Below are 72,089 nucleotides of genomic sequence, written 5' to 3' on the forward strand. Positions count from 1 at the left end.
GCAGGAAAAGTACAGGTAAAACAAATGTCATTGACAATAACAGTACCAAAGCCCTGAAGCTAACTCACCTAAATGTCATGCAGATGTTATGAAGGTTATCAAACAAACCTTTGCCTTTTCTGCTATGACATAATGCTGAACGTGGCTGAAATGTTTTTTTAAAACAAAAATTTTAAAGAAATCCATAAAATTCTGTCTACATATAATGCTGAAATTAGTTCAAGCGTAGTGGATATTTAGGGGGCTAAGTCAAAATATACTGCATGTGCACCTTATGAACATGACATCACATGCCTTTTATACACAGGAAATGTTGTCACGGTGGGAAAAGCAGAGGTCATTAATCTATAATAATCACTGATCTAACGTATACTCCATTTATTGATACATATCAACATTTAGGCTTTTAATTTAAAATATAGTGATATTGTGGTGATTTTTGTCAATGTTTCCTCATCCAATATGCAGGCTAAGGGATTTCTAATGGCTAATAGTAGTAGATTTTCAAATAAAACGTACGTTTCAGAAGGGACACATGAACAGAACAGTCATTGCTGATGTTATAAGTAACACCTGAGCTTTTCCCACTCTGACAGGCTAAAGAGTCTGCTGTTAAAAAGCCCTGTTGCTGTGACTTGAGGCTGCCCTTCCTACAACTGTGAAATGTTTCCAGCGCGGTTAGTTAGCCCTGACATCACCACATCCTCAGACAGTTTCAATATTAACTTCCAGAAACTGCTAACACATGGGAGCAAATGGCAAAAACATTTTCACATATTCTTTACAAAAGAAACAACTGCAGAGCACATTGTCAAGCACATTCACAAATCAAATGTTTGAAGTAGCGTACTACCAACACTTTTATTATTTGTCATGCATGTGTGTTTGGGTGTGTGGCTCACCCAGAGCACGGCCACCCACCCTGTAAAGATAGACATATGCCCTCCTTCTATTAAACTAACCACCACCTGTATGCTCCTCCTTTATTGTTTAATACATGCATACACATGGGAGAAAACAGAACAGAAGTGAGTGATGGATGAAGGTCATTAACTCAGATTGAAGTAGCAGTACCACAACATAAAAAAGCTCCTTTATGGGTAAAAGTTCTGTACTTAAAGTACTTACAGAGGTACTATCAGCATACATCTATAGTATCATAAGGATCCAGTCTTTTTTTTAATTATTTCTAAATTCTATCATTAGATATGACTGATGCATTCGTGTAATGAGTTTTAATGCTCTAACTGGTTGAGCTGGAGCACTTTTAAAGTACTTTATATCCCGTTTTGCAGTTTAATGCGCAGGAAAACAGTTAATCTTTGTTTTTTTTTTTTAATATATTATCCTATATTATCCTTATATGCTTTTTAAATCTGAACCTGCTGAAATAAAACCTGCAGATGGAGTGAGAGGAGTGAGAGGAGGTGGGGAGGACTCCTGATCCCTGGAACCATCGGAGGAGGAGCTCTGACTGTAGCAGGTTAACGCTCCGAAACACACACACACACACACACACACATACACGGAGAAGCCACATTATGAGGTGAAAAACAGTATTTTGGCTGCATTTCCCGGACTTGAATCAAAAGCCGAGCCAAGGTAAGAGGACGTCAGCTTTGGTGCGCTGTGTTTTTTTCTCTTATGGAGGAGATAAAAGTGAGTAAGGACCTGTTGGAGAGTTAGCCACTGTGAGCTAACGTTAGCCTGTTAGCCGCTGGGAGTTTGGCTAGTTTTTTTTTGCCGTTAGTGACAGCGGTGAACACGGGAAGTCACTCTGCTGCTAACATCCGTGTGAAAACCCGTCTGTTAGACACCAGAAAACCAGGAAATTATAGCTTTAATTTGTCTACTGTGGTCAAACATCTAGGTGATGTCTGTGTGTGTGTGTGTGTGTGTGTGTCATCCAGATGTTTACTTTTTGACGATGGCTGATCTGCCATAACTGATGATGTTGTTGTTGTTGTTGTTGTTGTTGTAGACATTTTATCTGAAGTCGCAGATCCAGACAGGAAACGTATGTTTGTCACCACTATGTTGAAAGTGTTCCTGGTTGGCTGTCAGTCAGACCAGGATTTGTTCCTAACATGTGTAACCTGTCAGAGTAAAACCTCCAGTCTTTACCACAGACTGATACACTGATAGAAGAGAACCAGCTCCAGGGTTTGATGATAAAGTTTTCCAAACAACCCAGTAAAGCAGTTTATTGGAGCTACTGGAGCAGACCCTGGTATGTGGCAGGGAACTGAATCCTCAGCAGTTTCATACCCACATGACGAGCCAAAGAGAGCTGACTGGTTAAATTTAGAGATCCCATCCAGTGCTGCTGCCCAAGTTACAGCTTGTGTGTTCAGATAACAGCACAGCTGACAAGGAGTTTATTTCAATTTTCATGATGGTATCAAGCGGTCTGAGTTTTTACATAAATACAAGACAAAATCTGACCTGAAAGTAGATCAGGGCCATTCTGTGTATTGATATAAACATGGTGTGTATGGAAATCAGATATCATCTGGGATTTTGGTTGCCCTAGATAGTTGTGTGTTTTCCTGCTTTACAGTGATGAATATCTCTGTGTTCATCTCATAATTTTAGTGGGAAGACTGTTGGTAAAACTGCATCACTTTTCTGCCAAATTCACCTTTCCAAAATTTCTTCTCTTGTAGCTTCTTAATCTTAACTGATGAACTAATGCCTTTATCTAGAGAGCTGAAATGATTAGTCAATTAACCCATAAATCCACAGAATAATTAATTGGTAACAATTTTGATAATCAGACAATCACTGAAGTCTTTTTTTTAAAACAAAAAGAACTCAGTTTCAGCGAACCTTCTTTTTGGTTTTGGGTGGTTGGTCAAACAAACCTTGCAACTTGAAGATGTTGCCTTGGTTTGGGAAAAATGTTCTCCACTATTTTCTAGAAAATATTAGTCAATAAAATAATAGTCAATCTATAATAATCACTCATCTATATCTAAAGTATACTCCATTTATTGACACATGTCAATATTTAGGCTTTATTTAAAATATAATGATATTTTGTTGATTTTTGTCTGTATTTCCTCATCCAACACGCAGGCTAAGGATTTCTTATGGCCAATAGTAGTAGATATTTAAATGAAGTAAAAGTGTTTCAGGATCAGTTTAACATTTTGGCTTCGATTGATGAACAATTGAGCATTTAAACACACTCAAGTGACAAGAGTGATAATCTGCCAGTGACAGCTACCATTAAAACCAAATGTTACTTTATTGCTCATTACTCATAGAATAAAATCGTACAAATTAGGTCAACATCTTCATTGTCTCTCCCCTTTTATCTGTATCATTTGGTGCTGAGCCAGTGCATGTAATGAGTGGCAGTCTGGTCGTGTGTGCCTATTGTGTTGGGAAGAGATGGGCGTGGGCCAGCCCCCTCATCTAATATTCAGCCTTGAGTGAAGGGGGGATGCGAAGCCTGATCCCGGCAGTGCTTGTTGATAGTGTATGCGAGTGAGCAAGGGATGAAGATTGGTGGTGAATAGCCAAATAAATACAAGCTTCACCCTACAGGGATAAGGGGAGGAGGTAAGGGGTTTTTATGATTACTTTATTGGTGTTTTCTGGATACCTCGTGTCATTCTTTTAGCAGCTTTAATTGTTGGTTTTAATGGATCTTTCTCCTTTTCATTGGTTTTTAGCAGGTGCATGTTTTGTTTAAAGAATGTGTGTGAGCTCCCATCAGATTGTTTCTTAAAAGAGAGCTCAATGCTTACTGATTGGCTCTTGTGTGGTGCTATCGTCCACCCATTGTGCTGACACACAGGGAGCTGAAGAGGGTGTGTCAACAGGCCCCTGTTGCCTTCACTGTAAACAAAGGGTTTTTTTCATTTATGAATAACACTGTCTGATATGGGAGAATAATTGCAGGCGATTGTGACTGAAGAAACTGGGTCATACAACAACAAAAAAATTAGTTATTCATTGATTGAAAGCTCTGGATTTGACTGAAATCACTGATTTGGGCCTTTGTACTGACAACCCAACAGGCATGTGATGTTTAAGCATTTTTTAACCTGAGCCTGAGCTGCTTTGTCTCACAGATTATGTTGAAATGTTAGGCAGCGTGTTTGCTAGTCTTTATGTAAAACCCATTGCCAAGGCAACTTAGAAGCAATGAATGCAGCTCATTAATTGTGTTACTGTGGCAGGAAGTAAGTCTGACCATGATGGAAGAGCTCAACTCTATGAATCATTAATGAGTTTTTCATCGACCCCTTGAATCCCTAATACAGCTGAAGCGAGCATGTTTGAGGGGGATTCTACACATAAGTTACACATGTAATGTCTGGAAAGCTGTGACAGTTTAGAGCATATTGTTTTCCTGAGGACAGGTTGTCAGGTTACAGAAGTATAGTTTATGTGTGGTGCTGTTGAATCCAAGGCTAAAAATAGGTAAAACTGACTAAATAGAGAAACGTGTTCGTGTATGTCTGGGTGTAAAATAATTCTGTAGAACGGTGAAGCCTAATTATGGATAATTTCACCAAAGTGGGCTGTCGGCATTGATTCATCAGATGCAATTGCCTAACTGCACGTTACTGCTATTTTCCCATCAATGCAAAGCAGTGTCAGTGAAATAGTATGCATCTGTGCGCCTATTGTGCTTTCAGGCACTTAAAAACTTTCCTGTTTAGTGAACGTAAGTCCAATTTACGACAGCGGAGAAGGGTAGAACTGAGGTTGATGTAATTGGAGCACACAGTCGAGTGCACCGATTGTCCAAGTCATCATTACGTCAAAGGATCCAAGTTTAAAGACTATTGTTTTTCTTCAGTGGGTATTTGATGACTTAGTGGACTTTTGTGAGTAGAGCATTGTGATCGCTCTGCCTTCATTATACTGAGCAGATGAAGTTCAGCTAATGTTTTCAGCATGAGCAGGCAGACTGAACTAAACTGAACTGAACCAAGTGCCCCTGTCAGCTCGTGTGTAATGAGCATGTTATTGTCCTATATTTGTTTGAATCCATAGTTTCAACGAAAACTGAGCAGTGCAACCATCATGAAGGAAGGATTTATTTATTTACTTAGGTTGTTGCATTAGAATGCCAACTAGCATGTTAAGTAGGTGCACCTCATAAACCGAAAACTGAGTGTATGTTAACTGTGTCCTAAAGGTTTAGGAATCTATTTTTGTTTGTGCATGTGCGTATGTCAGGTATGACAGTGAAGGCAAACACAGATGCTTGTGCAGAAAAATTACACTTTCTGACAATCCACTTTTACTTTTAAAAGTAAAAACTGTGTGCAAAAATGCATGGAAAGAGTACATATGCAAATAAGAGCAAAAGCAATAAATCTGTGTTTATGCACCAGACTTGACACTATAAAGTACTGCTCCTAGGTAAAGACTTGCATGTTTTTTAAAATGTGAAACCCTCTTTTCTGATTATATGTCATGATGTTTTTAGCTGGGCAAAAGATGCAGCCTCTGTTTTTTGTTTGTATGGGTGACTTTGTGCGTGTGAGCTGGGTTTAGAAAGTACTCGTTTATTCCCCAGCATCACTTCAAAGATCCACCACACCCTCTCCACCGGCTTTGATTTAAAGTCTCTGCTTCTATCTTATTGGCATTGTACATTTAGCTGTGCAGGCCAGATAGATGCCATTAGTATCTTTAGCCCTGTGTGAATGCTATTCTGCCCTCCTCTCGCCCTACAGTGGTGTACAGGTGGCTAGCAGTCAGCCATGGATACCACCACCTCCCTGAAGATGACCTCTCTGGCCGTCCAGAGTCTGTTCGGCTACGTAGAGGAGGAGAACCTGGCTGCCATCAAAGCACATTTGGACAAGTTCAAAGATGTGGACAGCAGGAGTGATGTAAGTTCAGGCTCAAGGCTCTTTGAGATCATGTAACAAGTGCTTTGTGGAAAAAGAGATACCAGTCTGTGTCTATTATATTGTGTTGTGTTTGACTTATGGAAGGTTAACATTTTCCTTTAAATTGTATGAGATATAGTGCCATTAGAGATCTGATTTCACTTTTACCTTTACTTTGTCTTTTTCTGTTGATGTGTCAAAAATCCACATTAAACCCCATTTAATTTGAAAATACTTTTTTAGACACTAAGTACTCAAAGTTTAGAGGGCTATATGGAAAGCATCAGTTTAGTCTGTTACCTGTGCATGCAATGTACACATTACATTTTAAGTTAAAGAATAATGGAATGTTAATTTGTCAACAAATCCAAAAGACCAAATCTTACAATGAACTGATCCTAGTAAGAAAATTATAGAATAACATCCTTTATCCTTTAAACTGAACAGAAATGCTTTTTATGTATATTGTAATGAGGGATTGATTATCAGATTGTCCGACAGAGTTAAACCATCAAATAATATCACCGCCTGTAATTTTTTTTCCCAGTGAGTTCTCACAGGATTACAGAGAAAACGGTATAATTAATTGGCTTGTTGGTGTGTTAAAATCTGTATCACAGTTCCGTTCCCTTCCTCTCTCCTTGTTCCAGAACGGACAGACTCCCCTGATGGTGGCGGCAGAGCAGGGCAATCTGGAGATAGTACAAGAGCTAATTAGGAGAGGAGCCAACGTTAACTTGGATGATGTTGTAAGCTTCGCACACGCACACACATAACCTCGCAAACTGCCCAATATGAGCACACCCTCACACACAGGTGCACATGGTGTTAACATGCGCAGGTGAAAACAGGTGAAAAACAATGCGGTCATTTTTAACCACATCATCCACTGGGCAAAGAAGACGTAACTGCACTAGTGGCCTTGATGTTCCATCTTGCTGAACTCACCACACTCGGGTTTAGTCCACAGCTATTATGAGCCTCCATGAGCCATAATGACAACGTATCGCACACATTTACCTTTGCTCTTTTGACTAAATGACAGGATCTACTTGCTGGCCAACACCCTGAGCCTTCAGAAGCCGGCCCCCACGCACGCACACACCCGCGCATGCATATACCTTCACACGCGGGCACACGCATGAATGCTCACACACTGCACCTCTCATTAACGTCCCACGTACCTGTAACCTGCTATTACACATGGCACACTCAAGCTTGTACTCACTCTCGCACAAGAAGAAAGAAGAAGCATCACAAACTGTAGTCGCTCCGGCCTTTCACAGTTTACTCTCTGACACTCCCGTCTGTCCATGCGACATCGTGTTCCCATGAGCACCTGGTACGACCAGCTGGTAGGTACACTGCCGTGACCACGAAGAGCCCTGACAGACGTTTGTCCGACTGGATTTGGAGTCTGACGGGAGTTCACAGAGTAACAGGTTGTCTGTGTGTGCAGGACGGCTGGACGGCGTTGATCTCGGCAGCTAAGGAGGGCCACATCGAGGTGGTGAGGGAACTGCTGGAGAACAATGCTAACCTGGAACATCGAGACATGGTGAGAATGCAGAGACTTACCTGAAAGATTTCCTTCATGTAAAATCTGCTGTTAGAACTGTTAGACTTTCTGTGTTATACAGTGGGGCAAAAAAGTATTTAGTCAGCCACTAATTGTGCAAGTTCTCCCACTTAAAAAGATGAGAGAGGCCTGTAATTTTCATCATAGGTACACTTCAACTATGAGAGACAGAATGGGGGGAAAGAATCCAGGAAATCACATTGTAGGATTTTTAATCCTACAATGAATAACTGTAACATGCCGTCATCCAAAAACAAAACATCTTCAGTTTGGCTCTAGGAACTTTTTGTTAGACATCACCCCCCTCGTCTCTCATTGTTTCCTCTATATACTATTTACTATCCAAAAAATGGAGAGGAGGAAAAAAAAGAAAAATTAAGAAAATAGAATTAAACTTGGATGGGATAGTAATGTATCCTCAGCGCCAAAATGACATGACAGTTTATGTTTGTTGGAAAAAGATGATACATATACATAATCAAAAACGTAAAAGGAAACTGTGATGACCCCAGTGCTGGTTGAAAAGGACGATCCATTAGCCTTGAAATGGACATAAGATGAAATTACTTTATGTGTGATGGCTTTTCTCGAGTAGTAATCCCATTTACTGAGCTCTGGTTGTCTCTGCATGGGCCAGTGATATGATTTAGTCCTGGGATCTAGACTTGTTGGAGGCAGACAGTTTTCTGCAGGCTTGCCGTAGCACCTATTCTGTATATTCATGAGCAACATGCAAATGAGGTACACATATTTATTACCTGGGGCTGTGCGTGTTTGGTATTAGTTATGATGTTGATGACCCAGCTCAAGAGGCAGTGTGCATTTCCAGCTACCAGAAATGCTAAAAAATGTAATCCCAAAGAGCACTAACCATCAGTAGGTAGTGTTAACGATTTATTACATTTATTTCTTGCTCTGATTTTTTTATTTCCTTCACTATTTTATCACATACGATGAGACATTTAGAGCTGATTTTAAATCCTCAGCCAAGTGACTCAGGACATCAGCTGTCTCATTGTCGTGTGGGGCGTATTTAAACTGCACAGGGCACATCACAGCCAGTCATCACAGTGGGATTATAATAAACCACACTGTGTGATACTGTTGGAAACTGTGTCACACCAGCTGTTTATAGCACATTTTCCTACCACAAAATCTGCTTGGATTTTACCTATTCTGTCAGGCTTGATTTTAATACTGTGATTACCTTTGTGCTTTATTCTGATAAAATAATACCTATGATTACATACAAGATACATGGTTCATTTATTTGTTGTCATTCTACAACACACGGTTGCACAGGGAAATGCAAGTTCTAACCCCATTAAGCTACATATTGTATATGTAGAGCTGTTTTGTGATCATAAACAAATCATGTTTCCTCTCCTCATAATTTTCTATGTTCAACTCAGCTGTGCTATGTGTATGTGTATGTATCCTACTCAGGGAGGTTGGACTGCTCTCATGTGGGCAGCCTATAAAGGTCGTACGGATGTTGCCCAGCTGCTCTTGGACAAAGGAGCTAACCCCAACATCACTGGTCAGGTACTGAGACTGGACACACTGTATAGCAGCATAAGATCACTGCCATCTGTTGTTCCTTTATATCAGCACTGAAAATCACACAAATGTAAGGTATGTTTACAGTACGTAACATGCTGTATGTTCATTCGTTCATCAGCAGGAAAGTTCGTACCGCTCTTTTCAAACTAAATCTAATTACAGAAAAATGTAAAGAAAATACCCACATGTTTTTTTTCTATTAATGTAATTCAGTGTTTCAGCTTGCTAGTTATAAACTGATACGAATATGAGTTGAAAATGTCAGTAAACGTAACGTCAGAGTAACAAAAATGCGAACACAACCACATGCCCACTCTCTCTTCACCTGCACAGTGCAGTGCCTCCCCGATCATCTGCTGTTTCAGTCATATGAGGTAGCTTAAAGCATTAGTGCGACCGCAGGCCTGACACTGATCATTAGTTACTGTCGGCATGACTTCACCCCCGTCATCTGCCCCAACAGTATAGCGTCTACCCCATTATCTGGGCAGCGGGTCGAGGCCACGCGGAGATTGTCCATCTCCTGCTGCAGCACGGAGCCAAGGTCAACTGCTCGGACAAGGTAACAACATACTGACAGATGTTCATCATTTAATTGTTTTTAAATCACACAGAAGATGAAGTCAAATGAGTTTTAAAAAAATCATCCTTTTATTGTCCTTTCTTCATAGCTATTTACAAGCACTTGGGTCGTTGACTAAATCATCTCTTGCCACTCAGGTCTCATGCACTCAATCATTATATTCTTCATTTCTTCCCAGTATGGTACCACTCCTTTGATCTGGGCGTCCAGGAAGGGCCACTATGACAGCGTGATGCACCTTCTGGCCAACGGAGCTGATGTGGACCAGGAAGGAGCAGTAAGTAGATTATGGATTTTCTTTCACTTGTTGGTCACTGTTAATCAGTAGTAGTCAAAGGAGATCCAACTAGCCTGCTTTCATCTAGAAAGACTCATCAAAGTTTGCCTTTACAAAGCCTTATAGGCCTTTTTACACACTGTACATTCACTGATGCGATTACTAAATTATGTTAGAGCTGCAGTGTAGAGTTGTTTTACACAAGTAAAAGAAAATGTAACAAAATGTAATCTTTTATAGCTAAGATTAAAAGATCTTGAGTAAAGTACAATATGTTTGTATTAATTGAATGATAAAATTATGTTGATTATTATGCTTGATCACAATATATACACTATAATGTCATATAATGGCAGTTTTTATTGTCAAGGTCCTTAGATATATATAGACAGGTTGGAAATCCCCCGAGAGATTAAAGTCTGAAAAAATATTGAAAATATTTTATCTTAGTTTTTGAGTGCATGTTACAAAGGCTTCTCAATGGCTTTGCACCCACAATTATTTGGAACGGTATAATATTTCATAGTGTTTCCTAAACAATGTTGATATTTGATTCGGTTGTCTCAACATGTAGCTTAACAGTCAAATTTTGTTTTGGGCTCACAGTGGGTACCATGACAAAGAAAGCTGCCTGCTCTTGCCAGAGTAGCTTTTCCACAGTCAAGATTTAATGCTCCCAAGCACCACAAACGTGTTAGTAAACTGCAATAATAAATAATTGATTGCATCTATGACGCAGCGCATCTGTGCCCCTTGGAGTCATGTTGCATCTGTGCTGACACAAACTGAATGATGTGATAGTTTGATATGTCGCATCAATAACCAGATGGAGCTACAGTAGCTAATGTCGCAGAGCAATTTATTTTTATGTAATTAAGAGACTCTAATGCCTGGGAAAATATATGAGTTATTGGGCTTGCTGAACAATATGTCAATAATAAATTGTCATTGAGCCTGTAGTGTCTCCCAGAGCTGCTGTAATAAACAACATTCGGGACATACAGTTTGTTAATCTTCGGCTGTAAATTATACAATTTTCTATATGGAACAGTAACAAAAATGTTAACACCCAGTCAAGTGGAAAGAAACATTTGTTGAAAAGACAAATTTGCAAATTTAAATTCCCTCTTTCTTTGTCATTTCAGAACTCGATGACGGCTCTGATTGTGGCAGTGAAAGGTGGCTTTACAGAGGTCGTTAAGGAGCTGCTGAAGAGGAACCCGAATGTCAACATGACGGACAAGGATGGAAACACAGCCCTGGCCATTGCTGCCAAGGAGGGGCACACCGAGATCGTACAGGACCTGCTCGATGCTGGCACCTATGTCAATATCACAGACAGGGTGAGGCCACCTCACAGTAGCATTAGAAGCTTGAATGTTTTAAGATGTAGAAGAGCCATGTCACATGTCTCTCTCTGTCTGTTTTTCGGCTCTGTCTCACCTTCACCATACGCTTCAGAATGGGGAGACGATGCTGATTGGAGCAGTGAGAGGAGGTCATGTGGAGATAGTCCGAGCTCTGCTGAACAAATACGCTGATATTGACGTCAGAGGCCAGGTAGGGGCGCCTCTCACTATCTTCTATCACTATCTTATTGATGTTTAAAGGCAGGCAGGAGGCCTTCTTGTGTTCTGTATGTGAAATTTCACACTGCTGCTTAATACTGTTTTCTTAGCTCTGTTTTTCCTGGGTTAGTGAGCTTAAATCCATCATTCAAATACTCTATATATACAAGTAATATTACTATATAAACACACACCTTAATGCCATGGGCATAATACTACACAGTATACCTACACTATGCACAACACCCAATAATATACTGCATTCTCAGCTTTTCACACTAGTTCGTCTGCCCTTTTGTAATTCCGACAGTTTAAGTTGTCTGAGATAAACAAGCTAGTACAGTATTTACCTTGTCCTTTCCACATCAGGATGGAAAGACTGCCCTCTACTGGGCAGTGGAGAAAGGCAACGCCACCATGGTGAGAGACATCCTGCAGTGCAACCCTGACACCGAGAGCTGCACTAAGGTATGGCGCAATCAGGGGTAGAGAGTAAAATATTCTCTCTCTTATCCTTTACATTTCTTGATTGTTACTTCTAAAGTAGCATATTCCTTTTATATATTGAATTTAAAATTAAAGTACTGTAAATATTTCTATTCACCACATTAAACAAGGATAGTAACAAATGTAATATAAATATCTGCTAAAATGCTGTTGACCAAAAATGCAGACAGACAACTATGAATATTGCCTTCTAACAGAACAGAATTCTATTTGAAAAACTATAATGTTTGCACAGTGGTATCTTGCATAGTGTTGATTATAGATTTAAAGCTCCAATGTGTTTAGACCTTCCTGTTCGAGATACGTTTTAGAATGATATTGATGAAATGTTTTTTGTCTTTGTTTTAGGAGGGAGAGACTCCACTTATCAAAGCCACAAAAATGAGGAACATAGAGATAGTTGAACTTCTGCTGGATAAAGGAGCGAAGGTGTCGGCAGTGGACAAGGTACTTGTTAGCACACAGTTGCACTCGCCTGTACGGACAGATCTTGTCCAATTAGTCAATTTTGCATTTTTCTTCACTCAGAAAGGAGACACGCCCCTCCATATTGCCATCCGAGGGCGAAGCCGAAAGTTGGCAGAGCTGCTGCTGAGGAACCCTAAAGATGGCCGCCTGCTTTACCGCCCCAACAAAGCTGGCGAGACTCCATATAACATCGACTGTACCCACCAGAAAAGCATCCTCACGCAGATATTTGGAGCCAGTATGACCCATTTCTCTAAATGAGTGACAAAACAAGCTCAAGCCAGAAATCGGAAAAGACTGAAGTGCTTTACATTCGCTCATCTTCTTATCTTTTTCCCTGTCTCTTTTTCTCACAGAGCACCTCTCCCCCTCTGAGTCAGATGGAGACATGTTGGGTTATGACCTGTATAGCAGTGCTCTTGCAGACATCCTTAGTGAGCCCACCATGCAGCCACCTATATGTGTTGGACTGTACGCTCAGTGGGGCAGCGGCAAGTCTTTCCTTCTTAAGAAACTGGAGGGTAAGTAAGCCTTCAGCATTAAAAACGGTCTCATACAGAGATAAAAAAGTAACAAATTGTGGAAATTTGCTTTTTGGATTGCGCCTCTTGGATAGTGTCACTTAAAGTTATGATGTTCAATTTTGTCAAGTTTGTTTTCATAGTGTGGTGTGTTGTACATTTTATTATTATATTGTATATTTTAATTTGCCCTTGTACTTGATTGAAATAACTGGCATGAGACTCATCCTTTTATTTCTCTCCCCCTGTCCATCAGATGAAATGAAGACCTTTGCAGGCCAGCAGATAGAGCCGTTGTTCCAGTTCTCTTGGCTGGTGGTCTTCCTCACCCTGCTACTCTGTGGCTCAGTGGCCGTGGTTCTGGGTTTTACTGTTGATCCCAAGCTGGCAATTGCTGTTTCCCTCAGCCTCCTCGCCCTGCTCTACATTTTTTTTGGTGAGAAGAAAGATGAGCTGTAAATGCAAGTCTGAAGCGATAACTGATGACTGTGAGGCATTTCTGGTTTCCTTTAACCTGCTCCTCGGGGAGAGCGGCCTCCTTGGAGGTGGTTGAATTACATAATGGCATATTTTTTCCTCTGTTTTCAAACATTCCAAATGTATTAAGTTGAACTGCTTCTGCATATGTTAAGTGCATAAGTGTCACCTAAAATAATTTTCGGATTATTAAGAAAACATAAATAACACTTAAATAACGCCAGTATCAAAGCAGTCTGCTGTATAATGGCAGGCTCTAGGGAGCAAACATGATGATGACTTGAGCTGCTTAACTTCTATTGTTATTAAAGAGAGATGAACTTACTGATATTTATGAATAGAGCTTAACCACAGTAATCATGATATTATATTGTTGTTACTCCACTAAAGTCCTCTGCTGACCACCTCTGTTCCTGTCTTCAGTGTTGGTCTACTTCGGAAGTCGGCGTGAGAGGGAGAGCTGGAACTGGGCGTGGGTCATCAGCACCCGTCTGGCTCGCCAGGTCGGTTACCTTGAGCTGCTCCTCAAGCTGATGTTTGTCAACCCCCCTGAACTTCCTGAGCAGACCACCCGTGCACTGCCTGTCAGGTGGGTGGCACACACACACACGCGCGCACACACACACACACACACACACACACACACACACACACACACACACACACACACACACACACACACACACACACACACACACAGTTACTGATGAGGTCTAAGACAAAAAATTGAAAAATCTCACATTTGCAGCACAACATGACATTTATTATTAGTTGTAAAGTTTAGTACCATTGACTATTACATCTATTATTTTCATTTTAAAAACATTTTTAAAATATAACTTAAATTGAAATACTTAAGTCCCAGTCCAGTCTGTAGTTTTCTGTGTAACTGAGCAAATCATTTCTTTTTCTCACGTCACACAGGTTCTTGTTCACGGATTACAATCGTCTGTCCAGTGTTGGAGGGGAGACGTCCATGGCTGAAATGATTGCCACGCTCTCAGATGCCTGTGAAAGGGAGTTTGGCTTCATGGCCACCAGGCTCTTCAGGGTGTTCAAGAAAGATGAGATCCAAGGTAACGTCACTGTCTTTGGCTTTAGGTGTCGGTCATGTAATGATCTTTCAGCCAGCACATACAAATCACAATTAGACCTGTTATTGAGATAAAATAAAAGTCTTGCTTTAATGGCTGACAAATTAGATATGTGCTGTACAGTTTTTGTAGACTATAAATCCAAACTGAAATGACAACTTAAAAAAGAGGTGAAATATATTCCTTTAATAACACAGTAAACCAGGCTCCCTTAATCAGGTTTCTTATAATTGATATTTGTTTTGATATTTATTTGCTTGCTTCACTGAAAAGTTAGATAGAGAATACTGTTATGACACTCTTGAAAGAATTGTGGAGCTCTTTTAAGTATAACCAGTGCTTCACAACATTCAGAGTGTTAGTATAGCATTAAACTATTTGCTATGTTAAAATACAGTGGACTAATGGCAAACTGAGCAGAAAATGAAGCCACAGTCTATGTATGTTGTAATCAGAGCTTCTCTGTCCTTTGTTTTGGTGAGGCTATAAATCTTTTAAGTGAGTGATCCCGTAGCACAATGAAACCAAGCTGAAAAACGAATCAGAGCTGCTTCCCAGCGACAGACTCAGCCACTCTAATGAGCAAACAGTTGTGTACAGAACAACTGACAATGAAAAGAGACCTGCCACAGAGGGGTGAGGTGCACATTTGTTTTGGTCTAAGATGCTGTAATCCCATATATAAAGCTTTTAAAGTTAACTGTTTATGTTTTTAGGTCTTTTCTATATTCACTAATACTTCCTCAAATGGTCTTAATTTGTGAGGGTTGTGGGAATTCCAGTGCGCATAGAAAATATAGCTTTTCTTAGTGTTTCTAAGTGCACCCCTCTCACATTACCCTCTACTTTCCTTTCATATCCTAGGTAAGAAGTGGAAGAAAACTTGTTGTGTTCCGTCCTTCGTGCTGTTTGCCTTGACACTGGGATGTCTTATCACTGGTATGGCCCTGTTGGCCATCTTTAAGGTGGGCAAGACCCTGTTTTTATACAGTATGTTCCAACTACAAGGTCATTGGACACTCCAGTTATCAGTTTCAATCTTTTTATATCCCAGGTGGACCATCAGAACTTGACAGTAAATGCAGTGCTGATAGCCATGGCCAGTGTGGTGGGCCTGGCCTTACTGCTCAACTGTAGGACCTGGTGGCAGGTGGCTGACTCCGTCCTCAATTCCCAGAGGAAACGACTGCACAGTGCTGCTAACAACATGCATAAACTCAAGAGTGAAGGATTTATGAAGGTAGACTAAGATAACTGGAATGGAAATTATTTGACTTCTTCTTGTCATGGCTAAAGGGGCATTCCATAAGCTTTTGAAGTTATGAAGCATTAGTTCCTAATCTAATCAATTTCCCTTTTCACGTAAACATTGAAAATTAAATTGATTTGAGCCATTGATCCCCCCCAGGTTCTGAAGCACGAAGTGGAGCTAATGTCAAAAATGGCCAAAACCATTGATGGCTTTACCCAGAACCAGACACGCATGGCCGTCATCATCGACGGACTGGACGCCTGTGAGCAGGACAAAGTGCTGCAGATGCTGGACACGGTGTGTGTTTGATCATGCTTCTGTGCGAGGGCACATAAATGATGAGTGCAGCTTCCTCTTTACTGATAACAAGATAATATGAAGAAATTGCATGGCTCAACATCTGTCACTCAAGCAAATTTACAACCACGAGACAGTCTGTTGTAGAGCAGCTGGCCTTAACTTTCATTGGGCCTTTCACCTGTGCACACAGAGCCCACACATCTCCAGTGCTGTGCTGCCACGCTGGTGTTCCCAGCTGCCTGAGCTTGCCTCCAAGTTTAGATTCTTCCTCCCAGCTGCTGTAATAGAATTTCCTTTAGTTAAATGTTGTTATTTGGTGAAGTAATCCCAGAGAAGGTGGCAGCCTCCTGTGTGCTAATGTAATCTTCTCATCTCTGCAAGCGCCCCCCAGTTACACTGAAACAATCTTCTGTTCAGAATGATTTAAACACTCTGAAATCTATTTTTTGAAGGTTACACAAATTACCAAATTGAATCCATTTTTTTCAATCCATCAGTCTGTGTACTTTTTCTAGCAGATAATGTGCATTGATGCAGACATGTGATGGCGCCATAGTCAATGGTGCTGACAGCAGCTGTGGGGACAGAGGTTCATCAGCCTGTGGGCCGAGGCTGAGGGTGCTGGTCGGGGTTAACAAACCATGTATGCATGTAGCACAAATCAATGTCCTGTGACACTTGGACAATGTCCCTTAGTTAGCAGAGTGGAAATCCCCAACACCATGTGCTGTGGACAGTTGCTGTTATGGAGATCATTACGTTTAAGTACTCCAGCTGACTGTTACTAGTTTTCATGTTGGTGATTGATTAGATCTTGATATTAAAGTAGTATACACTCCACAGGGATCTGTTTTTCAAATGACTAAATCAGTGTCATTTGACAGTAGTGCAACAGGCTGATATCAAAGTGTGGAAAACACATTTTATGGAATAACAAAACCAGGTGGAGATAAATGTCCTTCATACACTAATTCACGTTTCCTTTCTTATTCCAGGTGAGGGTACTCTTCTCCAAAGGCCCTTTTATCTCCATCTTTGCCAGCGACCCCCATATTATCATCAAAGCTATAAACCAAAACCTGAACAGCGTGCTGAGAGACTCCAACATCAACGGACATGACTACATGAGGAACATCGTTCACCTGCCAGTATTCCTCAACAGCAGAGGCCTCAGTACAGCCAAAAGGCTCTGCACAGTAGCCCCCACCAATGGAGAAGCATTACCTGCTGAGGGTAGGCAATGGGCTAGTAAAGAACATATTTTATTTTGTACACAGTTTTTGGTCATTTGAGAGCACAGATTGGCAGATTCTGAAAAAAATAGTTCTATTTGAAGAGAGACAATTTTTTTTCTATTCAGAGGTATTGGTCAGCTGTCATTTTACTCTTCCTCCCTACCTCTCTCTCTCCAGGATGGCATGAAGACATGGACAGGAAGATGTCTCAGACCAGCCTGGGCCAAGACCAGGCCAAGTTTGGCAGCAAGAACGCTCTAAACCGCAGGGTAACTTCTTTACAAAGCAGATGTTTATTTATGTAGCCCAATATCACATTCAGCATTTTGTTGTTGTTTACAGCCCCACATCAGTGGTTACTAACCACACCCAAGCTCCCTAACACAAGACAAGGACGGACCATGACACGTAAACAAAAGACCTTGGGAAATTAAACGAGAGATTGCTCAGGATGTAATATGAGTTGTAGGTGGAAGAATGGTAATAACAATAGACAAGCAATAATAGAAATAGTCCAACAATAGGATTATATTAAATCCTAATTAGATATACAAAGACCAATATATCAAGCACTGTATAATCTTCTTGTCACCCTAAATAGACAGAGTTCACACCCCACCCTAACCCATAACAACCAAATCTAAAAGCCAACTACAATAACAAATTGCAGAAACACATTTGATACGCAATTAAAGTGGATACAGATGTTCTGTTTATAGAACGAGGTAAAATAAATGTGTTTTTCCACCACACTTATTCCCATAACACTCCCGATATCCGGAAATATCATAAAGCTGGAAATGATTGCTAGATGTCCCGACATTAATCAAACAGAATTAAATTGCAGCTAGTTCACCACAACATGAATAGATAATATTGGATTAGGATGCTGCCTTAGAAACCATCGCTACTCCTCTCTTTTTGGCCTCCTCCCTGAAGGGGGGGGGTGTTGATAGAGGCGTGGTGTTGGCAGACAGTGCAGAGGCCAGAGGACAGACTGAGACACACCGAGACGAAAAAAGAGAGGTGCTCGGTGTGCGGCCAAGGTTCCTGGTGTAATTGATGTAATGACTGTTTATCCTTCCTGCTGCGTTGCCACAGCCTAATGACAAGGCCTAGCAGCAGTGGGTCCTTGTGACAAAACACTGGCACCAGGTCTGCTGGCAGGAGGCTAAGTGACTCTGCTGCTGTCACTGATGCCTTCCTCCCCCCGTGAGACCTTCCCACTACGCCTCCTTCCTTCCCGCCTCCCTCTCTTGTTTGTTTGTTTGACATTTGTTTGTACCCTGGGTTTATCTAGTACCCTCAATTATTGGTGTTGGCTCTTTTATTATGGAAGGCCGTGCTCTTTTTCTATGCCCTCTGCCACTAGCTAGCTCTTGGCAGGAGGGCCCTCTCTCTACAAGTGGAGATTAAAATGAGGGCATAAGGGGGAAATGAATTAGTGGTTCTCCTTTTTCATGTGGCTTCTCGAGTTGTGGATGACATTAGGAGTATCTCCACCATCTCATTTCCATTTATTGGAGAATCTAGATTACGTAGAAAATGTGTATTACAGGAACTCAGCATTCAGTATTTCTATAAAAAAAAAGTAACCACCCTCACCAAGGAGAAGAAGGACCAGTACAAGTAAGCAAATATAAAAACAACTCCTAAAGAAATAGCCACCGTAAAAAACATTATATATTGGAAAGTGAGCCACATAGGGTTGTCTGTATGATAGACCTTTTCAGTTCTGACTGAGTGGTGGCCATATGTTTCATCTTTCTGAGAAAGAGGTCATGAGACTGGCGTTATGACTTCAAAGTCAACCAAAAGCCTCGCCTTGGCTCATGACCATGGCAGCTGTCTGATATCATCACAGATGTTCTCCCGTAGATCTGTGTCAATAGCTCGCCTGTGTGTCATGCCTGTTCAGCTTTGGACAGTGGCTCTTTGATTTTTATTTGCAGTCACTGGGAATTCCATGTTTTACTCATGAAAAGTCAGATTCTGTTTAAGAAAGAAAAGGCCAGTCATTAGGGTGACAAAGTGAAAGAAAAAAAGATGCTTTTAATTGGTTTCACTCACACCTCCTTCATAGAGTTAAGTTGCAAAAAGTTTGCTGTCACTAACTGCTTGTATGCTACTGAAAATGTCATAGTGCTATTGAGTGAGAGCAAATTAGCACATACATGTATTTGGATTACATGCAAGTACATTCCAACATGGATAGGCTTCATAGGAAGTCTATGAGGCCTTGTCCTCCCATCTACATGTATTCCTCAACCTACTCAAGCATAAGCTTTCACAGTGACATGGCCTGAGATCACATGGTGACCCTGAAATGCCTGCCCTCCTGTCTCATGATGCACAAGTAATCAAAACCTCTGCAAGGGTCAAAAGTGATGTTATGCTTTTGTTTCACTCATGCTTTCAATTTGTCTTTCTCACTTTTAAGGCTTCCTTTTATAGTATATGTCTGTTAAATGTCTCCTGTAGCTGTATTGGTCCGGATCAGTTCCTGCACTTCCTTTCCCACAAATATAATGTAATGCTCATGTCTGGTGCCATGATTGGGTGATGTAAGTTTCATTAAAATGACAAATGCCAGCTGGAAACACGACAAATTCAAATGTAAAATGTCCTGTCCTATGCTAGTTTTGAGTCTCTGAACTCTTAACTCTGTTAAGGACACATACCGGCGGCGTCAGATGCAGAGGACCATCACCAGACAGATGTCTTTTGACCTGACTAAGCTGCTGGTCACCGAGGACTGGTTCAGCGACATCAGCCCACAGACCATGAGGAGGCTTCTCAACATCGTTTCCATCACAGGTAAAAAATAAACCGTATTATTTAGCACGAACCCCACCATGTTGTAATATTAACAAATGACATTTTGTCTTGACAGCAACATCCTCTCATTTAGCCCTAATGTAACACAAGGGGGACTTAAGGATTAGCTTTAGTCAGCCATCGATAAGATATAACTGGGCATGGAAGGGGGGGAAAAACACAAGTAAACATTGCACAGCTGAACCATAATATGTTATACATGTCAAATATACAGTTAAGTATATCAGATGCTTGCAGGATGTGTCAGTAGGTCAACAATATCATCCTGTTTAAAGTTAGTGATACTTCTTGGTAATTAAAACTGATAACTTTACAGTTACAAGCCCGGTTCTCTATTCGTAATTCTAAAACTTTGGACAGAATATTAATCAACAGAGACAGTCAAGTCAAGGGGATGCACAATCCTGAGACGCAGATTGGGAGAAATGGTAGCCCAGTGACCTCTGAATCCGCTTATCGCCTGCACCATCGTTGACAGGTCGCCTGTTGCGGGCCAATCAGATCATCTTCAACTGGGACCGACTGGCATCGTGGATCAACCTGACAGAAGAGTGGCCTTACAGGACATCATGGATCATCCTCTTTTTGGAAGAGACTGACGGAGTGTCTGACCAGGTCACTCTCAAGACCATCTATGAGAGGTACAAACACATACACACACCAGCACATTACTTATCTGATCTCCAAGGTGTCCAGGCTTTTCTTTTTTTTCCCTCCCTCTTTCCTCTCTCTTTTCCATCACACTCTTTCTTACTTGTGGCATGACATTGGCAGACTGAAGTTGCCTTTAACTCAAGATAAAATGGAAGGAAGGTCAGATGAGTTTCGCTCAAGCACCCAGCATCATTAGTTAAACGTTGAATCGCTGCAGAGTTGCTTCTGTGTCCTGACCTTCCCGATGAGATCAAAAAGCCTGAACAGAATTTAAGAGTTGAAGTCGATGATTAATCGTGTTTTATGATGTTCTCTCTCATTGTAACACTGATATAAATAACTTTGACCAGCAGGTGGCAATAGAGGATTTTGCTTTGTGTGTGGGCCACACTAGTTCACAGTTACTGCTAATGGCTCAGAGTGCCACACTAATTGGCAATTGACAGGCAGATTTTGTAATTGATCATAATGCACAAAGCAAATGATGGCTGTAATAAAGCCTGGGCTTTTCCAGATTCATGAAGGGACACGTTTTCTTAAAAATGAGACAAGAGACAATTGGCACTCATTGGTTGAGCATTAAAGAAAACCTCTTGTGCTCCTCTGTGTATACACTATGTGGGCCTTTGTACACTATGACTGCTCATACCATTGTGTGTGTGTGGTCACAGATGCTTTTAGGCGTGCTCACCGCAGACAACAGGAGGAGACCAACACAGGCAGAATCGCTGCGTTCGGGTGCTGTTGTGCATCAGTCGCTGGCCTTTAAAGGTTGCACTCTGTCACAATACACTACTGCCTACGACTCCTGCGGCGGGGAAGTGTCACAGACAGTTACTGTCAGCCAGTCAGCCAGCTAGAATCAGCAGACAAACCTCCCTCCCCCATCTCCAAGGCAAACCACTGCCTCATTAGACTTGGTTTTTGCTGTTTTCAACAGACAATAAGCATTACCTTCCTTTTTTTTTCATATGACAGTTAGTTGTTACATAGGACAAGTACAGTATGAGAGGAGGACAGAGTACAAAGTATTAAATGAGAAGCATGTTGGTCAGAAGGCTGTAACTTTATTATTTCGTTGGATGTGATGGTTGCTACCTTCTGTAATTTAGGAGCAAAATATGTCACTACACTTCTCTGATGTGTTTTTTTTTTAATCAAGTATAGTGAACAGCTTAATGTAAACCTCTATTATGATTATTATGGAAAATAGAATATATGATTATAAACTCAGACAATCAAATTGTGGCCAGGATTGTAGCGTCTTCACCACAGAATGGAATTATGCTTACACTGTTCATTAGACTTAATATAGCCATCATCTTGTTTTTGACCAACAGTCCTGTCTTTCTTTATCTTCCTCCTCACTAGCTGTCTTTCCAAATGGCTGCTCTGTTCTGCACTGGCTGTCGGCGAAGCGGCCTTAATGATGATGACAGGAAGCCTCAAACAGGCTAAACACAACGCCTTGCCTAGAGGCCTTATCTCTTGCACTAATCTCCCGCTGATAAGACTCAGGCCTCTGTCTGCATATCTTTTTCTGTCTCTCTGCTCCTTTCTTCCTCTTTCTTATGATCTGAGGCTCTTTAGGTCCCTTTTTTGTTCTGGATGAGATATTCTGTCTTTTTCCCTCAGCGGTGGACGGGCACTTGACTGGCCTTTCAGAACCGCAGGCCCCTTCTCCTGACTGTCTGTCTGCCTGCCTGAGAAATAGATAGCTACTAGCTGTCTTTGCTTTCCTCTTCAGCAGTGCACATGAATACGCACAGACACTGCACGTATGCACACACTGACACATATCACATCTTATTTCGTAGAATTCAGTGTAATCCATGGACCATTTCCTGTATCTTCTAGTTAGCATCTTTTTTGTTTGATTCTTTTACCACTGGACCAACACGGTTCAGACCTTGTGCGTGCTTTGTGTTTTAGCATGAATACATGTGTGCACGTTGTGCTCAGCCATTTTTACACAGCAGAACTGCACATCCCCTGAGCGTTACTAAGTGAATATATTAGTGGTGAAGTGAACGTGGGGGTGAGTCAGCCCCTTATAGGTCAACTGTCGCCCTGCATCTCAGTCACAAGGCAGCATGCGCTTCCTCTCCTCTCCTCTTTGTAAAGCTTGCTACATCTCAGTAGGCCATGGTGAACAAAGCATCAGAAATAATGTATTTTGTAAATTCTAATGTAGATAAACCATGAAACTTAGATGGGTGTAGAAAGGTGATTTCAATATCCCTCACTATCTTTTTAATGGTAAAAATGAAATGCATGTTTGATTGTTGCCTCAAATCTTTTTAAATTTGGCTTAGGGTCAAGAGAGGGTCTCAGTTTAGACTTGATGTCCTACCCAGCCTTCTAAATGAATATGAAATTAACCTCCACACCACAAAACCACAGGAAAATATTGCATGAGTAACATAGGGTGCCTCTCAGTGATGAAGGTGACAGCCAGTCTCTGTGGCATGTATCTGAACTCCTATAAGAGACAAACTAGAAACACTCGCCCACCTACCCTCATATCTCACACAAACACACATGCTTTCAAAACGACTAAAAGCTGTTTTTAGCAACTTGCCTGGCAATAACAAGCGTCCATGAAGGGCTGTGAAGTGTCATTGTAGGACACGGCGTGAAGAGAAACGTGTAGCACTAATGCCCGTAGCGGGACTGGGCCAGTACAGCCTCCCTAATCTGATGGAGAATGTGTAATCGGTTAATAACCTCAGCGATTTCTATCATTAACGTTAAAACCGGGGGCTGCCCAGACTCATGCAAGGTAGCAGGGGGAAAGAACTGCGTAACAAAGATGGCACTGTCTGTAGGAGATGTTGGCTCAAAGTAATCAGACTTAGGCACACACATGCACACACAAGTGTAGCTTAAATGTTTGTCCCACTGGTTTTGCAGGGAAAACTACACCTCGAGCAGTGAGCCAGCGTCGTGGCTTCCCTCAGCACACTGACAGAAACGGAACAGAAAACAAAACAAGAAGTGTTTTGGACCAACCCTTATATTTGTAGCCGTCAAATTAACAACCCTAAATTCGCGTTTCAAATGCTGTTTTTTTTATCACTAGCAAATTGAATTTGAAGCCTGCAGCCTTGTGACTATCATTTTCAGCTTCATCATTTCTTCCTATTCAGTATCATCTCTTCTTAGGAGTCATTTGTTCCTTGTTTCAGCTGCTATTAGAGACTTAATGACTATAGCTAACCTAGCTCTCTCCTGCTTCATGGTTATTGCTTTAAAGCAGCCCTGCCATTTCCAAAGGCTCTTAATGGGCTTCTGTATTTTTTATTTCCTTGATGTTGTTTAAAGTCATTACATTACATTTAGCCATTTAGTAGAAGCTCATCAATGGAGGGATTTTAAGTGGCTGAGCAACTTCATGTTGTTCAGGGACACTCTTGTTGGCCACATGACTGTTGCTATGACCTTTGCTACGTTTTTGGAAATCTGCTCACCTTTATAATTTTTTTCTGTATTTGTATCCCCACTAACTCTCATGAAATGGTTGTTAATCTTCCTTAGGGCATGTGTTTGAGTGTGTGTTGATGTTTTGAGAATTCACCTACCAAAATTTCATACTTAGAAAGAAGAAGAATGATTTGATTGGATTTTGTTGTGCCTTACTTCATAAATTAGCTTTATAATGCAGAGAGTCACTGTCTCTTAATTATTAGTTTTACATTTTTTTGACAGTGGTGATTTGTTTGAAAATAGTTCAGTTTTTCGGTTGAGGGGTTAACATATTTGGACCTAATGATGTATGGGGGTGGGTTCAGTCAGCCCCTCAGAGGGTTTATTCCTGGACGCCCAGATCCCGTTTTCAGCTCTAGAAAAAAAAAAAAGTGTCACTGGTCCACTGAGCAGGTTCCTGCACTGCTCTGACATCTGGTGCCCTGTATGTGCCAGGATGCCCCCACCACACTCAGGAGCGTGCTCCTGGCGCTGCACCTGAATCCTCTGTTCATTACACACACCCACCCACACACACACATACACTCTATTGCTGTTACTTACACTATTGCCACAGTCATATAGAGTCACACACACACGCACAAATTGTGGTAAAATGGATGCTTGTTGTAAGTGAAACAAGCACACATACAAACACTATTTGCCACTACAAACATTTGCCATGGAACATATGCACGCACACTCCTTAGATCACACATAAAACTGGTGCCTGTAGTATATACACACGCGCGCACACACACACACACAAATGCACACACATCTAGCTCTCACACCAGTGCAAGAGCATATGTCACCCCCAACTCCTCTGAGAATCAGTGTAATTAATCAGGCCCTGAGATGCAGGCTGCGTTCAACAAACACGCTGATGCACACACATACACACATGTTCACACAGCGCAGGAAGCAGAACACTGCAGAGAAATTGCTGTCAGTTGAAATTGTAGTGTTTAGAAGTGCTTTTCAATGCAGTGTTAGTGTTTGCTAGTATTTGTGTGTAAAAAAAAAAAAAAAAAAATTCCAAATCTTGATTCACTATATGCTTTTGCTTGTCGCATCATGTGAAGAACTCCACTCTTCCCTTCATCCTCTCCTACCCTCTGTTTTGTTGGTCTGACCCTGCATTTATCTGCCAAACAATTCCCCCCTCAGCAACGTGACTAGAGCCAGGCACTTCTCGGACACTTCAAAACTTTTTTTTCCACTAATCGCACTCTGAATGAATATGTAGCCAGGCAATTCAGTCTTAATTAGAGAGACTCTTATCCCAAGTACTGAAACATTAAGATGACGCTCTCTTCATTCAGGATTACTTTAATTGGCACAATTATTGTAATTTGGTTGCAATTATGTGCCGGGATAAAAGTGCTGTTCCAAAGCTCATGCGGGCGATTCCCTTTATGTGGAATCCTTTAATAAGCTCTTAAATATCTGGTCCCAAAAAAAAAAAATGGCAAGATCCTATTCTTCTCTTATGATGAATACTTTTGAACTTTCCCTGCCCTCAAATGAAAAGTCTTTATTCTTTGTCCTGCTGCCTATTGTTCATGTGAATTCCCGTCGCACTCATGACACTTTCTATCGTCTAGATGCACAGCAAATGCTCAAAAATGGTTTTTCCCTCTCCCTGTGTCCCCTGAGAGAACCCATTGTCCCCGTGCTAAATCTCTCCATCAGGTATTTGAGTGAAAGACGGTGTAAAAATGGTAATGTCATCACCCATTGAACTGCCATTTTTCTGAGAGGCCTGAAGACGTGTGAATTTGTAAAGGCTGGTGTGAAGCTACCTATGTCTCAATAGTGTTCTGGCTCCATCACTGATAGGCCACCGGCATTGATTCCTCACACCAGTGTGCTGACTGACCATGTGACTGACGAGTAGATAAAGACAGACAGAGACAAAAAAGAAAGTATGGTAGACGTGAGATAAAGTCGGAAAATGGAGAGGGTTGGGATTAGATAAACAAGGGCATTAAGAGAGAGCAAGCGAAAAGAAAAGAGAGTCCAGTCTCAGGAGGTAAAACGAGGTAAAGGATCAAAGTGTGTGAATACTGCAGAGGATCAGACCAGATACCAGCAGGATTACTGCAAGACGAGTGTGCCATTGGTGTGCTCATGTGTCAGGTGTATTCAAAGCCTCAGGTGATGCTACTGCTCCAAGTAAGATAATCCAGGTGGTGGACACACATAGATTCATGCACATGTCCCCTGGGTCCCACATGGCATACAGTAAAACTGGTCCATTGTGTGTGTGCGTGTGTGTGTGTGTGTGTGCGCGTGTGTGTGCGTGTGTGTGTGCGCGTGTGTGCGTGCGTGCGTGTGTGCGTGGGCTGTGCCTGCATTGTCATTGACTGCATCTCTCAGGTGTTTGGCGGTAGTGACTCAGGCATGAATCAGCCACAGCCAGCCCCACCACCACTCACCCCTGCTGAGCTCCTCAAAATGTAAAAAAAAAAAAAACAACATAAAACACGGCTGCCACAGCCAGTGTGTACAGGTGACACAGGAGGAGGTGCATTTGTGTGTGTGCAAGGTGAGTTTTTGATTGTGTATTCATGTGTGGAGGCTACAACGTGAGCACGGAAAGAACGTCATGCAGCATTCTTTGTTAGAAAATCCTTAAAGCCCTTTTCATTTTTGCCTGTAAGCCGAGGTTGAAGGATTAGTCTAATTGGTCTGAAACAAGAGAACTGCTCTGTTCCCTTTTTGTACGAAGCATAAAGAATCATTTCAAATGCAATAAAAGCCGCCACTACACCTGTGACTGGCCTCTGCTCTTTAGTCATAGAGTCGTCCATCAGTGACGACAAGGTTGGATTAACATTTAAATGTGACACTGAGATGGAAGGAAAGGAGCGCCGGGCTGAGAAGCAGACATCTGCCTGATACTCTGGTATTTCTGTGGTTTGAACATTGCTGCTGATCTCTCTGCTGATGTGCTGGAAGGTGGGGGGCTGATTATAAATAGCAGTGCAAGGTTGCAAGAGGTTCAGCACTGACCTTTAAGTGGACAACAAGATTTGCCACTCACCCACTGTGGGAGCCACAGGCACACTTGATGGTTATACACACACGCAAACACACTCAAATTGAGCTTCTAACTGACATTATCATCCTGGCCCTTCAAAAGTCAATGGAGGTCAAGCCCTTTTAGGGTGTGTGCGTGTAGAAACCACACAGAAATGGCAAAGAATGACTAGACAAGTAAGCGAGTCCAAAGAAGGTGAGATTAAGCCTGTCCAGCTTATATTGGGAGACATCAGTGTCCTTTTCTTCCCCATCTTTGCTTTTAAAGCAGCTTTTAATTTGCCATGTGATCATTCTACCAGCCACTGTATAGCTCAAGGATTTAGTCTCTTGAACGATGTGGGTCACATTCTGAAGTTCTTAATAATCAGAAGAAGCTTTTCCTCGCTGCGGCTGACTCAGATGCAAATTGGAGTAGAAAAGCTTTTGTAAAAATAATTTTTACGATACACCATGCTCTCTTTGTTCAGCTCTTTCTCTCCCATGCTCATGCGTTCACCGACATTCTGCTATCCCTCTCTCATCTTATTTCTGATGCACACATCCCACCCTGTGAAGTTAACCGGTGGATTACTGGTTCACCCTGAGAATCCCAAGCTTTGTTTGTCACATTCATCACTCACTATGGATGTTAGCTCCATAACAGACTTATTCCAGATGTAGTATCTGCTGCAGAAAAGCACATTTGTCTTCACTTTGGCAGTCCACGCCACTTAACTCAGCATCATATGGCCTATCAACTGGCCATTACAGCTATCAAACAACCACATGCGCTGATATGAACTCCATGGTGCAATTAGTGTCACAATGACCGAACTCTGCCATGGCTCTAAGATGCTCCAAACTCTCCCCTGCTGCATAAATCACCAAGCTGAGGTTTAGTGTTTTACTATTTGTCAAGAATGAGCCCTTAGTTACTCTGAGTGGAGGGTTCAGTTAAGGTTTTTGGGGTCTGGAACAAGAAGGCTCCGTTTCGGCGCTACACATGAGTTTAATCAACATTTCAAGGAACCACTGAAAGTCCTGAGCCCGTCTCAAAAGGAGGCCTCTTGCTCCGAAGCAGCTCGGTTTTTATCTGCCTAGTGTGTTTCCCATTAGCCTGCTTGTCTCTGTGGTTTGCTTTGGGATGCGCAGGTCCAGCTTAGTACAAGAGAGTTTCAATTATTGGACAAAACTTTGCCACGAATGTATATGGAAAGCAGACGCTGCCACAAGTTGTCGGTTGGCACTGCAAACACTAGGGAGCAGGAAAGAGAGAAAGTTACAGACAGAGGGTGTCCACATTACTTGACGCATTTGATTCAAATCAAGGAAATACGTCTGGATTTTAAAGAGACAAAGAAAATGGCGTCATCTAAAGTGAAAACATATTTTTGCTCTCCCCCTCTGCCTTTGGGGTGGTGGAGGCTTTGGCAGCTTCCACTGTAACAATAACCTCTCTCAGCATTGATGCTGCGAGTCCACGCGCCAGCTTGCTGGTCTGTCCGCCTGTCCACTGTTTTCCCAGAGAGGGCCTCGCTGGATTCATCCACACGCTTGGCAGACACTGTGCCAGCGACTTTGACATGATTCTGACCAGGAGAGGAATGTGTCTGACTCGGGCCTGGTTAACTTCTTCACCCACACGCTGCTGTACTGGTCACACAGTGCCTGACATTGAAACTCTTGAGCTTGAGCTCAAACACAATGTGCACAGGCATTTGTCTGTTCTGCAGGCATCTCTCTCTGTCTTTGGGCCCCTTTATGGAAATGTTTGGCAGCAAGACCACCTCTTTGTGGCGTGTGTGCGCATGTCATCTGTAAGCACAGTGGGCAGCTGTAAAGCAAAGTCAAGTGGCACATTCATACTTTCTGTGCCCAAATAGCGGACGGAAGGGATAGAGAGATGAATTCTGCTCACTCCCGTCAGCTGCAGCGTGTGGGAGGTTGAGAGGAGAAGAAAGGCTACGCTCCAGTCAGCTTTGGGACCTATTAGCATTTGGATAAGCTCAGAAAGCTCCCAGTGGCCACGGCACACAGAGAGTGGTTGGGCCTATGTGCCTGTACTGCTGCTGCTATAAGCTGGGTCCTGTCAATGGACCCATTGTGCAGGAACGGCTGCTGGGATGCCTGACTGCCTTTATCTCACTCGTCCTCAGTCTGCTTGAAAGTAGCACGCCGGTTTCCTTGGCACTCCAACGCGAGCATCCATCTTGTCATTTGGCAACTGATTGCTGATAAGAATGGCTTTGTTCATTTTGCCTGTCTCGTCTGTTCACTGTGAGGATGACTAAGTCTGAAGTGATTTGTGTCAATTGCTTAATGCCAAGGCCAACAACTCATCATTAGTTAACTGCAAAGGATGTCATTTGAAGTGGTTGAACCTCATTGACAAACTGCCATTGCCGTTTAATGGGTACTGTTTGTTCTGTAACCCCATGTAATTCAGCATGTTGGCCAGAATCACTCTAATGGATTATCAGTTGTCAGTTCATCAGTATTCAACTAATTTAGCTAGTTTCTTTTTATCTTTTTGCTTTTTTATAATTCTCCTCATCAACAATTCCTTGACTGGGAGCCTCCGATATTTACCAATGATCTTACGATGCCAGTGTTGAAGTGTGAGCTCCACTTTGTGTTTGACCAGCTACTCCCTCAGACGTCTAACCAGTCAGCTGGGAACGTCAGGAATGGACCTCTAACTCTCCTGCTGTCTCCTTTTATTTTCTTTCCATTTGTCTGGCTGTAACTCCGTGATGACTCCTTGATTTGTTCTTCTGACCAGCTCCTGGCTGTCTTTGGAAGATGCAGCTGTTTGCGCTGCTGCATTTTTGCAGTGTAAGACAGCAGATAAGAGCAAATGCTCACGTCAGCAAAACATGTGCAATTGTAGCTAGCGTCTTGGATGTTATTGTTCTTGGACGATGTACATGAGGGATTTTATTTGTGTGTTGAGCGAGGTACGTGAAGGATTTTATTATTGTGTACCACTTGTCTCGGTTCTCCAAAGGCAACTAACTGACTGTGACAATAAAGCAAGCGGTTTCAGTTATAATTGCAACTGTCACATATTATCATCTATATAACTTTTAGGCTATGATAAATGTTTGAAGTAAAGAAAATGAGGCAGCTAAAAGTGTCTAATATGACCACAACTTGATAAGTCTGAGCTTTATTTTCATTATTATTGCCTGTTCTCAGTTTTGGCATAGTACAACCAAACTGTGTGTACACATCAATGAGTTATGCTAGACAGTCCTATAAAAAGATTGAAGATTCCTTAGAAAGTCTTTGGAGGGTGTTCTCTATATAGCAAAAGGAAGTGCCCTGTGTGTGTTTTTGTGTGAGTGTGTGTGTTTTTCTGTGTGTGAGTCACTGGCTCCTGTTGGTCTGTGTCTGCAGACCCACAAATAAACAGCAGTGAGCCAGCTGGAAATGGGGAAAAGCACAGGCTTCGCTCAGTCTGTGTGCGGGTTAATACAGTTCATGGGAAAAGGAACCAAACACCCACACATACTGTACATGCACGTGCACATGCGCACAAACACATGAATACACACTCAACTCTTCATCTGTGCCTTTGAATTTCCCCATCCTCACTGTCCAGGTGTATACGGTGGAGACAGTTGCTTTTTTGTCAGTGCTGTTTGAATCAGCATTGGTGCTGTTTATGTGTGTGAGCATGCATGTTACATCTGTGCCTTCAGAGTCCCACTCATCTTCCCCAGCAGAGGTCACATGAGCGGGGTTCATCTGTGTGCCAACATGGAGCTTCCTTGACCTTATGGGTCTTGTTAAAGGTTCTAATGAAAGAAACACTGAGAGGGCTTTGTCCACTGGAGCCCAGCTGTGCCTCTGTGTCCTCCCCACAGCCTATTCTTTCTTCCTTCAGTCTATGTGTGTCTGTACTGGCAGTTGGGTGGGGATACTGACCTACCTGAGCTGGTCTGCTGAGGAGTGAATCTCTGCCTAAGGATCAAACAGAATTGAGGAGAGATGTATGAATTGCACACACACGCAAAAATATAGTTTTTGTCTCAGTTATTTAGGTTGCACTTCTCCGCTACCTTTAGACTTGAAGGTGATTTGGAGGGGGTTTGGCACATGAGGGAAATGAGGCAAGGCTTTCCAGTGAGACTCTATGCTAAAATGGCTACATGTACACCTTCAAATGACTAACTTTTACTTCCTTCCACATCAAAAGGCCTCTCTAGGACACCCACACCCCTGTGTTTTTCACCAGACTTGTACACTTGGTTAGAGACATCCTATAACCACAAGGTCACAGGTTTGAGCCCTTCAACAGCAGATGTGTCCATCACCAGCCATCTGTCCTGTCAAAATGTCCTTGAACAGAAGACTGGATCCCTACCTGGCCATTCACTGTAAGCAGTCTGGATAAGAGTATGAGCCTAAAATGGAAATGATGTAACTTGTAACTGAGAGCAGTGCAGGTCTTGTTTTTGTCCACCCATCACTGCGGTACGAGAGCCTCACTGGACTGGGCTGACAGGGGACATTTCGGCCAGTTTGCTAACTGGATTAGGTTAGCTGATAGTTTGGATCATTAGCTAACAGTGTGCTGTGTTGAAACCTGGCCAGATGCTGACCTCACCCTGACTTAGCTAGCATGCTGCAGCGATGGTACTAATCATCCAATCAAGTCACAGAAAGACCAGCCTGTGTTCACTCTCAAAAACAGATCAGGCCCAGGGAAAAACCCAACCCATCATCCCGTTTTCTCAGCGGAGCGTACCAGTACACAGACTGGGTGATGTATGAGGAGGAGGGTGAACTGGAACGGGGGGAAGGTTAAGCAGGATGTAGGGAGAGAAAAGTATCCACTGAGAAAATGATGAAGGGTTCGGATGAAAAATGGAAGCAGAGATGAGAAAAATGTCGGCTCCCTGCTGGAGTCTCCTCATTCATCTGATAAGAGCAGCGCATTCTGGTGATGAATGGCCAGTGTCATAAGTCACTCTGAGTTTCATATTTTCATGTCTGAATGATGGGATTAACGAGATGTACTGATTGCTCTGGGTTGTTGGTGTTTGCTTTTCCTGTAGCCCAAGCCACATGTTACACTGTCCTTGATTAATATATCAGATATCTTTTTTAACCTTGTGTAGTGAAATTGGATTTCCTACCTCATAACACCTAAGTATTCATGCTCAGTATTCATCATTTCAGAGGTGCTGTTGCCCCCTCTAAAGCACTGGTTTAAGGTTTGGTTTATATTGTTGTATAGTGCCAGAGGCTGTGGTGTTTTTAACGATTTTAAATCGTGTTTATAAATTGTATGAATCTGACATACTTGTTGTAATACATTGCTGTTTTTTCAGCAGTATATACAGGAAAAACTATATCACACAGTAATGGAATAATCTCCAAACATGGTGTTTACTTAGGGTCTGCGATAACAAACATCATGTTAGCTACAGCAGCGCATCATGACGCGCTTCCGTCTGCCGCTTGCTAAATTACCCCGATTGTCATCTTCTCAGGTTTCCTCCTCTGCTGAGAAAAGATAACATCCCTCACTCTATCTGTCCTCGAACATCCCCCCTTTTCACCATCTTGTCTTCTCTAAATCCAGTTATCTCTCTGCTCTCATGATGATGATGACCGTTGAATATCTCTTCAATCTTAACAGTACTGCTTGCTATTTCCTCTTTTCTTTTTTTATCAAAATGTGATGCTCTGTGTTTTCTACTATGAACTTAGCAGTCAGAATGTAGTGTAAACTGACATGTTTGTGTCATATGTCAATACGTCCATACAACTTATTGTATTTGGTTTTGCGCATTAAAGGGTTGTAGAGTTCAGTGGTTGTTTTCTTTTGAATATCACCTATCACCATATTAACTCTTGCTAAAATGCCCTCTCTTTTTTTTGTCCTCTGAAGAATCTCCAAGAACATCCCCACCACTAAGGACGTGGAACCGCTGCTGGAGATCGATGGAGACGTTCGTAGCTTTGAGGTGTTCCTCTCCTCCAGGACACCCGTTCTGACTGCCAGAGACGTGGAGATGTTCTTGCCCTGCACTGTCAACCTGGACCCCAAGCTCAGGGAGATCATAGCAGGTTTATACACACTCATTATTTGATGGGATGAAAGATTTAAAGGCAAAAATAAAGGAAATTTGTCATAAAATGTCTTAATACGGTGTTGGGCCACCAGGAGAACTGCTTCAATGCTCCACGTCTTCGATTCTGCAAGCCTCTAGGGCTCTGCTGCAGGGAACATTCTTCCAAAAGATGCTCCCTCATTTGGTGCTTTCATGATGGCGTTGGAGAGAGCATGTCAAGGTGCTTTATTGGGTTCAGATCTGGTGACAGCATATTGTGTGTAGTTTATTCTTCTCTTTTAAAACAGCAGTTTGACAAAAAAAAATCTCCAACTGAAGCTTTCCACCACATCTCATGGCCTTCCTTGCATAAAGGATTTGCTCAGTTGTCATGGATATCATTCAGTTTTTGTCATGTGACAAAAAGACATCAGCTAAACCATCTCCATGACAACAAAAAGACGAGGTTTAAATCCCTGGAAACAACAAATAAGCTGGACCTTGAATTAAGACCTTGCGTCAAAAAGTTGCAGCATTTTTATACTGAGAAAACCAATGAGTGACCAATTTTCAGCATCTATACAGTATATTTGCACAAATATTTGACGTTGAATGTAGTTATAGACATTTTTATTTACACAGCTTCAGTGTGCATTTATTCTCATGAGTAACCATTGACATGTTTAACCCCATTGACTTTTATTATGTGTAATGAGTATAAAATGTTAACCTTAACATCTATAACACACCATCTTTGCATGTAAATTAACAGCGACACATTTACAACTATTATTTAAAACTGTGACATGCCATTCTTGAAAAGAACTAAATTTGGCAGTAGAGGTGACTATTTCATCCAGAAGCTCTGATTAGTGTATTTAGAAATCTTTAAATGTCACTTTGTATCATCAAAAAACACTTTTAAGTAAACAACTCCCTTTTTTTTAGTTTTTATCAGATTAGCTCAAGATAAAACTGATCTCACACTTGTTAATTGTCATCATGATATGGCGAGTGTGCATATATGTGTGTTTGTGTGTGTGTGTAAGAGAGAAGGACATTAATTGTGTAGTTTTGTCAAAAGTACATAAAGCGGTACAATAGCGGGGAGAAAAAGGGAACTGTCCTCTATGTGATGTGTCGAATTCAGTGCCAGCTCATTTGGCAGTAACATTACTCATAGCATTGCAGCAGGGCCTGTTCTAAAATCACCCACTGCAGGGGCTCTCAGAAACCCACAGCTTGCTTCTCATTTCCAAACAATCAAATGTCGAGCAGGTTTCCACCACAGCACTGTGAAATCGGGACAATATTTTCACTCGCTGTCACCAGTCTGCCTCCAGTGCGGCACCAAGTTTCACAGTTTGTAATTACAGTGACGTAATAGTGCATTAGTATTAAACTGTAAGCCAGAGCAGCGCTGTACTTTTGCTTCCGTGCGTCACCGTCCATTCAGCATATATGAGAGTGTCAATGACGCCTAGTGTGAAGCTGCTGCATCATAGTGTTATGAGACCACAGAAAACACACAAACTCGCACATACAAAGTCTGTTCCATTGAACCGAATTTGAGTCATGGAGGGTGCAGCTGACCAAGCTGTACGAGCAGACGTCCAGACTGTAAGTACAGGACCACTGTCCTAAAAGTGCGTAGGTGCATAAATGTATCCACAGAATATGTGTTTATTTGTGTGTGTGTGTGTGGGTGTTTTCACCTCTACACACATCCCCAGAGAGCGGAAGGTGACCAATGCTCCTACCCAGTCATCCCGCTCCCTCCACTCCCTCCGTGGCCAGTCGGTACTTGGTGCCCAGTGTCCTGTGGCCAGCCAGTGGGCAGTCCTGTCAGTGATACCCGCCCATGAGCCTGACTCACATCATAAGGCCCCCATTGTGTTCACAAGCTGGATTGGGTCTCACTCAGTGTGTCATTCAGCAGCCACTTGTATAACCAGGAGACTTTCTGGTGCCTGCTTCTGTTTCTGGTTCTTACTTTCTTGCCAGCCACACAGAGCCACTCTGTTCTGTCTCTGGGCTTATTTAACTTTAATTTGAGAGGTTTTACCAAAGCTCCCTCCTCTGCTCCTACTCGACTCCTCTCAAAGTCAAATTGATTCATGTGAAAACAATTGTGGTAAAGTACTTATGCGATAGTGTCTATGAGTTCACATGGTCCGCTTTGTTTGTTTACATGGGTGATTTTATTTGTCAGGGGAAGCAAAGAGCTCCATGTGCCAGAGTCGTCACGTGGCTGTCGTATAATTTGGAAAAGACAGAATGTCAGCACGCCTGCTGGTTTGTGAGCAAATGGAGTAATAAAAATCAAAGTGAGAATGGAATTCACAGTTGAAGATCATTGTAATCGTAACATCTGCGCCCGTTTTCTCTGCAGCATTTAGCTGTTTGATTGTCTTCTATTTGGGATTCAGGAGAACATGTTCAGAAACAATGTTCTTGTTGTATCCCCAACAGTGCTTCAGCAATCGAGGGATTTTGCTCTTGTGTCCGTCAATTGTTTGATATGTATTTTACTCTGTGGATTCACAACTGTCTAAACTTCTCTCTCTGTCTCTCGAGATGATGAAATAAAGCTAAATTATTGATGCGTGGGTGGATCTGAAGGGTCTTTATAGTCAAAGCCAAGACATGATCATCAGCATCGCAGATAAACACTGCCTTCTCTCTCCCTCTCTTGTTCTTTTGTCCCCCGGCTCTGTCCTCTCTTAGATGTGCGTGCGGCCAGGGAGCAGATGCACATGGGAGGAGTGACCTATCCCACGCTGCCCCTGCAGGACGCAGTGCCCCGTCCCCAGTCAGGTTATAGCCAGCACTCTGCCGCCTGCTCCCCGTCAGGCTCCTTCGCTGGATCCCTGCCTCCTCAGCCCCACAGCTCCTACTTCAGCGGGATGACTGGCCCTCAGCACCCCTTCTACAACCGGGTGAGCCAGGAAAAGGACTTGTATCTAGATAATCAGTCCTCCACCCGCTACCTAGAGCCCTTCAGATGTCCGTATTGATTTAGAAAAGCCCAATTGATAAAGTTAGCAATAGTGTATTTTCCATGCAACATTTTTGTTTTTGTGTGCCTGACCTCCCTCATATGATTTTCATTTTATTTTTACCTCCTCTCTTCTCCTCTCCTATGTTCCCCTCCTTCCCCCTCATAGCCTTATTTCCCCCATCATGTGTATCACCTGCCACGGCATTACTCCCTCCATGTCCCCTCATCCTTGCGCCCCTCCACTAAACCACCCGGTCAACCTAAGGGCAACACCAATGGACTTGTAAGTAAAGAAGCGGGGCTAGATCTGTCTGATGTGTGGCTCTATCTGAAATATGAATACAGAAAAATTGAAATTTTTGTGGTTTCTCCCATCTGAATTAACCAGTGTTTCCCAGCAGCACCAGTTAGTGATCTTGTTCCATTTTTATTATTAACTATATACATAATTAAACTTGAAGGGTGAGGTCATAGAGCGATTATATCAGTTGAAGCTTAATATGTTTTCAGGTCCGTTGTGTTGACCTACTGCATTAACACACCACAAAGTCTGACGTCCCTTATTTTCTCACACGCCTCTGTCCCCCGTCCCCTTGTCTCCCTTCCGTCAGAGTGATGTCATATGTTTTACCTTTGCATTTTACCTCCTGATGGTTTTGATATCACTGTTTCCACTGCTAACCACTGTCCAACTCCTGACGTTGGTGGCCCTGACCCAAAGTAAAGCGGCAAAAGGTTTCATAAACTGAGTGGTGATGAACTCGACCCTCATTAGCCTTTCTCTGTATACAATTCTTGTCTTTATTCTCTGCCCATGTTAGGATGTTATTGCAGAGGATGCCAGGGAAGGCCTCTCCCCCTGTCTCTCTGAACCCACCATGGTAACATGTAGTTGCAGTTATGGAGCATTGCTGATATGCAAATATGCACCTAGCCCGTCACTATCTGCCTGATGCTTAAACCTCAGTTGTCATTTCTTGTGTTGCATGCATAAGATGCATGCCTTATATGTCTGACAGACCACTTATCTTGCCGTTGTAGTTTACAAAAGCAGAGAGAACAAATATAGATGATAGCACTCGTTCGCTGCCGAATGCTACAAAAAAAATCATCTGGTGTGACTGTGACCTCCAAGTAACTATCAAGAGAGGTGCATTTTCTTAACTTAACTTTAACTTCAGCATATGTAAATGTAACTCGCTGAATTAATTTTACTATGATGATGGCAGAGTAGCAGTCCCCGTGCTCCTATAAATGGACATAAAAGTATTGCTAACCCACTTCAGGAAAAGAAATGAATCTCTACACCAGATATTCACACGTTTTTTAACAGAGAGCAGCCACTATTAGAACAATTTGAAGATAACACTACTCAGGAGATTTCTACCCTACAAAGCCACTTATCAGGGCACTGCCAGCATGCATTTAAATGAGATGTATGAAAGATTTGAATTTAGATTACTATGTAATGATTCTTCCCCTCTCTGTCTGTATTTTTGTGCCTTTACATTTTGGCTTCGATACTCTTCCTTTTCTTCAAACAATCGCTGCCTTAAATTTTTATACCCTTTTCTCTCGTCATATCTTCCCTGGCTTTTGTTTCCTTTCGTCCTAAGTATACACTTCATCAGTTTCATCCCATTCTGGCTTCTGTGTGTGCATTAGCCCATCTTATCCCTTTGTGGTTCACACTTGATCTCTTGTGTGTGGTGTTCACAAGCGCCTGTATTTCTGCAAATCTGTGAATGTGGATGTGTGTGCACACTCACTCATTTGTGTGAGTCTTTGGATATGTAAGCGGGCCCAGCCCAGTGTAATTGCTTAGCTGATATAAGTGTGAGTGTGGATTCCTCGGGCTGCCGGGATTATCATCAGAGCAACTGTTGGGGCTGGCAATGCATGCACACACACACACACACACTCACACACGCGCGCGCTCACTGACAATGAGCCCAGCGCTGGTAGAGCTTATCTCCTTACCAAGACGCTTCCTCCCTCACAGAGCTCTGTTTCCTCTTCCCCATCCTTCTGCCCAGCCCTGAGCTCAGCCCAGCTGTAATTACAGTCTTATCACACACACACTGGGAGGGTTCACACAAACACACATACGCAGACATTTGCGCTTTCGCTCACGTTCTTAGAACCCGCGCTTGCAGTCTGAATCGAGGAGTCGCATTCAAGCCCTTCCCTGAATTGAAACTTCTGCTTTTCCTGCACAGACTAAAAGATGTCTCATTCTCTCACTCACTCAGTCTTTCTTTCTGTCTCATCTGCAGTCCTTTCTGCCTCCGAAGATTATGACTGTAAAAGCCTGCTGACTCCAGCGAAAACAAAATCTCCTTGTGTAATAATTTGACTTCCAGTAGTCTCTTCTTTTCCAGTCTGACTTGCGACTGCTGTGAAGGAGCCGTCTGCTCCCCTGTTGCGAGACGGATAAATGTCTGTCTGCTCTGTGGCCACTGTCTCTCCTGTCCCCTGACGACGACTTCAACATGTGTGCCGGTGTCTGTCTTCTTCTCTGTCTGTCTTTTCTGTCTTAATTCTTGCCTCTGCACCCCTCCTCCCTCCTTTTTTTCCACAGGTAATCCCGGTCCTCATAGTATTATAAATGTCTGTGTGTATTTGTGTCTGACTATTTGCCCGTCTGCTTCTTTTTGTCTCCTTATCAAGCATTTAAAGTCGCTGCCTTACAAATTAAAGCAGGTACACCTCTGGTTTCATGGCTACTTTCATCTCTGCATCCAACCCTTTACTCCATCTCCCATGTACCTCTGCCTCATATATAACACACTGGTTCGATACTACCAAGCATGCCGTAGAAAGAGATTCTATGGACTCATCCCTTAGAAGTAAATGCAAAACACAACTTCACGTCCTGTAGTTGCTCAGTAGATTCACTAACATAGTTTCATACTAGAGTAAGTCCTCTACTATGTGAACAGTAGCTAAACTCCCAGAGTGCCAGTCTTCATCCTCTTGCCCACCACTACAGAAAGTTGGCACCTACTATTGTGTACTGTATTGTGTGAGCTGCTTATTTTTTTGTTTAACAACCACTCACAGTCCGACTAAGCTCTGCTCTTCTCTCCCTCGAAACCAGAAACAAAGCCGGGGGCTTAGTCTGAAGCCATGTCTTAATGGTGTTAATAGCCGAGAGAGAGCAGAGATGGACGAGGGAGGTAGGGACAGAGGGAGGGAGTCGGAGGAAGAGATGGGAGAGAGAGAGAGAAACGGATTGATGGAAACTAGAGAGGAGGTCAGCACAAGAGACTTGGAGGGAAGGAATGTGGAGAAAGGAAGGAAGGAAGGGAGGGAGGGAAGGAAGAAAGAAACAAGAGTGAGAGTTCATAAAGACAAGCAGAGCCAGAGGGAGAGGGGTGAGTGAAGAAAGGGGGGGGGGGGAGTGGGTCGAGGAGGGTGGATGAGGTTTGTTTAGCTTTTTTGCCAGCGGGTGGCATGTCGGCTATCTGTGAGGCCTTAGACAGCATCAACAGGCCGCTGGTATTAGTCACATCAGGCCTCGTAGCTGCTTGGCGGCCGCCGCCTCAGTGTGGCTTGGCTCAACAGCAACTCACAGACTTAGAGGCTCCATCCCTTAAGTGTTGTGCACACACTTTACATGCTTATATATACACAGAGAAAAAGAACAAGAGCAGGTAACAGTGTATTTGGATAGGTTGGCAGCTTTGTTTACTTTAACACTTACACTGTGTGACTGATAGGGAGAATTACTGGGTGGGATTGCAGTTTTTCACCTCTGTGTGCCTCACAGTAACAGGTCTGCACGTCTCTTTGCCAGGAAATGTTGCTCGTTTTGCCCTAATCAATGTGTTAGGAGTGATGAGTTGGCCTAACAGAGTGTGCTAACGGCGCAGTAACCTGGTAACCTTAACTCACAAAAACACACTGAGCATTGTGTGTGTGTGTGTGTGTGTGTGTGTGTGTGCGTGTGCGTGTGTGTGCGTGCGTAGGTCTCTCCTGCGGTCCTGCTCAGCTCCATGAACACAGATGCAGTGTGTGAGCGTCTCAAACAGACAGATGGACTCGACCCCAGCATGCTGCCTCAGTACACCTCCACCATAAAGAAGGTGGGTCTGTCATTCTTACTGTATGTTTCATTTACTCTTAAATAAAACTCTTTGTGCAGCTACTTTTCCTCATTCAGCTCATTCTGCATTTGATTGTTTTCTGCACACGTCAGTAATGTCAGTCGATAAGCAAGCAAACCAGTCATTCCCGTCCCTGTCCATTCTAGGCTAATATAAATGGTCGAGTGCTGACTCAGTGCAACCTGGACGAGCTGAAGAAAGAGATGGAGATGAACTTTGGTGACTGGCAGCTCTTCAGGGGAATGGTGAGGCTACATTTCTCTTCTGGGTGGCTTTACGTACCTCACAGCCTTGCTTAAAATTGCTGCTATGGGCATCTATGTATAGTTTTATACGTAGGATCAAAGAAGATTTTTGTGTTTTTGTTTCAAAGTGGGCCATCAGTAGACGTATATCATGAAGAAAGCATCACTCCACCAACAGCAATAACAACTACTCCTTCATTACTTAAAGAGTAATGGCCTGAAATAGATTTACAATAGTATACATTCTCCTCACTCTGTGAGGCTTTGCAGACACTCAGCCCTGCCAGGACCCTCCTGTTGACATATGTCAGCTCTTGTTTATACCGAAACGAAGCAAGGCAGAATCTCGTAATACGACATCTTGCGCTGCAATGAGATATTGGGATGGAGATTTTATAATCCGTATTACAAGAACGGGGCTAGTCAGTCAGCCAGGAGTCCAGTTGGCTGAGCCGGTGCTGAAATCACTAACACATGTAGCCGGCTCCACTTCATCAGATGTCAGTCTGTGCTCCTAATACCAAACCAGAGCCCTGGATTGGTTGTGTTTTACAGGAGATCCAATGCAGAGCTAATGTAGGAGCAGCTGGACAGTGCAGTGTCCTTACAGCTCTGTGCACTAACCAGTGTTGTGTTGCCAGGACGCAGCCAGCACAGACATCTGGTTCAAGATGGCTGACTGATATCTGGATGAAGGGAGGTTATTGTCGGGGAGGAGTGGACAGCTGAATAGCTCCACTTAAGGAACAGCTCACTCTGTTGCTGTCAAACATACTTGCTTCGTACGTCACATGCTTTAAAAAACATGTTTACCATTGACTGTCTGTCCCGAAACAAAAGTCAAATGACTTGTTGATCTGAAATATTGAATCCTGACATCCTTTCTCAGGTGATGGAACAGCGTCTTGCTGAAAGCCAGGCTCTGCTTCAGGATGAGTCCCGAGCTGCTAGCGAGCAAGGCAGCAGCGTGCACCACGGGGAGCCTAGCAGACGCTCAGGGGGAGCCCAGCATGAAGCGGCGGCCTTCAGCCTCAGCCTCAGCTTCGAGGAGCTCAGCGGAGCGGGGCTGGAAGAACCCCCGAGACACAGCAACAACTCACATTGGCCGGTCAGTCTTCCTGTCAGGAGCTTAGCGTAAACATACCACAGTAGCAGATAGGATCAGACAGACGTGAACTGCGTGCACATTATACTCACCTGTACGTGCAAAGAGATAAGAGGCATTAAAGGTGCTGGTGTAAGCATACGTGTGAGGATGCAACGCTTGTAAATGGTCATAAAGTCAAACTCCCCAAACTGTCACATGGCCACAAGTCGTCTGCACCAAGCCTGTGTGTTGTGACCTCACTGGTTTCACATTAATGTGGTTTCGAGTGAGAAAAGAACATGGCTTATGCTGCTCTTGAACACGGTAGAATTAAAAATACACACGCTGCAGTGCACCAAGAGGTGTCAAGGGGCCCCCCATTCGTTATTTTCACCTTCTCTATTCCCAGTTTGCCAAATCTCTGAGACACAAACCAACACACACACACACACACACACACACACACAGACAGCTGCCTCTGCTGCTATTTTATATGATCTCACTTCGCGATCTTGCTCAAATTCAAATTATCCAACACTGAAAACACATCGCGGCTTTCATTGCCACTCTGTCTGCAGTCTTTGCCAGTAACTTTTTCGCCGCATCTGATTTTCATGTTCTAAATATTTCTTTGGGTACTTAGTAATTATAGCATTTTAAGTGCCACGTCATTATATTTATTATATCAAAGTGTCAGTTCAGGTCATCAACCAGCCAGCAGTCTCACTCTGCAGCTGCTTGTAACATAAATGCATTCCTGAACAAAGTCACCCGCATGTATGCACAATCCAATCCAACTTTTTCTATACTGTCAGGTGGCAAGTCACCACACCTCAAGCATGTCCAGCCTCAACTCTCAGGAATCCTCTAATGACATCTGCAAGCTGACAGACAAGCAGCAGGCCGAGTATCGTGATGCCTACAGGGAGTACATCGCTCAGATGGCCCAGCTGGAGATGTCCGGCAGTGGGGGAGAGAGGCCTGTGCAGCCCCACCCTGGACAGTTCCTTCAGGCTGCCAGCTCAGAGGACAAAGGGGTGGGTAGACACTCACAAGTACACTGTCGAGTTTTTGTCATCGCATCACTGACGGCATTTAAGTTCAGTCAAATCAGCATAGAAGCTCCCACCGTCAGACTACAGAAAAATACCTTGTGGTAACTGCTGTCATTATGTGTAGCCTGTATATTACATCATTGTGTTTTTAAATGTCGTATTCTTCTGGCTTGTGCAACGGCAAAAGTCTTATTCTGGGCTGGGAAACTGGAGATCACTGCTTTTTGTGTTTTTTAATTATTGGCTTACAGTCTTTGTTTCTCTTGGCATATAAAGAGGAAGCAGGAATTCTCTCCTAGAGGCCAGTAGCACAGGGTTCTATATATTTTCATGTTCCTCTCACTGAATCCTCCTCCCTCTCCTCAGGCCAAGGAAGGAGCTGACCAAGACGGCCGCAAGTCCTTCACCAAGAGAGGCTCCAAGGCTAGCGATGCCACAGACTTCCCCTCAGGGGCCGATGCCCAGCTCCTAGACCCCATCAGTGAGGAGGATGAGAAGCTGGACCACAGCGCTTCCTCCAGGACTCCGGGCTCCAGGAAGAAGGGAGCCGAGGCATTGTACCGTAAGCTGCCCAGCGATGAAGACTCTGGCCCAGAAGAAGCTGACAACACCACACCTCTCCTCCACAAAGAGGGTGGTGCCCCGTCCTACCACAGAAGCGCCCAGCCCACCGGGCTGCTGACCAAGCCTGGCTTCCTCGCAGAAATCATCCTGGACAAGAAGGACTCGTCCGACTCAGGGATGCGCTCCAGTGACAGCTCCTCAGACCGCTCCCTGGAGGAGGCTGAAGGAGTGAGAGAAGGACTGAAGCCGAGCCTGATTGAACTGGAGCTGGAGGGCCTGGTGAAGAAGAGAGGCCTCCTCCCGAGCAGCCTGAGCGGCCTGCAGGACGCGTCGGTGGCCCGCATGTCCATCTGCTCCGAGGCTCCGTCCGAGGCCAGCCTAATGGCCAGCAGCCCAGATGACGGGTGGCCGTCCAGCGGGGTCAGCAACCTCAACCGCACCGACAGCAACACCACCCTCAATAACAACACAAACAGCCCGAGCGACACCAACACCAACACCAACAACAGCCACCAGCAGCCGGCTAACATCACAGGCACCGAGTCCACCACCTCCCCCTCCAGCATCAACGTGCCGCCAGCTGTCATCATCACGCCCGGCAGCAGCACTAACAACACCACGGCTGCCACCATCCACAACCAGAACCTGCGCACCATCAGCCTGGGAGATGAGAGGGAGAGCGTCCTCTGAGAGGCTGGTTGTTCTTTCGTAGAAGGGTCACGTAGAGACACTGTTCTCAATGTTGTTGGTGACGTTATTATACAGTTTGTGCCGTGATGTGTTCCAAAGAATTAGCGTAGGTCTGTGTTCGACTGTTAGGAAGCAAATGTAGAAAGTGTTACTGTGAATTAAGAGTAGTGCGTTCAAAAGTTTTAATTAGTTAGTTGGTAAAAAATCCAAATCACCGTCATTTAAAAAATAAAAAGTGTAAAGACTTTCATAATTGGACTTGGAATTGAACGATACCAAAACTTGTTTTTATGCTACAAGGCCTTTTGTCGTCCCGTGTGTTAGGAGCGTGATTTCTTTCTCCTGTGGTTGCTGAAATGGTGTGTTTAGTGGTAAAATGGTATGTTGTGGACATCATATGTTACAGAGGAAAAAAAGCTTTTCAGGAAATGTAGCAACGACTGAAAAGGCTCAGTGTTACCGAGGACTTCCGCCTCGTAAGTGTTTTGTGCAGTGCAGCGTTCCGTAGTTTGACCATTTCAAATAGATGGTGATGTGGACAGTGTGTTGTTGGCTGTTTCTGTGATAGAGGAAGTGCATGCACTGGTCTGGTGGTGATTGTCTGTTTCAAAGTTCCTTGTGAAGTTGTGCTTTGTGAATCAATAAACATTTTGCTATGTGGACCCTTGAAATTAATCTCCCATTTTCTCTTTTCTACAAGAAAATCTGCTGTTTGTGGATTGAAGCATTAGCGGATTAGTATTTAGCTTGTAAATAAACCAGAATACTCAAACTAAGAGTCCTCCCTGTTCAGGAAGGAAGGAAGGAAGGAGGTGGTGGCATGTGAGGGGAGGGCTTCTAATCTCCGATAGATGGCGCACTCTCCATACAAACGTGCTGCAGGCTGGTGTCTTCGGCGCTGCCTGTCATTGTTATGAACTACTGAGGGTAACAACTTCAGCTCAGTCTGGTGCAGTGACCTGCTGGGGTCCTTTGGGGGGGGGAGGGGTTCTGAGATACTCTGCGTCCATATTGAAGTGACTGCTCGATTCAGTTTACATGTGTTTTATCAAGTAAGGAGTGTGTGCTTGTAAAGCTCACACCTGATCAAGAAATGTGATGCTTAGTTGGCAGCTCAGCAGTGTGGAAATATTCGAGAGGCCATGTCTTACTGTAGGGAGGAGATGATTGACAGTTGGGGTTTTTTTTTTTTTCACTACAGGGTTCCTGTGTCATCCAATAGCCCATATTAACCACCTCTGCCTTTCTTACCACACTCATCCTTAATACCACCTTTACAGTACAGTGCACACTACCTAGTGATTCAGACCACTTCAGTCACTCCCTAGAATATGTTTAAGAAGTTTCATTTCAGATGCTCACTGTGTTCATATGACCTGGTAGTCCCCCCCCCCACCCCACCCCAGCAGCGTGGTTTACAGTCACTGCAAGTGATCCGGCTGATAAAGACAAACATTGGACACCAGTGTTATTTAGTCTGTCACATGACAGCTGAGGTCACCAGTTATTTGAGGGGTGTTTGGTAAACTTTAAAAAAAAAAAACAGAAGGCGACTAAGGTTCAAACAGCTTTTAAACATGAGAAGAGTTCCTGCTCCAGTGAAGTTGGAGATCACGTTTGGAGTCAGTAACGCGTCACCGGCCCAGTTTCACCTCAAGTTAAATTTCCATACTTGTGTTCAAACAGCCCACAGCGAGCTGCTTTAATGGCTCAGGCTGTCACGCTAAACCATTTAATCCCATTTACTTTACATAGCATGCGAGAAAGTAAAAGTGCAGTCAGTGCGCCCTAAATAAGCTTTTATGCAACCGTGTGCCCCCAGGTCGTGTTTGCCTCGGGGAGGTGTTGACGCCGTGTTTTAAATCATTACAGGTCACACAGTGCAGGTCTGATAAGGACACTTTGTTGTGGGATTTGTTTTTTGAAGTGCGTCAGATGTTCCCCACGCATAACAGCGCCTCGTGTACTTGTGTAGAAAGTCAGCTGGACGCACAGCTGGAAACTGGGTTTTTACGCACCGCTGGATTCTTCTAAACCACCGACACCAACATTGAATTCTCACTCCCCACCCCAAATGACACATGTCCAAATTGCGTTTTTGATTTATTTTTGTATAAAAAAGGTACAATTTACATTACTTTTATAAAAAGTTTCAGCATAATTAAGTACAACATTACACTTTTGCAGAAATTTCAAATTCCTGCAACTATACAAGATAAACTCCCGATAAGAGTTCACACGGTTTCATTCTCTCATTTTAACTTTTTTCTTTTCTTTTTTTTTTTTTTTTTTAAACAACGTCCAGTCCTTCATGTGCCAACAACTCTGACAAGACAAGACTAAACTTTTTACAGAAACTAACCAAGTTGTCTTTGCTATTCACGTTCCCACCTCCGCAAAAAAAGCGAAGACTTCAACAAGGAGAGGGACAGAGGTGAGGAGGAGGAAGGGGGGGTGGGGTGGGGGGGTAATCCTTGTGACAATAATCTCGTTTTTCCTCCCACTGTCGGGAATATAACGCGCCTTCCATTTCCAGAAAGGACCCACAAATAAAAAAAAAAAAAAAAAGTCTTAAGTTAAATAATAATGAAGTGTCCAAACAGAAAACACATCACATAAGATTGTCCCATAATAAGCAAAAGTCTCTTGATTTCAGCGTCAGAAGAAGAAAAAAAAAAAAGGAGAAAAAAAAATCCAGGCCTGGAGGACGGAGGGGGGAAAGTCCTGCTCCCCAGGTCCTGTGTGTGTTTTTGCGTCTTGACCAAACACCTGCAAAAGATTGAGAAAGAGAGGCGTGTTTAGAAAATGCAAACAGGGCAGAGATCCGGACAGACTGGCGCCAGGGAGGAAGCCGCAGTTTTTAACATTTAACCAAACACTCCCAATACTAAGCAAACCCTGCGCTCCAGATGTACACACACACACACACACACACACACACACACACTGAGAGGGAGAGAGAGACGCACACACACACTTTTCGCACAACTTCAGCCTACAATCTGGGGAAGAATCAGCGTAATTGCCGCTCAGCTGGCGCCTACCCACTTCTTGTACCAATTATGTGCAGACGTCGTAGTAGCAGTAATCCAAACAGCCATTATTTTCCTGTTGCAGATGCTCTTCATTATAGACACAAGAGGGTACAATACGACCCTGACGACTGCTACTTCTATACAGTAACCCCACGCAGCAGCCTGCAGCGTGGATCTCCCTCCCGTGTTATTCCACCAAACTCCGATGCAAAATGTGTGCCAGCGAAACGTCTTCGGACACAGCGGATGAGTCACGGAATTATTTGATTAATCTGGGTCACTTTACTGACACACTGAAGTCCAGAAGGAGCCCATGCTGTGATCTTTTTTTTTGTTTTTTGGTTTGAGATGCGGCTTGTAGCTGATTTTTAAAATACACACACACACACACACACACACACACATATATATCATATAAGATCAAATTTAGATGCAAGTCGAGCCAACTGTCTGCGCCTCGTCATAACTGACGCCCCAGTGTTGCGGCGCATTCTCATGCAAAACATATTGGGGACCATTACAGCAACGTGAGACGACAGCCACATTAGCAGGGAACAAATGGATTGGTAAATGGTAATTCTAGCCCATTCTGCTCCAGCAGACTGGGAGACAGGCTGTAGCGGAGCCTAAGAGCCCTGGACAGAATGCAGCAGCAGACATGAGCGCAGCCTACTTACCGCTTTAACGATGCAGAGTCCGGCTGTCATCTGTCATCAGCTCTGATGGCAACTCCGGGGACTGAAAACAAACAAACAAACAAACAGACCAAATGTTAATTCTTTACGCAGCATCCGATCGAGGTGTCGGGCGTTGCAACAGTGTTATCTAGGTCGGATCTCTTCCTCGTCTCATTCTGTACAAAAAGGAAAATAAAACATGCCATTTTCTTTTCCAACAAGCCATTTTGTGCGAGTTACGCATAGGCTACAAAGACGCACTGGCTATGCGCACAAATAAAAACCCACTAAACGTCCTCCACAGCACACCAAGCTCCCGTCCCCCCCCCCCCCTCCCTCCCTCCCCAATTAGGATGCGTGTTTAGCTACAGTGTAATTACCTGTAATGACAAGATGCTGATATCTGTGTTGAGGGTGGTCAGGGGGGTCCTGGAGGGAGCCTGCCCCGGCCGCGCAGGGTGATGCAGGCTGGTGAGTGCGACACTGGAGTCCAGCGCAATCTGCAGGTCCAGGATGTAGTCGATGACATGCTGCAGGATTTCCATCTTGCTGACGTTCTTGTTCTGGGGGATGCTGGGCACCAGCTCCTTCAGCTTGGAGTAGCAGTCGTTCATGTTGTACAGCAGGCTGAGCGGGTCATCCACCGGGGTCTTGCTCCGAGAGATTCCCAAGGAGTGCTCTGATAAATTCGCGTTGTTTTTCCGGAAGGACCGCACGGGGCTTATTGCTTTCATGTTGTCAGTGTTAAGTTAGGCGAGAGCGGTTGTGTGTGCCGATTTTCTTGCTTCTTTTAAGTCCTGTTTTTGCCAGACGACCAGCGATCAGACTGGATTACCAAGCTGTCAGTGTGGTTTATATAGGCAGGAGGCTGGGCGAGCGACACAGGCGGGTCCAAAGAGCGGATTGGCCAAGGACATCGTGTCACTCAGCGCCTTGTAGCTCCGCCATTGGCTCCTCGGGCTTGAATCCCGCCCCTCCTGCGGCGCGTTACCAGTGGCAACGCATGTTGGAGGCGGAACCCAGAGGGCGCTTCAGCAGCTCCGGTGGGCAATTTGGAAAATTAAGCCCTTACCTGTTTCTGATCAAGAAAATTAATGATTCGCATGGCTGTCAATTGACTATGTCAAAGTGTGAGTGCGCGCCGATGCCCTCGCCTGCACGATTTAAATTTGATCTCGTGGCTCAGCAGCGAAGCAGAAATGTATTTTGGAGGATGTGTTTAGAAATCAAAAGGGTTCCAGTCAGAATAAGAATTGATGGATACATACAGGGAGTTTATGTCTGATAGAAATGATCTTACACACACTGTCAGCCATCACTCTTTCCTCTACTGCCTGTCCATTTAGCTGACATGTGCGCTCCTGGAGGTGTGGAGCAGTGATGATAGGTGCCATGTCAGGCGCGCCTGATGATTCCTAATTCCCTCCTGCCCGGACCGGTGTGAAGGCAAGTTTCTGAGAGCGAACAGCAGACTGAGGGAGAAATGTTTGAGTGGCAAAGCGAAGCGGCTTCCAGCAGGAAAAATAGTGAGACCAGCGATGAGACGAATCTGTTTTTTTTTTTTTAGTGTTTTTACGCATGAGAAAATAAAGCTTGGGGATCTATTTGAGTTTGTGGTTTGTGGTGGTCCGAAAGATATGATTCAGTAATTTGACGCACTTTAGGGTCGTCTATTCTTTATTCAGCGTTACCAGCAGATTTTAACAAATTATTTTCCCACAGTGAAGTGTAGAAAGTGTGATCTATCACCATGTTAGAGATGGTGCACGCCAGCAGCATCAGAAAAAGATGAATTCTTAAGAGGTGAACTTTAACGCACTGTTCTCCATAGTCCATCCTTGTGTAAGGCTTTGTGCAGTGTGGTTTCGCCTCTACATGTTTTGATCTAACTAAGTGCATCAGTCAAGGTCCCATGCTCTTCAGCGTTAATTGTCACCTGAGTGTGTTGTGTGTCAGAGTTCATTTGGTCACGGCCTGAAAATGTGGTTTTCATATCTGAGCACGTGAAGAGGTGATTAACTACTATTGACACTTTAATGTTTTCTGAATGAGCCGTTTGTTTGTAGGAATTACGCGCTTCATTCTTCAGAAGGAGGTGGGAGTCTGTTTGATGCTGGACTAACTAATTGCCCCCCGGGAGGGAGGACTGGGGGTTTGATGTGCTGGGTCTTTACTTTGTGGGTTAAATGTCCTCTGTAAAATAGAATCAGTGTGTTTTTAAAGGTGCGGGCAGGGAGTCACTGTTAAAACTTGGGAGATGAAAAGATTACAATTGTGATGTTCTCTTGTTTATCTTAATAGCAATTCAGCAGAAAGACACAGAGAAGGAAATCCTAAAAGCCGAGGTAATCCTAATGGACCAAAAGAGTGCAGGTAGGATCTTTGTGGAAAACACGAGCAAGCTGTTCCCTGGATTATTGTGAGCAGGGAGGGCGAAGAGAAAGAAAGTTGCTCTAACCTATAATAATCTTTATGATGATGACTTTGCGCCTTTTGGACACAACAGTCGGAGAAAACACCAGTGAAATGTTTCCCTGTATTTAACAAAATCCAGCAAAACACCAAGTGTCATTGTTTTTACGCGCGGTCATCTTCCACCTCCTCCTTCAGCGGTCTGACGATCCTGTGCTTTTTTTTTTTTTTTATTATTATTATTTGTGCTATGAATTTCTAATATCATCTGGAGCTCCTGCAGTCTGTGTCCACATCTGGTGCACTGAGACTTTTCCATCCTCTCCTGGTCTTCCTGTCGCTCCCACAGCTGCGCACGTTTCGCACAACGCCCCTGACCGGTGCCTGTCAGGCGCCTGATGAATTGGCGCAAGAGCACGTCGGTGCAGAGCCGGGAGAAGGTACCGGGCACCTCCACCTCCACCTCCACCTCCAGCTCCAGCTCCAGCTCCAGCAGCAGCAACAGCAGCAGCCTCACCCCTGCCTCCTCCTCCTCTCCTCTCCTGTTTCCTCCCTCCCTCTCTCTCTCTCTCTCTCTCTCCCTCTCTCTCTCTCTCTCTCTCTCTCTGGAGCAGACTCTCTGGCGCCGGCGCCGTGACGTCACCTCATTCACAGCAGCCCTCGAGCCAGCCCTCGCGGCGCCGCTGAGGCGGTTTCCATGGAGACGGGGTTTCGGGGTTGTCAATCAGAAGCGGTTCTCAGCTGATCGACCCGGGGGCGGGACCGGGGCAGTCTTACCCCCTTTTACCCCCCCACCCTGGACGGGATCAGGGTCGCTGCAGGGTTCTTCTTCGGTGGTGGCCGCCACATTGACTGAAGTACTGAAGTACTACATCTGATATCTAGTGGGAGAGTTTACTGGTGGTTATTACAGGCCTGGTTATCAGGCGACTTTTTACAGCACTGCCTTTATCTGACTTTACCTGCTCCTTGTTACTTTACAGATTAGGATTAAAATACAAAAAATATAACTTGATTAAGTAGAATATAATTCTATTAGTAAAAACAAGCTCCACCCTGCCTGTTACAACAGTAAAATGCTACACACACTTCAAAAGAACAGCATTAAAAATCCATGATTCTAATAAACCTATATAATATATACACATAAGGGCAGTTTTCTGCATTATGAGTGCTTGTAAATACTTTAAGTGGATGTAGCTAATAATAGCCAACTAAGTGACATTAACAATTTAGTGCATCCTCTTGTAAAAGGGTGTTTCTTTAATGCAGTTTTGCTACTTCGGTAAAGCATCTGAATACTTCATCCACCAGTTCTCCTCATTATTATTGTCATAACACCGACTTTATGGTTTTGTTTTTGAAATCAAACTATCAAAATCCACTTATCTTAAACTCTGTTTGGATTTGAGACTTTATTTGGATTCACAATTGACAGAATGTGGGGGAAAAAATCGACTTCATTCATAAGTCAATTTTTGCAGGAAAAACGTTAAAATGTTTGTTTTTTTCCCCCAAAGGGTTGAAAAGGTACAAACATGGAAGTTAAAGTGAACATCCACTTCATCCCATTTAACTTGTGCAGTGAAACATAAGTCTAACCAAAGTTTTGGCACAACTTGTTTATTTTGAGAGGACTTTTGTGCTCTGAGACATTTCACACATGTTTCAAACTTGTTTCCACATGTAGCACCACGATGACCAATCTCATCTCAAGGTGAATTTATTCTATCAATCCACATTATGTCTTTCAAACAACCGTGGCCAAACTTTTCCCAGGAAAGCTCACGCGCAAGTTCAGAGCCCTGAGTCAATTTGAAGAGTTAATTTCACTCAGACATTCCTCAGAAAGCCTCCGTGTCCCCTGCTCTCCTGCCGGTCACCGGCACATTACTGTGGCTGCAGGAGAGCCGGAGAACAAAGCGGAGCTGCAGCCCGGCGTCCCTCAGTCTGCTCCGGTCAACTTGTTGATCCCTCCGCCCTGCAGCTGCGCGCACTACTGTGAGTACAACTCTGGCTACTGGAAACGACTGTCATGACAGAAAATACATACTGAGAAAGCAGCTTTTCTGTGTGTGTGTGTGTGTGTGTGTGTGTGTGTGTGTGTGAACTCGCTCAAAGTGCAGAGACGTGTTGTTAAAAGACAAAATACTGCAGACTTTCTGTAGAAAACTGCAAACACTAAACGCGCAACTATTAGAAATCAGAAACTGTGACAAACCCAACAGCTAAAAAAAAAAAAACACCTGAAATGCGATTGAGTCGCTTTGAGCCGCGCACAGTTCTGATCTAAGATCCCTACAAGGATCACATGTGAGCAACCTAGTTCTGTCTCACTTGATCTAAACTCACTACCTTCACTTTTATGTCCCGACATCAGCGTGGAGCCTACAAACCGCGCACTTCTACACAAAACACGTGAGTGGATGGATTCCGTTTGTTTCAACAGTCCGCGTCCTCCGAGGCGGCACCAGCCGTGGATGTCTCTGCTCCACACCGTCCCACTGTGCCGGGAAAGTCTCGTGCTCCACTCTCGGTCGCCGGGCTGCCACGCGCCTGTCGCGTGGAGGAGTGTAACATGTGACAGAGGCGCAGTGACTCTTGTAGCGGCGTCCACCCGATGGGGCGTGGTCTGCTGTGAGACACCCCCAAACTGTGGTGTGGTGTCACCGTGGGGTGACCCCGTGACACCGCCACGGCCAGCAGCTCTTTGCTTTACATGCAGAGGTGTTACAGAGCAGTCTTTCTGCAAGTGAGATTCTTATGATTTTGTTAGTTTTTTTTTTAATTAATCAAGTGAGATTCTTATTGTGTTAGGTTTTTTTTTAATTTTTATTAATCTGGTGGTAACTTTGTCTATAATTGTCAGAGATCAGTAGAAATGGTGGTAGGCGGTAAAAAGGAGTCCAAGGTGGCATCTTCATATCCCTTGTCTTCTCCAGCCAACACTCCTAAACCCAAATATGACAAACAAAAGTGTCAAAACTTCACCTCTCTCTCTCTCTCATATATATATATGTATGTAAACATATAACAGACAATAATCAGAAAAAAGTTTCAAAAGTTTAGCATTGTTGCTCGAAAATTGACACGAATTAACGGATTACAAAAATAGCTGCTCAGTCATTTTTTTTGTTGATCGACTTGATTGATAATTTGACTGCACGTTTCAACCACAAGTGTCACAAAAAGTTAAGTAAACTTATGTTTAGAAGTCAGTCAGCGTTCATGACTTTATCATTGTGAAATAATGAAGTTCAGATCTCTGCCATTAGTCTTACTGTCATCGGACACGCTTTATGATCGTTAAAAGCTCAGCGGGAAAGAAACACAAACACAAATGCAGCGTGGGCTCATCTGTTTGGAATCTGTTTGTGAAAATGAAAACTACTGAATCAAGGTAGGAGGTAGCTTCTGATTTAACCAGTCTTTGGCCTTGACTGAAATACAGCTGGTGTGTCGCCGTCTTCCTTTCTGTCCACCTCCTGCCTCTCTTCAGTCTCCCCTGCAGTCCAGATGGGTCTCTGTCTGCTCTCTGAGCAACAGCCATCGAGGCCTGGCTCTATTGTAACGTGAGGGGCTGCAGCAGGCACACGGGCAGGCAGGAAGCACTGGGAGAGATGGATGGATGGGAGAGATGAGATGAGGTGGCCAGATTGGACTGGGAGACAAAGGCTCCATGGCTGCCCGAGTGCCTTCCAGGCTGGTTGTGGAGTGGCCACTCCAAGCCTCCCTGGAGACCGGCCCTCCTCTGCTCCTCACTCACACCACTCTTCCACAACACACAGCTGGCTGCAGGAGATGACACAGGAGGGAGAGGATGGAGGTGGACAGCTGAGCATGGAAATATACATGCTATACCTTGCCACTGTAATGTAAGCAACTCAAGCAACCAGTCATGTGAAGTTGCACTTAAAATTCCACTTATTTTCCATTTGAGTTGAACCACTCAGATCTTTTGGCCAGCGCGACAACCACCAACCAGTTGGCAGTGTGGAAAAGTTGGCTGCAGCTTAACTTTTGGGCAATATTGCCCATTGGCATACAATCACACGTTAACATTGCTGTGTCGCCCACCTATCACTGTGGCACAGCTGTCACTGCAGCGAGCAGTCTGTACCCCAGTAATCAGATATCTGCATATCTCCACTCTCACACAAGCAGCGCGACAGTGCGGTTTCTAGTCGAACGTACTGTCAGAAGATGATTGTTCAAATCAGACTTTTTTTTTTTTTTCATGCAGCAGGAAGAACAGAGGTGAGGTGGTGGCTGTGTAAATTAGGAGTTACCTTAAATATGGGCACCTTATCTGTCACAGTTATGATGCAGAGTAATTCCCAACATTAACAATTGGTGTTAGTAACCAGTGAGTCAGTTACTGCGAGGATGTCACAGCGGCAGTAATAATGTGACATTATTTCACTGGGCTTTTGCTCGTCAGCTCTGACAGAGGCCTCAGTGAGTGAAGTGATGAAGCTGGTGGTGTTTCAATCCCAGAGTGCAGGCGGTCAGGTTCCTCTATTCCAAGGGGAATTGAGAATGTGCATGAGGCCTGAAACTAACTTCTGATACCACCTCGAATGGAGACTTCTTGGATTCTGTGGTTTTGTGTGACTTGAAGACGCCGTTTGTCAAACTGTTCACTCTGAACTTCACCCTTGCATCTGTCACTGATCATCGCTCTTCAGTTTGTTTGTTTTTTGTGGTCAAGACTAAAAATAAGATTGCTTAAGACTGTTGTGAAAGCAAAACGTCACAGTACTATTACATTTAACTCAGTTTTATTACAATGATACGTAAATATGCAATTGAAAGTTCATTCTTGACCTTGAAACCAGTAGTGGACAAAGCAATCTTGCCACAAAGTCTATTTAGCAGCTATTCTGGAGCTTTCAGTTACATCACACCGTCCTCTTCAGCCACCTTCAGCTAAATTATAGCCTTTTAATCGCAACTTTAAAGCCAAAATGAAGGAAAAGTCCATAATGTGTTCAGAAATGTGAACAATTCCATCCAACAACTGAGGGAAAACCACTGAGGAAAATCATGTGATATGACTGAAAGCTCCAGCTACTGGAAAGTACGAAATGGACCTTGTGTTGAGATTGTTTAGTCAGCCGTTGTAAATATGATGTGATATGCTAGACTACAGTGACAATGTACTACAATTTAAGCATGCCACATGTGCCCAAAATCACAGTTTTCGAAGGCCAGATGAACTCATTGGTTAATCCTTGGTCTTCGTAGGTAAACGGTGAGATGCGTTTTTCACACTAAAGTAGGGAAACAAGAAGAGAGCAGAAACACCGCAGGTCAACACTGTGAACTGAGCTCTCCCTTCAGCAGAACTCTGCTTCCTTCTGCTGTATCTCTTTGTTGCAGCAGAAGCCACTTCCTTATAACCCTAAACCCTCTGACCACAGTCATCTCGCTCTTACTCAATCTTTATCTATTTATACAGCGTAGGGGGAAGAGAGAGTTAATGTAGGAAACACACTCCTTTCTGTGGAAACTGAGGACAGGTCAGTCCTGGCTCATTCATTGCTCCGTCCTGTGCCGTCTCTCTGGCCGCCTGGGCTTGTGTTGTTTCTGCTGAGGTAAATTATGCGTCTGGTGTTTAGAGAAAGGCGGCGCCAGTAGGATCTGAGCTGCTAGGTGCTGCCGTAACAAGTGATGGCAAGTGATTTATTTTTGACCAAGATTGAATGACAGGAGAAGAAATGATAGTGTCTTTTGATGCTTTTGTGGCCTTTAATACATATGGCCATACTAAAGAAATGTCTTCGCTAATGAGGAGGATGTCAACTTTTCCATTCTCACAAGCATTTTGTGAAAACCTTCCACGCCGAAATGCCAAAACAATAGAAAAACACTTAAATCTTTTCTATTCTGAGCCAGCAGCTTAACGCCATTACTGCCAAGATGCTTTCCACTGTCTTTGAAGCGTTATTTATTGTTTACAGACAAAGTGTGAAGAATGCAGTGCACCAGCAAGTCCACATTCTCAAAGTTGGATCACATGTCAGTGAGACTGGGGCATTCACTCAGTTGCCCATTCACTATTTTGCCATTTTTATAAAGGTAATTCTATAAGGAGGACAGGGCTGTAGCCAGGATTTTAGAAATACTGAGGTCATGAGTCAAAATCCCCATTTTTTAAATTAAATTCAAAAGCCAGACAGAACCAAAGAATCCTGCTCACTGTCAATCACAATCGCAGAATTGTTTGATTCTTTTAGTCAAGGAAAGTCCTCTGGAAATCAAAGGAAAGTTAACATCACTGAACAATAAATTTGAATAACTGTGTCAGAAGTTTGCCTTTATTCTCACTGTGATTAATACCAGATTGTTTTGTTATTTCCAGGAAACTATTGGACCAGTAAAATGAGGTATTACTGTTTTATTTTCCGACATGTAGGTCTAAACGCTGTTTCATTGCCCTCTCCACGTAGCCAGGAATAAAACACTGGATCCTTTATTTCTCATGTTGGCAAGTAGTGTAAAATTTTAAAGCTGCAATATTTTCATATTAACAATGTATCGAATGATATATGTATATCTGAGAGGGGCCACTCGAAGTGACAGACCAACAGATAATTATCACTCTCACTGCTCTCACTGTGTCATTTTTGTTCACAGCAGGCAGCTGTTTTCAGTGGAAAAGTTGTAAAAATTCACAGTTCACTACCTGCTCAGCAACAATTGGAGCGTGAACTCCAACCCCCCCAAAATTACCAAAAACAAAACAAACAAAAACAAAAAACACAGAGGACGTGACCTCACTGCCGTCAGTGTTGGCTACGACCTTGTTAGAAGACAATGTAGGTGAGTGTGTAAGTGGCAAAATTAAAAATTAAAATTAGAAATCAAATTAATTCATTCATTCATTCATTTCATCATCTAAGTATGTTTTTTTCCTCTGCCTGTGCAATACACGATGTGCTTTGCTCTTGCTTATACTTTTTATGAAGTCTAATCATTTGGCACCACTACAGTCTATAATTCTCACTAGAAATATGGCGAATTTTGATGTAATGCGAGATCACGTGACAAATCATCCATCCGCGTTTCCCAAAAGCTCTGTTTCCTCCATGTATCCCAGATGTGCAACATTTAGAGACTTTTCAACAAACAGTGGCCAAAATTGTCAAAATTTGATCTGAGTTGCTGCAGAGTCGGCGCGGGGCGTTCTGAAAGCGTCCCTCACATGCAGATTTGCTGCCGTAAGCATGTTGAAGTGGTCAGGTGGATCATTGAGAGCCACTGCTTTTAACTGATCACAACAACAAAGGTTCTCACGGCTCTAATCCTCTTTGGCTGTTAACTCTCGCCCCTCCTCACCCATCACCCATCTCATCGGCTCACGTAGGATCAGACCTACCAGCACAGACTTTCTCATGCCTTTCTCTTTTGGCGTGCTCTTAATATCCCTGTTACCTTCTCTCTCTCTCTCTCTTTTCCCTCAGATCATCTGCTCCCCGCCATCATCATCATCATCATCCTCTCTCTGTCTTTTTTTTTTGTCGCAGTTTCTTCTTTTCTGCCTCTCTCACTTTTACCAGTTTATCAGTTCTTTCCCACCAAGGGCATCTGGGTCTTGAAGGATCCTCTTTACCCTTTGACTAACAAAAGCTGAGTCATTTTTGAAATGAATAGCAGAGCCTTTGAACGACACTTGCTAAGCCCCATTTTCAGTCCCTTATCAGCAATAGATTGAGCCCTGTGTGTGGACTATGATCAATCATAAGGCAGTTCATTCAGGACGGTGGGAAACTAAGCAGCAGCGGGAGAGAAAAAGCATCTGAATAACAACTTTCTTAAGCTTTGGCATCTTTAAGTCTTTGTGATGTAATTACATTCAATCCTCAAAACCTGCTGTGTTGCATATTGCCACCAGTGTTTGCTTCCTCACTATGACAAGCTCCGCTACAGTTAGTCCCAGCCAACACAGGTTAATGTGGCCATTTACTTTGATATCAGTAGAATGAATCAACCTTTAGAGGCTATTAGTGTTATTAAAAATACCCCAGAGGGAGCAGCTATGGCTTGTGTATTTCCATGGTCTGCGTATGTGTTGCAGTTAGCTTTAGATTATTTGGACTTATTGGAGTAACAAGCTAATGGAATTAAGGTGCTGGATTTCATGCGCCGTTGCCAAGATTCAGCATTAAAAGGATGTGTGCTGAATAAATAGTGCTTTAAGTAGATGAGATTCCGACACGGGGGAGATTCGCTTGTCAGAGCAGCATTGTTTGCTTGGCTCCTGAGCCAGTGAAACTGTCAACTATGCTAGTGGCCACAGATAGACGGATGGATGCAGGATTCAGAGAGCGGATTTCTCTCCATCGAGCGCATTTTTAGAAGCCGAAGTTGACAAACTCTTCAAATGCCTAAAGCAAAGAAACTTTCCTCTCATATCTGGTTTACACATGAAGCAGTTCTGAAAAGAACTGCTGGAAGCACACCTAAGACACCAACACCCTCTTGATGAAAAAGCATGGATTTCTATACAGATCTATATTTGCCAGCTAATTACGTACATGAAAAGCAGAATCAAAATGAAATCCAAATATTTACCAAAATAAACTCATGTTTTGTTTCATTTCTCCGTCAGTGGTGCCAGAACAGAGTCCTCTCCATTACAGATAATTCATCTGATGTTTGTGTTTGTTGGTGGATTAGCTGGGAGGCGTTGCTGTTGGCCCAGGCTGTAAAACGCTCTCATCTGTATTTTAATGGACTACGAAGCAGTGGGAGGATGTGGCTCTGTGCCACAATTTCATAGTGAAAGAGGGGATCGTATGTAGCAGGTAATCTATTTGTGAGAGTGTTTTATCCGTATAAATGGAATTAGTGGATGGTTTGACGACACATTAAAAAGGCAACACTGAGTGTGTGTGTGTGTGTGTGTGTGTGTGTGTGTGTGTGTGTGTGTGTGTGTGTGTGTGTGTGTGTGTGCGTGTGTGTGTGCCTCCGTGCTTGAGGAGCCATATTTGATCGACCCTAATTGGGATTTCTGTGCAAAATGTTTCTTTCCTGTAATGATGCTGGTGATGTGAGGAAAAATAGAAGACTATAAATGAAATTGGTATGAAATTAGAGTGCACACAGACTTGAAGTGGGAGTGGATTCACAAAATACACATGGCATGAAATCAACGCTGAAAGAGAAACAGCTGTATGCATGTACGTATGAAGTACATTAGCTGCTGTAAGTGAGATGAAAGTGATTATGTTAGATAGTATGATGTTGTCTTTTCATCGAGTCAGCTATAAATATGATTTAAATGTTCAACCATCGCCGCCGGTTTCCTGTTGAGATAAAGAAGCTGGTCGCAGAATCTGCAGATGCTTTATTTCCTACATATCACAGCAAATGTTCTAAAGTTGAAAGCAAAATGACAGCATGCACGCATCACACACAGTCACGCACACACATGCGTATACGCACACAGAGCTTGCAGATGGTGGGGTCTCTCTCTTTGCAGCCCTTTCACAGTGTGAGTAGAGGAAGAAAAGGCTTGTCTTTTATCAGGCACTGAACGCAGCAGTGTTGACATTGGGATGGCACCTAATTAGGTTAGGCCCAGCACAGCATGCATGGTTAACTAGGCTGGCCTAGGCCTCAGGCTCCACAGATCCCAAGGTGAATGCCACACTACAGCTGAGGAATGATACCCTACGACTACTAATGCACTTTTAACGTTATCTATCTTCTAAAAATATGACCACAACGGATACAGACAACCAGTTATTTTTTCCTTTCCCTCTGCAATTAGCAGGTAAAACTCTTGGTGCTGGTAGAGTCTGATAAATATAGTGGGAGGTGGGATTTAAAGCAAAGCCAAGTTTTGTCTATCAGAGTTACAGTTGCCATTACCTTCAGTATTAGAGTCTGACTAAACAGGCTGCTCTTTTTTTGTTAACATTAGGACATTTGGCATACTTCCTGTTGCAAGAGGTCAGAGGGAAGCAGAAAAGTCTGTTGATTGAGGAGCAAAATTCAGTGACTTGTCTTAAAGGAAAAGTACAATTTAGGTTGCTCTATCAGTTATAGTAACACGAACTATATTCTGTTTTCTTTGCTATATGCGTCTGACTAACCTTGGAGTTTGCCTACAACCTGTTTGGCCGCTCACGTTTGTTGCCCCACAGGAACTATCTTTAGTGATGTTGACGCATCCTGAGATCTCAGCAGTTACTTTGGTGAGTACAGTGTTATCACAACTGGACAAACTGACCGCCGAAGCCATGGAAATAAAACTGTGGTTTTAATAAACCAAAGTTTTCACAGTGAGGTCACAGTTAGCATGGTTTATTGGTTAGAAAAAATGTAGACATCAGGGTTAAAATGGGACTTAATGTGGTTGAAAAAAGTTCCCTGCTATTTATATGCTAGAGAAAAAACGGTGATGGACACTAAACATCTAAAAAACGGTAGTATTGTATATTTTTGTTATTGTAATGAAAAGACTAAAATAAACCTGTTATTATTATTATTATATGTTCATCTCTCAGTACTTTCCGACTCCCCGAGCCCCTTGGTTCCTAATGAAGACCAGCACAATAATGTTCCTAAATGATCGGATTAGACGTGACGACGTTGGAGGTCTGTGGCACAGAGGAATGAGCTCATAAAAGCTATAATAATAAGTTACATAAACTATACAGACAATACCTTTTGGTTTGGGCTTTTTCATGTGATTTGTCGCTACTTTACTTTTAAAACGTCTGGTCATTTTAAAAGTTTCAGTCAGTTTCATCCTTTATCCCAGTTTCCCTCAGATAGACAGACATCTCCAGAGCTAAACATTCACAGAAATGTGCTTACTGGGGTGCACCACTTCAGAGTCCTGTGACTAAAAGGACTGTTAAAAGCCTTTCATTGCAGTTGCCTATTTGTCCTCCGACTAAAGGAGCAAGTGGCACAGAGGGAGACTGACAGAAGCTCTATTTGGGTTTAGTTTCACAGTCCTCTTACTTCCCCCAAGAGGCTGTGCTTTGTAGCATCATTAACAGTTTTGTTGTGTTGGAATCCCCTTCTCTGATTCCATTTCCGCTTTATTGCCAGTTTGGCCTCATTGAGGTGCGATGGTCAGACTGGAAAGGGGATGTGAGCTGAAAAAAGAGGATGTAGTCTGGGAGTATCCAATCTTTGTGCTGACATGTGACACTGATGATGAAAAAATGATTTATCACTGCTTTTATATATGAATGTGATGCATCAGTGTTGGTGGGGATGGAGATTTTCATGCACATAGTACGACTGGCAACAGAACATCTTGGCCACTTAAGGTCACATTAGCTCTTCACAGGTGTCAGGGAATGAAATGAGATCATTTGAATGTCTGAGAGTGGGGAAAGGGAGGAAAGTAGAGTGTCTGGGCTGCTTATAAAGAAAGACAGAAGGAGAGAGGAGGAGAAGGGGGAGTAATAGGAAGAAAACAGGAGGGAAGGATGAGGGGGGGGGGTGTCCGGTCATGCTCAAGCCCAGCTTCTTTGAGAGAGAAGAGGGGAAAGACACAGGGAGAAAGAGGGAAAAAAGAAAGGAGGCCGCTTTGCAAGCCACCCAAGCTTCATTACCACGTCAATCTGAAGAAAGAGAGATAGAGAGGGAGAAACAGGCCGGCCAGGGCCCAGCAGTGGGGCCGGATCCATATGGTGCTGCCGGCTCTGGAATGAATAGTGAATGGAGCGGCTGGGCGCTGGGCTGCTGGAATCTGCCTCCAAGCCTTTGTGAACAGGATGACCAAAGACAAGAGGGAGCTCTGCAGATGGCCCGGGCTATAAATAGGTAGCTAGTCTATCTCCGTGCTGTCACTCTACTTGTCTATCTGCCTCCCAGCTTCCCCTCACCCCACCCCACATGCTGCCAGGCCCCTGGACACCACTAAACCCAGGAAATAAAAGCCTATGGTTGCATGCCTCTATGATATCACCACTGGGCTGAGAATCTGAGTCGTCCTCTGTTTTTTTCCAACCACGCCGCCTCCCCCCCCCTCGTCCTCAAACATTTATCATTGAGATTTGTTACAGATGCAGAAGAGGTATGGGACCCGGTGTGTGGGAAAGTGTGCGAGTGTGGCATGCAGTGAGGGGGATAGAGAGTTGCTAAGTTGCTCAAACACAAGCAGAGGAAGGCAGAGAGACTGAGCAGTTGTGTTTTCAGTCCAAACTTCTCGCAGATGGACTTTAAAGTGAGTGATAAATCCATGTCCAGATTGAGGGTCCTTTTGTCATTAAACTAAGCCTTAGCACTGCTGTCCATCTGGCTCTATGTATGTGTGTGTGTGTGTGTGTATGTGCCCGTGCATGTTTGTAGTGTGTCTTTGTGTGTAGACACTGAGCATGATCCGTTAGCGGGAAGAGCACTTCAAGCCTTCCTTTTAAAGTGTTGCTGACTGTAGCACACTATAAGCTAGCCTTCTGCTCTTACTTCTCATACTTTTTCTTTTTTCACACACTTCTTACACAGTCACACATGCACGCACGTGCACGCACACGCATGCACACGCACACGTACACACACACACACACACACACACACACACACACACACACACACACACGCACACACACACACACACACACACACACACACATACACACTTACTTTACCCCCAGTATTTGTAAAAACATCTCTAGGCCAGCGTGTGCTTTGTCTGTAACAGCCCCAGACTCTGAGGTGCCCAATCTGTGAGCTAACACCAAAGATTATTGTGGAGCTCAGAACCAGACCTGTGGAGACAGAGATGACGTGTGTGTGTGTGTGTGTGTGTGTGTGTGTGTAGGAGTGTGTATGTGTGACTGTGTGTAAGAAGTAACCCACTAGTAAACAGAGTAAAACAAGCGGCCTGGATGACTTACGTCTGGACCACACAGAGTAAAAGGCATCAATCAGGCTGGTGCTGCGTAAAAGCTGTGGCATCACAACCGGGTGGTACCAGAGAGGGAGAGAGAGAGAGAGAGAGAGAGAGAGAGACAGGCAGACAGACAGACAGTGAGGGGGAGCTCTTTCCAAATTGACCAGGTTTCTGTACCATCCAATGCATTGTCATGTTCCAAGTTTTATTGTTTTGTCCAGTTGGAATTGCATACCAGCTGCTCGCTCTTTGTGTATATGTGTGTGTGTGTGTGTGTGTGTGTGTGTGTAACGACTCTAAACACCTCTCAGACATGTAATGGCTCTCTTGTGGTGAAAGCAGCCAGGTGCTCACCGCAGGCGACATCACCGGGTCAGCTGCTGATGTGATGCACTGGCTCGGCTTGATGACATCATCGCCCTTCTTCTTCCTGACAGGCTTGGTTGAGACGATCAGGCAGCTTTGTGTGTGCGGGTACATGTGTGTGTGTGTGTGTGTGTGTGTGTGTGTGTGCGCTAAGCGAAAAATGTCTTAATTAAGTCATTAAATCTAGAATTGAGAATATTAAAATCGTATTTTTCCCAGAAGCGATGAAAACGAGCTTCCAAAAGCTAATTAGCAGATAATTTCAGTTGTTTCCAATACGTATCAAATTGTTTCAAGATTTTCCCAAGGTCAGCTAATATCATGAACATATTTTCACCCATTTTGAAGTGAAACTGCTTTGGAAACAATTACTCTCCCTAACAGCAGGTATTGTTCTGCCTCTAAATGAAAGCAAGATTTGAATATGAGAATAAATGGCTGGTTAAGACAGACATATTTTTGCTGTGGTTTTGTTTTGGGAGAAAGCTCTTTAAAAGCCTTTCCCACTAGAGGCCCTCCATCTGTTTAAACTCCAGTAGACACCTTGTATCTATATCTTTACTCCCAGAAGATGGTACAGAGCAGAGACAGATGAATTTGTGCGAGTTATCCAGCCAAATAGTCAGATACGGTGCTGTGAAAATAAAAATACAGTGGCTATCAGCTGGATTGATTTTTTCTTGTTTTGGTGCGTGGCAACGGTCGTCATCCATCACAGCGGTGTTGTGTTGTGTCACAGCAACCCAGAGGTTGTTAAACGTCTGCTACTAATGCTGCGGTGTTCATCTCTGAGAATGTGCTATCATCAAGCACGCTCTACACATATGAACACAAAAATATCTGCTCTGTGGCGCCATGACATCACAAACACTCTATCTGGGTGGGGAGAAGGTCATGTAATTGCAACATGCTCTGTCATTAGAAGGGCACAGTGTCATTACATTGCATGAGTTACTATAAAGATAAAAAACACATTCTTCTCCTGCTTGGACCTCAAGTTTCTGCTGGTGTCTTCCTAATTTGGAAATGTCTGCGTTTGTATGTGTGTATCTCTGTCTGTTTGTACAGAATCCAAGGTGGTGTTTCAGCTCACCTCTGTTCTGTCCAGACTTTATGACGGTGAGGGACTCAGTAAGTTTAGACCACAGCAAACAGGAGACCACTATAGAGGGATCAAGGAGATAGAGGGAGAGGCGGGACAGATGGGGCAGGGATCAAGGCCCTATACGTTTCTCTGTCCGTCTGCCTTCCTGCCACTCGCTTTGACTTGTTTTCTCTTTTTGGTTGAGGTCTTTTAGCCATTATGTGGGACCAGATGACACCCAGCCTGTGAGTCTCTCTCATTATCACTACAGATGTCCTCTCACCATTGCTCTTGAATTGTTGTTGTGTTACCGCTTCTGTGTACTGTTTCTATCAGGACATTCTATTTATTAGATATTGTTCTTTATTTTGCACGCTACTTTTGGCGTAAAGGATTTTACCCAACAGAGCTTAATCTGGCAACCTGCCTTTCCCATGAGCCCCCGCCACCACCGCCACCGCCGCCACCGCCGCCACAATCACCACCACCACTACTGACACATGCACACTGAAGGCACCAGAAAATGACAGACAGTGAGACAGAAGTTGTTTTTGTCTTTTCCTCTTTCTCCCTCGCTTCCGCATATGGTCATCCGTTCTGCCTGTCTATCTGTCTGTCTGTCATTACAGTAAATCAGAGGGCTCTTCGGCTTTATCCGAGCGTCCTTCTGGCTGGGACGGCTGCAGCAGATGTTGGAGCCTGGGACAAAATGGATTTCCCCCCGCTGAGAGCAGCTTTTCTTGCCCTCCTTAATGGAGGCTCCTTGAAATGCTAATGCCCCACCATTAGTATAGCGGTGGTCTAGCATAGTGATGGTGGGAAAGAAAGGAAAGACCGCGATCCAGAGTGAAAAACCTTTGTTGCTGAACAACCCCTGGAAAATATACTCTGCTGATGCAGACAGACAAGCGTCTAGTAGAGGTCTGAGGAAGAGAGGGCAAGAGAGGGAGATATCTGTTCCACCACACACAGAGTTCGGGTGTGCGATGGCATCTCATCCACTGCCCCCCCCCCCCCATCCCTTCCTCAAAGTTTAGCTCAAAAGGGGGATAATGATAATCGAGCATATGAATGGAACGAAAAAAGATCCAATTCCTACTTTGCACCAAGCACAGGCATTTCAAGGATCAGGCGGCGATTCCGAAAATTAGAAGGCTTAACTCATTGAAAACATTTGATGATCAGCCGCTGCTTGCTGTTATCGGAGGAATCAAACAGCGAAAAAGCAAAGCTGCTTTGCTGAACAGCATGTACCACATGTTTTCACTCCTGGAGGCGTACTGCAGGTACAGAGGAGGAGGAGGAGGAGGATAGCTGTTATAGGAATGCATATTTGTGTTTTGTGCAAAGAGGCAGCTTATGAGCAGATAAATGGGTTTGCAAATACGTGTGGGGAAAGTATTGGTGAAGCAGCTTTGACAAGCATATCAGACTAACTTTATTTTTTTCATGCAAGTCTGTGGCTGTCATGCTATACAGTGACCTCTGTGTAGTGTGTAAGGCTAGAAGAGGCTTTTTGCTCTTTTGCTATTTCTTTCCTAACCCCTTTCCCTCATACACACACACACACACACACGCTCACAGATTTATCGCTCTGGACACTCTTGTCCCTGTCAGCAGCTGGCGGGTTGAGTCTTGTTTGAGCTTGTGTGTGTGTATGAACGCTGGTGCATGAATGTGTGTATGTCTGTGTGTGTGTGTGTGTGTGTGTGTGTGTGCAGAGCCCCAGTACAGCCTGCTGCTCTGCTCTGCTGTGCTGGCCAGGCCATGTGGCCACTTTAAAGCTCCTTTCTGAGAGTCCTGTGAAGTTGTTAAGGAGCTCCACTACACTGGCAGTTGGCTCTGGGAATCCCTCTGCCAGCTGTAGCCTGCACACACCCCTCCCTGCTTCACTTCCCTCTCTGTCTCTCATGTCCTCCCTCTCATGCTTACACTTGCTCCGTCTCTCTGTGTTCACCCCAATCTCTCTTTCTCCTCTTTCTGCCTGTATTTGTTTGTTGCCCACTCTCCGTCTCTCTGTCTGTTTCTCCTGTTCTCGTTCTCCATCTCCCCGTTTCCCTCCTCTGTCTGTTCCTCGTTCTGACCGCGGTATCTGCATAATCTATGTAGTGAAACATCATTGCAGACCTTCTGTCTCTTCTGGCACTGGTCCGGCTGCACATGTTTTCTCCTGTATACCTGCTCAGATCGCTGGAAATGCACTTTGGCAACCAACACGGAGCCACGTGTGGCAATGATGGCTATTTAGAAAAAAAAGTCTGTGCTGAAGGTAGTTATAGAAAAAAAGATGAGCTGCAAGGAATAGATTGCAGTACTAATTATGCAAAGGTTATTAGATTATTGCTCGACTGATTCATATTATAAATTTACTGTAACAGTTTTGTCACTTGTCGTGGCTCATACACACAAACACTGGAAAGTTGCATCCCTCGCTGAATTTGGCTGACCTTTCATGGAGAGCAGAGAGCAGGTGCACCTGTGTCCTGTTCCCTGCCTTATACTCCCAAGGTCTGCAGTACACATCTGCTTGAGTGCACTTGCTTGTGCACACAAGGAGGACATTTGCTTGTATTGTCATCAACTCCATTTGCAGCGGGAGTCCCTGGCTGCAGGGTTGTGGATGAATTGTTGAAGCAGGCCAGTGTCTCCAGTATCTGTTGGCTGATCTGCTGATATTCACTGAGGGTATGTGTGAACTACTTTTTTTATGAGGTACATTTTATTCTGTTCAGATTGTACAGAAGCTCTTATTCAAAACAGTTCATCTCTAAGGCGGCAATGAGGCCGCGAGGCACTTTACCAATAATTCAATTTATGGTATCGCTTTTATGTTCAACGTTTACGTCCTCAAAGTCATACAGAATGAATCACCATGAAATCACATGCAATTATTTCTCAGCTCATTTATTATCGACTTGATGTTATGGATTTAATTGTGAAACAAGGATATGTGTCTTGATTTTGACTTGTTCCTTTTAAAATTTGCTGCATTTGGAAAGATTTAGAAACTGAAACTAACGCTTTACTTCACAACTCAGTACATGAATGAGAGTCTTGTTCAAATTCAACATTTTCATCTCTGTCTAAACTAGACAGGACTCCTCCTCTAATTATCGCCTGACAGACAAGGTTTGGAGCTCCTGCCGACTCTCCTCCATCCTCCTGCCCGTTCTTCTTCCTCTTCCTACTCCTCTCCTCTCCTCATCCTCTCCTCCTCCCATCCTCCTCTTTCTCCAGAGACGGCCATGCAAGCTGGCGTCCTTTCACTCCACAGATGTCTCTGTTCCTATAGGGCACTCGCTGCGAGGAGATGTGTTGGCAATCCTGTGAAACACACCTAACACACGCGCCTGGGCACACACACACATTCACAGACGCTCGCAGAAACACCCAAACGCACGGTGTGATACTGCTGTTGTCGCTGCTGGAGTCGATGTCTGTGCAGACTCTCATCTTCGCTCCCTGTTCCTTCCTTTTCCTGTGTGTCTGTGTTCAAAAGAAAGGCAGAGAAAAGTGAGGAGAAGGAGCGGCAACGTGTGTGTGTGCATGTGCGTGTACACACATCGCATCCTGTATGACAACCTGGTGTAGCCTAGATCCGCCAGAACTCTCAAGTTGGGTGTGAGAAGGTTGTCACCACATACCTGAGGCTGGCAGGATTAACACCTGTTCTGAGCATGAGTGTGTCATGTATGTTTGTCAGTGAGCATCTTGCTGTACTTTGCATGTTAAGCATTTAGCAGAGATTTTCTGCAAACAAAGTTGCAGTGGATCACTCGTGCAAGGCTCGGTCCCTTGATTGAACCAAAGGAAGTTCCCTGTGGAGTCATAAGACACTGGATGCAGCTCATACTTTGGCGTATGTAGTTTTGTTTTCATATTTCGTCCATTTTTCCACAAATGCGGCGAGTGTGTCCATGACGCCTGTTTAGGCTAGCATGTTGGTATGTTTTTCTGTTTTCAGCAGTCGTGCTCTGATATGTTCTCTTGCTGGCTGTACTGTTGTGTGTCATTCACTGTGTGTGTGTGTGTGTGTGTGTTTGTGTGTGAGTTTGTGTGTGTGTGTGTGTGTGTCCACAGCATGGCAGTCCATCTGTCTCCAGGAGAGCAGCTTCCTGTTCTCTCCCTCTCATCTCTGCCACTGCAGGAACACACAACCTGGTCTGACATCCGCTCACACACACACACACACACACACGCACGCATACACTCGCACGCACAAACACACACACACACACTCACAAACAGACGTATATATACCTTCTGTCTGTCTATCTGTCTGTCTGTTTGCCGACACACATTTGTCTGTCTGTCTTTCCACACACATCCCCATAAAGCCCATCAAAGCCCGTCATCTGCCTTCCTTCTGTCTCTCTGTCTGCCTGTGTGTCTGCCCATCTATTTGTCTGTCATCCAAACGGTCACAAATGATGGGGTGGAAGGGGGGGTTTCACACGTGCCATTTGGCATCCCCAGCTGAAGCTCAGTCGAGTGCTAAATGGCAGGGACAGAAAATGGCTGCAACAAAGTAGCTGCTGCAAAATGGCGACAGATGGGTGATGTGACATCAAGTCAAAGGGTTCGGGATCTCTTCGGCCTTGTCTAGGTTGTGATTATTTTGAAGTCGGAGTGAAGTTCAAGGAGGATGCAACAGCCGTGTTCTCTACAAGACGAGCGGATCGATCGCCCTCACTGCTGGTCAGGGTGGTTTACAATGATTGTTCCACAGATCCCTGTTTGCTGGAGAACAGCGGTGTCGGGGATGTGTGCAAGCGTAGCATGTGTATGTGGGAGTGTGTGTGAGTGTGTGTGTGTCCAAGGGGGACATTGATTGGAGCTATTTCTGTTTTGCCACATGACAGATGCAGCCTGTTCACAGCAGAAACGTCAATGCCCACACCTGCTTGGGTGGTGAATGTGAGGCATCACTGACGATTGCCTCTGTGGAGCCAGACTGAGAGACAGACAAAGTAGGAGGAAGGACTTTTTAGGATGCAGACAGTAGAGTGTGAATAATCGATGTGGCACACCATCAGCACTTTTAAATTAAATACGAGTAGATTTGTCTTAATATCAATCTAAAGAACGTAAAATATCAACTGGGTGTGTCTGTACTCATTAACATGGACTCAGAACATATCATTTCAAATTAAGAGTTGTTTATGTTTGCAGTATATAGGTAAAAACAGTGCAATATTGTGAAAATAAATATTATTGTGTATGAATTTCCTTACAGTTGGTGAAAATTACTGTACACCGCATGCTGCGCCTGCATTTCCATCCAGTACTATCAGCTTCCAGCTCTGAACCATTGTGGGGCAATCTGTTGACTATTGATTTAAAGGAAAGATAGCCCTATATCATATTATCCCCGCACATATTTGTCAACCACGCAGTTTGCAGATTAAAATACAGCGAAGGATAGAGAGACAGAGAAAATCGTGATGAGGACTTTTCTGGCACATAGAAATGTTTTAAATGAGGCAAAAAAAAAAAGAGAAAGCCAGCCCTAAGCGTTGGGGCGTGTTTGACGCAGGTAGGATTATAGGCCCTAATAAGTTATAAATGATAGTAATGGCCATCTGTTCGCCTATAGGGAGCTCCTAGCCAGCTCTGATTTGGCACGCCGAGCCGCGGCACGACAGACACTCCTTTGAGCATTGGGCATTTAGAACGCAACCACCTCGTGCCTGGGCATTTGCTAAATTCAGACGTGACACTCTGACAGCAGATGCTCAAAGCTAGACTTCAAGACGCGGATAAGTAGAGATTTTTCCCTCCTCACCAGGAGCATTATGAACACTGTAGTTATGGAACTGTCAAATGTGCCTCCTCCATGGATGATTAATACAAACCAATTAGGACTGATGGTAGGAGCACAGGGACAGAAAATCCACACACCGCAGGAAAAAACACAGGCTGAAATGAAAGTATGGCTTCAAACGGTGCAAAAACACCTGAATGTCACACTGCTTGGGCAGTAATCGAGTGACTGCTTTGTCCATGGTAACTGTGGCCTCTCCATCTGTGTGTGTTTGTGCATCAGGGCTCTGGTCTTAGCCCTGTGGCAGGTGTCTCATCCCAGTGCAGTGTTTGCAGTCTGGCCCCTTTAAGCACTGTAGCCTGTCTGAGGCAGATTACACACACACAAGAGCAGATGGGTGCAGACCTCAGCACCCACAAACACACAAAGCAAGGCCAGGCCAGCTGAATGTATTGGATCTATATGGTTTTGTGTGTGTATTTATGTATAAATGTGAAATTATGCGTACGCAACACATCTGTGCTTTCATCTATGTTTGCATGTACAGTATCTACGTTATGTGTCTGTATTTGTGTGTGTGTTTCTTGCTTCAGCGTAGCTAAAGACATTAGCGGGTAAACATTCTAATCCTTCTGCCCAGAGATGAGGAGTGGAGTCTCTCTGCTTCTTCCCCTATCTCCCACACACGTCTAGTCCCATATCAAGGCTAGCTTAACTGGCATAGCTGGCTAAGATATTTCTCTCGTCCTCCTCAGGTTCGCTCATATCAAAGCCGAAATTCTTAGCACGGCTGGCTAAGATGCTACACTAATGCATCACATGTCTTCCCTCTTATCAGACCTTGTGTGGCTGGGATAAAATGCTACGCCATGCTAAATGTTAAAGTGCCCAAGGCTAGAGCTGCACCAAAGCTTGCTGACACAAGAACATGGCTGGAAATGCTGTTGTAAATCTAGACAGGCATCTTAAGGGTCATATAATCTTAGAGCTACACTAGGCAATATTTCTATGTGACAGTACTCCAGTCAGATCAGGGTAATTCACAAAGAGCACCCATATCCCCCTTCAGCGAAACACCAGATTTACACTATTTCCTACAGCGATTACTTTGGTGTTGCCATCATTGACCACTGAAGAGAGAAAACTGGGCTCATAAATAAATTCATCTTTGAGAAGAAGTACTTTAAAAGACTATTCCTTCAACATGGTACAGTCTGGAGCTTCCTCTACTAGAAAGCCCATTGAATCCTCTCACTTCCTGTTTGGCAGTTTGGGCTGACCAGCAGGCAATACTCGTGCAAATTGTGTTGCTCGTGCAACAAACATTGGGTTTATTGAAGTTGAATATAATCAATAGATTAATTTGGACTGAGTGTATTATTAAAATATTTGATTGAGGTTATTCCATTAATGATTTGAATGATGACAGTCTGAATGCTGCAATGACCAGAAATTATTATTGTTAGCAGGTTAGCTCTGTATGCTAACCTGACTGCCACAGAGGCCCATGTGCTGGCAGGGTAGAACAAATGATAGAACTGGGGAAACTTAAATGTGTGCAACCTACTCTTACAGGTGCAACACTATGTCTTTGTCAGAACTAGTTACTTCCACTGATTGCCTGGCAAACGCTCCCAGTCATGGTACTTGTTTGGTGCATTGTCAATTCAAAACAAAATGGGCCTTCACCCAACTATTGCCACAAAGTTGGAAGCACGCTATTGTTTGAAATATCATAGTATGTTGTGGCATTAAGATTTCCCCTAATTTAAACTAGTGGCTCAGGCCCAAACAATGAAAAAAC

At 43.7% G+C, this 72,089-nt stretch overlaps 2 protein-coding genes across 2 annotated transcripts; one reads left to right on the top strand and one right to left on the bottom strand.

Annotated features, from left to right (window-relative positions):
- Positions 1-1,503: 1,503 nt before the first annotated feature.
- kidins220a (kinase D-interacting substrate 220a) lies at positions 1,504-44,756 on the top strand. Its single transcript, XM_070841866.1, has 31 exons — positions 1,504-1,602; positions 5,703-5,861; positions 6,512-6,610; positions 7,321-7,419; positions 8,887-8,985; positions 9,467-9,565; positions 9,765-9,863; positions 11,009-11,206; positions 11,325-11,423; positions 11,801-11,899; positions 12,287-12,385; positions 12,467-12,644; positions 12,763-12,927; positions 13,184-13,363; positions 13,828-13,993; positions 14,329-14,480; positions 15,363-15,463; positions 15,553-15,738; positions 15,907-16,047; positions 17,046-17,283; positions 17,463-17,554; positions 19,958-20,102; positions 20,602-20,764; positions 33,172-33,350; positions 36,062-36,273; positions 36,502-36,618; positions 40,307-40,423; positions 40,591-40,689; positions 41,579-41,797; positions 42,592-42,813; positions 43,198-44,756. The coding sequence occupies exons 2-31, from the start codon at positions 5,730-5,732 to the stop codon at positions 44,083-44,085; spliced, it is 5,082 nt and encodes a 1,693-aa protein (XP_070697967.1). The 5' UTR covers positions 1,504-1,602; positions 5,703-5,729; the 3' UTR covers positions 44,086-44,756.
- Positions 44,757-46,167: 1,411 nt separating this feature from the next.
- On the bottom strand, positions 46,168-48,586 carry id2a (inhibitor of DNA binding 2a). The gene is made up of 3 exons (XM_070842960.1): positions 48,178-48,586; positions 47,798-47,858; positions 46,168-46,854 (listed from the first exon to the last, which is right to left on the bottom strand). Exons 1-2 carry the CDS (start codon positions 48,529-48,531, stop codon positions 47,802-47,804), a joined length of 411 nt encoding a protein of 136 aa, XP_070699061.1. The 5' UTR covers positions 48,532-48,586; the 3' UTR covers positions 46,168-46,854; positions 47,798-47,801.
- Between the last annotated feature and the right edge of the window lie 23,503 nt (positions 48,587-72,089).

This window comes from Pempheris klunzingeri, chromosome 13, assembly GCF_042242105.1.
Source record: "Pempheris klunzingeri isolate RE-2024b chromosome 13, fPemKlu1.hap1, whole genome shotgun sequence".
Classification (NCBI taxonomy): Eukaryota; Metazoa; Chordata; class Actinopteri; order Acropomatiformes; family Pempheridae; genus Pempheris; species Pempheris klunzingeri.

What these genes read in the sequence shown, in the direction of transcription:
- kidins220a (XM_070841866.1), top strand. Translation starts at nt 5,730, where the DNA reads ATGGATACCACCACCTCCCTGAAGATGACCTCTCTGGCCGTCCAGAGT. An exon ending in CCTGCTCTACATTTTTTTTG is followed by an intron (nt 13,364 to 13,827) that starts GTGAGAAGAAAG and finishes TCCTGTCTTCAG; the next exon opens with TGTTGGTCTACTTCGGAAGT. An exon ending in AGAACGCTCTAAACCGCAGG is followed by an intron (nt 17,555 to 19,957) that starts GTAACTTCTTTA and finishes AACTCTGTTAAG; the next exon opens with GACACATACCGGCGGCGTCA.
- id2a (XM_070842960.1), bottom strand. Translation starts at nt 48,531, where the DNA reads ATGAAAGCAATAAGCCCCGTGCGGTCCTTCCGGAAAAACAACGCGAAT. An exon ending in TCAGCATCTTGTCATTACAG is followed by an intron (nt 47,859 to 48,177) that starts GTAATTACACTG and finishes GTTTGTTTTCAG; the next exon opens with TCCCCGGAGTTGCCATCAGA.